General features: G+C 43.4%; 2 protein-coding genes across 2 annotated transcripts in view; one reads left to right on the forward strand and one right to left on the reverse strand.

Moving 5' to 3' along the window:
• pcca (propionyl-CoA carboxylase subunit alpha) overlaps positions 1 to 15,318 on the forward strand; it is a 29,136-nt gene extending 13,818 nt beyond the window's left edge. Inside the window, exons 11-13 of the mRNA XM_071533867.1 lie at positions 4,513 to 4,653; positions 13,321 to 13,398; positions 13,516 to 15,318. Coding sequence (XP_071389968.1) covers positions 4,513 to 4,653; positions 13,321 to 13,398; positions 13,516 to 13,584 — 288 coding nt within the window. The 3' untranslated portion in view covers positions 13,585 to 15,318. The remainder of the gene's footprint in view (positions 1 to 4,512; positions 4,654 to 13,320; positions 13,399 to 13,515) is intronic.
• Positions 15,319 to 31,203: 15,885 nt separating this feature from the next.
• Positions 31,204 to 58,579, reverse strand: LOC139656326 (E3 ubiquitin-protein ligase MARCHF4-like). The gene is made up of 5 exons (XM_071533869.1): positions 58,229 to 58,579; positions 37,288 to 37,443; positions 35,076 to 35,268; positions 33,240 to 33,331; positions 31,204 to 31,734 (listed from the first exon to the last, which is right to left on the reverse strand). The coding sequence occupies exons 1-5, from the start codon at positions 58,577 to 58,579 to the stop codon at positions 31,204 to 31,206; spliced, it is 1,323 nt and encodes a 440-aa protein (XP_071389970.1).
• Between the last annotated feature and the right edge of the window lie 7,190 nt (positions 58,580 to 65,769).

The following is a 65,769-nucleotide window of genomic DNA, read 5'->3' on the forward strand; positions in this document are numbered from 1 at the left end:
AGGGGGATACTATTGAATTAAAAGATACTACACTAATAAGGGCTGTTCTTTGACTTTATGAATAGAAAGTCTTTTCGCAGTCTCAGTGTGATGACAAATGTGACCTGCTCTGTCATTTCCAGTCACATTGACCCCTCAAACCATTTTGAGTTGAATACACTGTTGGAAAGAGAAGAATTTAAGCTTTCTGGTGATATCAAAATTATCTTTGTACTCCAAAGATTGAGTGAGATGCACCCCTTGATGTCTTGACTGTTTCCAAACTATGTTTTTGAGAAAAAGGGCCTCAAAGTTTAAAGTCAATTAATTAAGTGTTAAAAAGTAGTCTGATATTATATCAGTCCATTGCGCGATATTTAATAATATCATTTAAATTCAATCTCTCTCTCTCTCTCTCTCTCACTCACACACACACACACACACACACACACACCATAGTAAGGGGAGAGAGGGACGGGGAGAAGTGTTGCCAGGTTCGTAGCGACAAAACCCTCCCAGTGTCAATTAAACCCAACCCATAAACATTCAAATGATCAATGAAACTAGTCAAAAATAACAAACCAATAACAAAACTCCACAATACAACCCTGACAAACTTTATAAACAGCGTTTTAAGTCCTACAGTATTTAGAACATTTCCAAGTACATTGAAAACTGCAAACCTGGCAACATGAGGAATGCGAGCTTTGTTGACAAACTAACGTTAAGCTCGTAGTTCTGCTTGTCACCCTACCTTTACGAGCTTCAAAACTATATTTACCGGTTGAATTTCACAATATTTTTTACACAGACTGAAAGCCAAGGCTTTATTTTATTAAAATCTGTTGAAACCCCAAAACAGCCAAAAATAGATCTTTTCTCGTAAAATCACGTTTATCCACAAATGCGCCGTTGCGACTTCCGACTGAAAATGATAGAACGCGTCACAAATGACTGTGTCAGTGAAAATGAACACTGTGCCTTAATGACGGGGCAGTGATGAGCCTACTTATTTACACATTGACACTATCTGCAATTTACCCCCTGCAGTCCTCTCTAGCCTTGGCAGCAGTGTTACTTGTTGCTGTAATTATGTTTGTGTATTGCTCATATTTACTCATTATAATCGTTTGTTCTTCTTAAGAACACAAATGTTAGTAATTTCTTCATACATTCTTTCATACCCACTATCACTGTCTACTTAACGTGTTGAAATTGTCAACATAATCCCACAATTATTGATTGTCTATTGCTTTTTATTGTGCGCGATATCTCAGGAACGCCTGGAGGGAATTTCATTACATCTGGCACAAACGTCCACTCGGACTCGAGGATGAACTGATTAGAATTTGGTGGTCAAAGGTCAAAGGTCAAGGTCACTGTGACCTCACAAAAGACGCTTTTGGCCATAACTCAAGAATTCATACGCTAATTATGACAAAACAGCGAGGCGGTTATTTCTAGTTATATTCTAGATGTGTGCTTACATTCTATTTAATTTTCCATTGTTCGGTTTTGTGAAGCCAGCTGTCATAAAGATACGCTATGTTGACCTCGCTTCATGATACAGGCCCCTTGGTTTCTGTTGCCATGCTGATGGCAGGCTGACAACATGAATCCCGGTTTCTGTTGGGACTGGCGGTTGGTTAACAACGTGTCAGATGGAAACTTCCAGCAGGACAAAGATGGTTCAGGAGCATGACAGTAGCTCAAGTTCAGTCCTCTCAGCCCAGTAGAGACCTTTGGGGATGAGGCGGAGCAGGACGGGAAGATCTGCGGGAACCGAGTTGCGCTATCGAGTCAGTATGGACCAAGATGTCTGCAGCACCTTATTGAATCCAGGCCTTCAAGAATTCTGAATCCTTCAAGAACTCTTCTGCCAGCCACCAACTAACAGGAAGATTGCCAGTGGCACAGGAAGTCCCGCCACTGTCATTGTTTAAAGACCCCCTGCGGTTTTAGCGTCAAGCTAACATGAACCTAATGTCTTCCTGCTTTTGTGTTGGCTGTGAACCCCTGCGTGAGCATACAATGTCCCGATTGACAACCATGCAAGATGGATCCAGCTAAAGCAATGGCCTCACTTTGAATGTGTCGCGTTCTTAGCAATTTGGCGTGCTGAGAAGAACTCCTGGAGCGCTGACGTTCTCCGGGTTGTTCCAACATCCCTACCTTCCCGTCCTCTTCTGTAGTGCTATCCCTGATTTACTCTTCCTGACCGTGTCCTGTATTCCTGGGAACGTCCGGGGGAAAACTGCGGTAAAGCTGTGTGTGTTTCTACTGAATCTGCCTGTGGGGTGTTCCTGTCGGGGAGGGATTTAGACACGAGGCTAAAAGACGGTGCGGTGGAATCTTTGGGAGGGCTGCTCTTTCTGTTTGAGCAGCTTTGTGTTTTGCCCCAGAGATTGTTTTAAGGTAGAGAAGTAATATCTGTTTCAGCCAGAGGTGTTTGCAGAGTGAGGTCACTGATGTGCCATGGAGTGAGCTCAGGCCTTTAGTTTGCTCAAATGTTAATAGAAAAAATGTCAAACACGATTATCATACTCAATTTGGTAACACTTTACAATAAGGGTCACTAAGTTAAGGGTTAGTTAATGCTTAATAAGCATTAACTAACCCTTAATTAACAGTTAACTGATGTGTAATTTACTAATGGTGTTCATGTTAACTAAGGTATTAATTTATACATTATTTAATAGTTTATAAAGATGACTATTAAATAATGTATAAATGAATACCTTAGTTAACATGAACACCATTAGTAAATGATTACCTGACACATTAGTTAACTGTTGATTAAGGGTTAGTTCATGCTTATTAAGCATTATCTAACCCTTAACTTAGTGACCCTTATTGTAAAGTGTTACCCTCAATTTAAATTAAGTACCATAGACATGACTAGACTAGCTGTTCCTACTGGTCCTATAGAGGTCATAGATTACTTAATGACCCTTTAAATTTAAATAATTTCCTTGAAGTGAATGTAATATGGGCCAAGCCCCTCAGCTCGCTTGCTGGCCTTCTTGCTTGATGACACAATGATTTATGTCAGTGGTTCTCAACGTGGGGTCCGGGGACCATCAGGGGTCCTTGAGGGGGTTCCAGGGGGTCTCCAGCAAATTGAAGACTTGTTAAACTTCAGCATTATTTAATTTACAAGAAGTTAACACAATTATAGAATGTAGAAGAATGACTATTTTGATCCAAGTTTCACTGTTATCTCTCTACCTACAATACAGATAGTCATGGAATTCTGGACAAAATCATATCTAACAGTAAAAATATTCTCAGATTTGGGTTTGAGAGACAAAATCTCATCAAATGGGGGTCTGTGTCCCTAAAGAAACTAAATTAGGGGTCCTTGATATGAAAAAGGTTGAGAATCACTGATTTATGTGACATGAATTTTGCTGAAGAGACCAAACAAAAATATTGCCGAAATGCTGTCGAGTTGAAAATCACTAACTTAGACTTTCTCCTCCCTCGGTCCCTTCCACCCCTAGACAAGTTTGAATTCATAGTGGTGAGCTCCCTCTTTCTCCTCCTAAGAGGGCTGAGCAGTCTAATGAATCTCTAATCTGCTTAAAGAGGCTGTGACTTAACGAGGACGGATTCAGTTACTCAGAGCCAGGCCTGTTTTAATTAAGCCGCCAATTAAAAATGCCGGAGTGGACGAAGGCTTGGCTCGGGATGGAAAACAGGGCGGAGGATGGCGGTCTGCTGAGAAGGAGGAATAATAGGAGTGGAGGATGAGGAGCGGTCAGTGTTAACATGACTAGAACTTCAGTGATAACAAAAATGAATGCTGAAGGTTAGGGCTAGGCATCAGAGGCCCCATTCATAAGAGTTTGCCAAAAATATACTATAAATATTTCTGGAATGCAATGAGGTAGAGCTGCAATGATTAATCGATTAATCAATTAGTTGTCAACTATTAAATTAATCGCCAACTATTTTGATAATCGATGAATCGGTTTGAGTAATTTTTTAAGAAAAATAAGTCAAAATTCTCTGATTCCAGCTTCTTAAATGTGAATATTTCCTGGTTTCTTTCCTCCTCTATGACAGTAAACTGAATATCTTTGGGTTGTGGACAAAACAAGACATTTGAGGACGTCATCTTGGGCTTTGGGAAACACTGATCCACATTTTTCACCATTTTCTGACATTTTATAGACCAAACAACTAATCGATTAATCGAGAATATAATCGACAGATTAATCGACAATGAAAATAATCGTTAGTTGCAGCCCTACAATGAGGCACAATACACCTTATTATCATCATGATGTTTAGATAGCACATCCAACTCCTTTATAATCAAAGAGGCAAGGGAAATCCTGTTTTACACCATATGGGACCTTTAAATTTAGCTTCCTGAAACCTGCACATACCCTGGATTTTATTACTGGGGGAATTCTCAAAAAACAATACTCTATTTTAGCCTAAAGGTAAGGTGCATCCTTCTGTAGTACTGTGCTCCCGTGTTTCTAATATCTGTGTTGTGTTGTATGTGTGTGTGTGTGTATGTAGTTTAAGGTCCGTGTTCTGTCCAAGCTGGCTGCAGAGCTGAGCTCCCATATGCCAGAGAAGGTTCCAGAAGACACCAGCAGCATCCTGCGCTCGCCGATGCCCGGGGCGGTGGTGGCCGTGTCCGTCAAGCCCGGCGATACGGTAAAAAAAACAAAACATTGTTAACATTTTAAGACCTACAGTAATTCACATTTTACATTTTTCACATTTTCACATTTCACATTTTTTGTGTGTGTGTGTGTGTGGCGTCCGGGAGATTGGAGACTTGGGGAAATACAATAACACACAATAATTACCAGTGTATTTCCAAAAGCGGGGGTGTTCACAGCTTCAGATTTGATTATTTTGTAGTTGCCATGACTAAAAATCAATTATTCAGTTTTTGATGGCTTAGTATGCAGTTTATTGAAAGCCTTATTAGACATGAGCGTGCGCATTATCGTTCTTCAGGTTAAAAAAAAAAAAGGTTTGGTTTATAGTTTTCATCAGTTTAAGTGTGCAGTTGTCATATATGAGAATAGCTTTTATTTCTTTCTAACATCAGTTGGGTCCATCAGCTCTCAATAACGTCATCCAGTTTCTTACTATCAATAACAGTAGCCAGTGGTGGAAGAAGTACTCAGATCTTTTACTTCAGTAAAAGTAGAAATACCACAGTATAAAAATACTGTGGTAAAATACTAAAATGTGTAAATACTAAAAAATACTAAAATACTAAAAATGTTACAAGTAAAAGTCCTGCATTCAAAATGTTACTTAAGTAAAAGTACAAAAGTATTAGCATCAAAATGTACTTAAAGCAACAAAAGTAAAAGTACTCATTATGCAGAATGGCCCATTTCAGAATAATACAGTATATATTATATTATTGAATTATAATTATTGATGCATTAATGTGTAAGCATCACTTTAATGTTGCAGCTGGAAAAGGTGGCGCTGATTTCCACTACTTTATATACTGCTGGGTAGCTTACAGTAATCTATAATAATACATCACAATTTATTAGTTGATTATATTTTGTATTAATAATCTGAATGCAATGCCTCGGGAACTCATCCTCTGTTTTACCTGAAGTAAAACTTCACTAATGAATCTCTATCTATTGTACCTTATCAAAAGCCTGATTCAACTATATATAAATTCAACAAAATATCAGGCTAAATAAACTAAATCAGTGCAATCAGCTAAACTCAATTTATTATGGTAAGTGGGTGAGATCAGTTTGAAACTTGTAATTAAATTCAATCGAGCACAAGCTTTAAAAACATACATTTCATTAAATTGTTGGCGTGTTAATTTGTTTTCGCAAATTATGAAATTATATACGCAAAAAAATGAAAAAGATGGCACAAATGAACCAAAACAGGTGAAGGATATGTATCTTCATCACCATCTGTTGCCCTCGATATGGTAAATTGTAGCTTTGAAATTGATGTTTTCTTCTCCTGCAGCTGTTCCCAGGTTCTGTATCTTAATAGCACCGCTACAAGTTTTTGAACTTGACTGATAGTGGGATAATAACCAGCATATCCTGCACATAAATGTACTACATATTATAATTTAATGCACTCTACATGTGTGCTTTCTTCTGTAATGGAACCTCGATCAGTTCCCAAAGCAAAATCAATACATTCATGTTGACCGAACACACACACACACACACACACACAGCAGGGGTCTAAGATGAGTGTACAAATGTGTTTTTTTTTTTATCATAAATATTATATGTTGTGTATCGAGCCAGGCATCAGTTAATGCAACGTGTGTGTGTGTGTGTGTCGGTGTTAGATGATGATGTTGGATGTCAAACGATCCTGTACTGAGAAACAACCCTCCAGCATTATGGGGTGAACTACACTAGTGGTTCGCAACATGGGGTCCGGGGACCACCAGGGGTCCTCGAGGGGGTTCCAGGGGGTCCCCAGCAAATTGTCAATTGCTAAACTTCACCATTATTTCATTTACAAGAAGTTAACACAATTATAGAATGTAGAAGAATGACTATTTTGATCATAGTTTGACTGTTATCTCTCTACCTACAATACAGATAGTCGCCACCATTCTCCTCATCTTCATCATTCTTATCACTATTTCTAATATTCTAATATTTGCTTGCCCTTGGCTCTGAGCAACAGATTCAACAATTAAATATTTTTTATGTAACAAGAGGAGGGGTGCTTTCAAGTAAATTTCTTTTAAATCGATGAAAAATAAGCTGACATTACTTGCTTACCAAGGTTATTATCGTTAACGAAAACTAACGAAAACTAGGTGTGAAAAAACATTTTCGTTAACTGAAATAAAAATAAAAATGAGGCTTTACAAAAAACTAACTGAAACTGTATTGTGTGTTTACAAAACTAACTAAAATAAACTATAGAGAAAATGTCTTTAGTTTTCGTCTTTGTCAATTTATTTCATACATAAGCCTAGTATTTTGAATTTTTGAATCTCGCCCCTGACAAATACCCCATATTACAAAAAAATACTAAAACTAACACTGAAACTAATAAAAACTAAAACTAAGCAAAAAAATAAAAAGATTTCAAAAAATAAAAACGTTGGGGCTATGATATAGCCCTGGTTCTCTGAGGGAGAGAACGAGACATCACCACATATGGGATACGCCTTCCTGAGGCGCTTTGCCCCGAAGTCCTCTAAAACCACGCCAGAATGGCTGATTGAGCTGTCAATCATCCCTCGTCAACCGAGCATATATATATATGATGTGACAACGGAAATTACCTCATTTACCCTTAATTCGCGGTGGCCAGAACACACTGAGGCACCGGACAGGGCGAGGCCCTCTGTGGTGACATCTCGTTCTCTCCCTCAGAGAACCAGGGCTATATCATAGCCCCAACGTTCTCTTTCAGTCGAGACCTCGACGTCACCACATATGGGAACATATACCCCCCACGCTGAGCCCGTCCGCGTCCCTAACCACACAGAGGAGATAAAAACCACATCTCGTGGCCCATAACACTATGACTGATGATACTGATGCGCTGACCTAAATCATGGGGATCAATAAACTAAGGCAAGGATGGCCGTGGGGAAAATATGTATATATATAGTAGGCTATAAAAATAGGCTACATATATAACTTATGAAGGTGCTTGTGGGTTACAGGACGTCATTACTGACAACACACTATGCGCAACGCTCTGAGTGACATCCAGATTGTAGAAACGGGCAAAGGTATGAGGGGAAGCCCAGCTGGCTGCCGCACAAATATCCTCTATGGATAGCCCATTCAAAAGCGCCACCGAAGCTGCCATGCCACGTGTAGAGTGTCCGCGTAGCCCCTGTGGAAGCTCTTTCTGTGCCAAACTGTAGGCCATGGAAATAGTATCCACTATCCAATGCGCCAAGCGTTGTTTGGAGAGAGCGCGACCCTTAGTCTGAGCTCTAAAACATATGAATAACTGCTCAGAGCTCCGCCAGTCTTTCGTATGGTTCACGTAAATGCGCAAGGCTCTGACAGGACACAACCTATTCAAAACCTGCACATCCTCCGACGCAAACGGAGGGGGAGAAAAAGCAGCAAGCCTAATAATCCTCGTCCTGTAGTGAGAGGAAATATTTTTTGGCTGATATGCTGGATTGGGGCATAGTGTCACACTGCTATCCTCTTCTGCAAATTGCATACACACATTGTTAACAGACAGAGCCGCAAGGTCCCCCACGCGCTTCGCAGAGGTTATAGCCAAGAGAAACGCTGTCTTTAAGGAGACCAGTTTAATTGGCGCACTCTCCATGGGCTCAAACGGAGTCTGGCACAAGGCGTTTAGCACTATAGTTAAATCCCAATTTGGCATCAGTCGAGCGCAAGCCGGCCTCAACCTCCTCGCGCCTTTAAGGAACCGAGAAGCCAGTGGGTGATTACCCGGGGAGCCACCATCAATACCCATATGGCACGCCGAGATAGCCGCGAGATAAACCTTAAGGGTAGATGGCGAGAGACTCTTGTCAAACAGCTCCTGTAAAAACAGCAGGATATCAGCTATTGGGCAGCAGAAGGGGTTTTAACTCCACGCGCGGCGCACCATTGCTCAAAGATGCGCCATTTATAAGTGTAAAGTGCCCTCGTTGAGGGGGCTCTAGCACTTTGGATTGTGGAGATTACAGACGCGTGAATTCCCCGATCTGACAGTGCTCTCCACTCAGGGGCCAAACCCATAGTTTCCATCTCTGGGGATGTGGGTGCCAAATTATCCCTTTCGCTTGTGATAATAGGTCCCTGCATAATGGTATTTCCCACGGAGTGCCGACTACTAAAGCCATCAAGTCCGCGAACCATATCTGGCTGGGCCAGCGAGGAGCAACTAGCAATAGCGAGATTCCCTCCTCGCGCACCCTGTCCAATACTGCTGGAATCAGCGGGATTGGAGGGAATGCGTAAAGGCGCAAGCCTGGCCACTGGTGAGCGTGAGCGTCTACGCCTAGTGGAGGGTCGTCTCTCCGTAGCGAGTACCACAACGGGCATTGCGTCGCCTCTCGGCTTGCAAACAGGTCGGCGTCTGCCTCGCCAAATCGTTCCCAGATCTGAATCACTGTCTCCGGATGGAGCCTCCATTCCGTTGCGCGGGGCTTCCCTCTGGAGAGCAGATCTGCACCATGATTCTGACTCCCCGGCAAGTGACTCGCTCGGAGCGACAGCAGCCGGCTCTGAGACCATAACATCAAGCGGCGGGCCAGTTGGGACATCGGTCTCGAACGGAGGCCGCCTGCACGATTTATGTATGATACTGTGCTGACGTTGTCTGTTCTCACCAGAACGTGTGAGCCCCTGACATACGGCAGAAAATGTTTCAGAGCTAGGAATGGGGCTAAGAGCTCCAGTACATTTATGTGGAAGCGCGTCTGTGCACCCCTCCACAAACCGCTCGCCATCCTTCCCTCGTATACTGCACCCCAACCTCGTCTCGACGCGTCCATGGTAATCACCCGACGACAGAGAACTGGGCCTAATACCACGCCTACTGACAGTAGTGAGTGATTTCTCCACGGAGAAAGGGCTCGCCAACACTGTCTGTCTACTAACAGCCAGCGCGCTCTGTCTCGTTTGGGGTGCGCACCGTGCGTAAGGAACCATTCCTGTATGGGTCTCATATGCAATAGACCCAACGGAATCACAGCCACCGCTGCTGCCATGAGTCCTAGTAACCTCTGACACAGGGTGACCTGAACCCGTTTGCCCAGCCGAAACCTTGCCACGCATGCCTCAAGGGAAGATATCCTTGTTTCCGACAGCTTTACGCATATCAGTGTGGAGTCTAATTCCAGCCCCAGGAACAGAGTCTGTTGGCTTGGCCTCACGCAGCTCTTTTCCCAATTTATCATCAATCCGAGGGAGTTTAAGTGGGATATAGCTATCCTCGCATTCCTCTCTGCCTGTGTTTTCGACTCGGACGCAATTAGCCAATCGTCTAAATAGCAAAATAGACGAATCCCTCTCGGGCGCAGGGGGGCTACTGCCGCTTCCATGCACTTTGAAAAGGTCCTTGGGGCCAGACTCAGACCGAACGGCAGCGAGAGGTACTCGTATGCCTCGTCTTGAAATGCGAACCTCAGAAATTTTCTGTGGCGCACTGTAACCGGGACGTGAAAATATGCATCTTTCAGATCGATGGTAATAAACCAATCGTTCTGACGGATACCTCGAAAAAGCTGTTGATGTGTGAGCATGCGGAAGGGAAGCCTTTTTAAACTCTTGTTTAGCAGCCGTAGGTCCAGAATTGGTCTGAGACCCCCGTCCTTCTTTGGGATCAGAAAATACCGACTGTAAAAACCGTCGTTCGCTTCTGACGGAGGAACACGTCTTAAAGCCCCCTTTGCCAGGAGTGACAGAATTTCCTGTTTTAAGACATGAACCTGCCGGTCTTGTACCGTAGAGACCACTATGCCCATAAAAGGAGGGGGGCTGCGTGCGAATTGAAGAACATAGCCTTCCGACATAGTTTTTACCACCCAGGGACCTGCGCATGCGCGCCATGTCTCTAAGTGGTCCACTGGCTTCCCTACCGACACCACAGGGGGGCGCCCTAAGCTCATTATATTGTTTATGCATGTTGTCCCAGACTCTACTAGTCGTGTAGGGCTCATATCTTTCCTCTGTGTGCAAGAGCGAGACAGAGTGGGAGAATGAGACAGACTGGTTGTGTAAAACGGGAGAAACCTCACAGTTTTTGACTTTATTAAATGCTGTTGAGAAAGATGTGACATTTGTGTTTGTGGGACAACAGCAGGAACCACACTCCCTGTACTGGACATGGGAGTGATTTGGTGTACTAGTGGGGTGAGAGTAGGGGGGGCACTCACTGAGGTTAACATGGGAGTGGGGAGCCCTACGTGTGTAAGAGAGCGGGGGGAGACATGAGAAGTGGAGACCCGCGCCATCTTGGGCTGGGGGGCAAAACTGTTCACATGCTCTTCCATCAGAGTGTTCAGTGAGAGACACAACGGAACAGAGTCCTCTGGAAACGCCCTCTTCATAGCTATAATGGCATCAGGCCTGTCTCTCCTTTGTGGGCTGGTGCCCACGGCCCACTGCCCTCGGCCTGAATCGCTCTCTGGCCCAGCCTCTGCCCACCGCCGGCTGAGGTGCAGTCCTGGCAGGTGGGTGGTCAGTCCTCTCTGGTGCGCGTCTCCCTTAAGCTGAGAGAGAACGCTGGCGAGGGTGCTGATGCTTAGGCCGGGGTTGGTGCTGCTGCTGAGGCCCGTAGGAGTATGGAGGTGCGGGTTTCCTGTCATATCTCCGTCTGGGCATCATGTCTTTGAGAGCTGCCTCTGTATTCTTATCTGTTTCAAAGCGCTTGCGCATGTCATCAACAGCAGGCCCAAAGAGGCCTGAGGGGGACACAGGTGTGTTTAGTAGTGCTCTGTGTTCCTCAGCCTGTAGTTGAGCTAGATTCAGCCATAAATGTCTCTGGATGCAAACAGAAAAACCCATTGATCTGCCAACAGCCTGGGCGGCGCATCTGGATAGGGTCATGACAAAGTCAGTAGCTTTTCTGAGCTCAGTGACTGAATCCTGGGTGATTTTGGCATCCAGCTCCTTTAATAGGGAGGCCTGGTAGGCCTGTAGAAGGCCCAACATGTTCAGGGCAGCAGCAGCCTGGCCTAAACAGCTGTAGGTCTTCTCTGCCAGGGAAGAGGTGATCTTGCAGGGCTTAGTAGGGAGTTGGGGCTTGCCTCCGCGACGGGTGGATGTGGGGGAGAGATAAGATGCTACACTCTCCTCAACAGGGGGCATGCTGAGGTAGCCAACCTCTGCTGCCTTATCCACGCTGGTGTAGGGGAGGAACCCTTGCACAGGGGCTTCATAGCTTCATACGGGGCCTTCCATGCACACCCTACTTCATCAAAGACATCTGAGAAAAAGGGGAGTGGGCGTGACTGTGCCTTCTTCTCAGAGTCTGGGTAGAAGGCGTTCCCCAGGCGAGACCTTGCTGGAGGGGGGTGATCAGGCCAGGGCACCTCCAGCCTCTGTGCTGCCTTACCAACCAGCTCCTCCAGCTCCTTGGTGAGAGGAGCCACCCTAAATCTTTTATGGGGCTCAGCAGAGGGGAGCTCTCCCTCCTCTGCCTCTTCCTCTCCTGGGTCCTCCTCTTCTCCCTCATACTCTTCCGAAAACTCCACTTCCTCCTCACTGTTGTAAAAGGAAACCCCAGGCAGTGGGATTTCCTCGGCCTCCCTGCTTGCCGCCGCACCACAGAACTCAACAGGTGGGGGGGGAATGAAGCTGGGGCTGCTGTCTATGGAGGGTCAGACCATGATGGCCCATGTGTGGATCCGCCCTACTGGAGCCAGCCGCATCTCTCGATTGGGGCATGGTTTCCATGGGGGAATTGTGTTCAAAAAGGGCCGCTCTATATTTAAGGTCACTGGGAGCCATCTTAGAGCAAGCAGTGCATGATCCTGGCAGGCCTAGCGAGCTGTCTGCATGCTCGGGGCCTAGGCAGAACACACACAGGTCGTGCTCATCGGAGGAGGGAATGTAGCGGCCACATGGACACCGTCTCGAGGCCGCCATCTTGCACGAGGCGCGCTGCATAGCGTGACTTCGCCAGCAATCTCTAGAAGAAAGAACAAATTAGTATTGCGTTGCAATAAAATTGAAAAGAAGGTAACCGTAGTCACCAGGGAGTGTAAACTCCAACGGAATCGCACTGCGAAGGTACGGTAGGCTAAGTAGCCTAGCTAATAGAATTAGCCCGCTTACCTTCAGAGACTTAGCTGTGGCTAGCTAGCTTAGCGGGCTAGCCGCTAGCGCCCGCAATTCAGCCCAAAAAGCTCAACGACGCTCTGGCAGGGGCAGAATACCGGCTGCAGTGAGCTTATCAGTCGTGAACTAATGAGAGAAACACAGCCAAGTAGTGCAAAGAATAGCTAATAGATAGTCTTCGATAGAGGCTTCGAAGTCCACCGCGAAGGAAGGGTGAATGAGGTAATTTTCGCTGTCACATCATATATATATGCTCGGTTGACGAGGGATGATTGACAGCTCAATCAGCCATTCTGGCGTGGTTTTAGAGGACTTCGGAGCAAAGCGCCTCAGGAAGGCGTATCCCATATGTGGTGATGTCGAGGTCTCGACTGAAAGAGAACTAAACTAGCAAACCCGCTTTAAAAACTAATTAAAACTAAACTGAAATTGAAAAAAAAAAGTCAAAACGAAATAAAAACTAATGAAAAATGCAAAACTATAATAACCTTGCTGCTTACACACTCTGCTCTTGTGTATGTATGTGTGTGTGTGTGTGTGTGTGTGTGTGTGTGTGTGTGTGTGTGTGTGTGTCCAGGTCGCAGAGGGCCAGGAGATCTGTGTGATCGAAGCCATGAAGATGCAGAACAGCATGACCGCTGCCAAGACAGCCAAGGTAACAAATAGGCCTTTTATCCTGTATGTGTTAGGTGTTTTTTGCAAATAACACGAGCTGAAAAAAACTTCAATATTAATATCATATCATCCTTCAACCAATATTATCCTTCTCCAGGTGAAGAGCGTCCACTGCAAGCCGGGGGAGACGGTGGGAGAGGGAGACCTGTTGGTAGAGCTGGAATAAAACACCACCTTTTAAAACCACTTTGACCTCTGACATCACCACCTGCCAGGGGTCAGCCTCACCCCCCTCCCCCTCCCTCCCGTCCCGAGAGGGATTCCCACACCGACGGGACGGTGATAGACGTTTGTAGACGAGAAAGGCGCCGATCCTGCAGTTTCTCTCTTTTGGTTCCGGTGGTTTTAGTCCAGATTGTAAATGTAGCGTTTTTTTTTTTTTAGCTTCCACACCAATCGAAAAGAAATATGCTGCCGATGAATTATGCGAATAATTGGGTATGTGTGTGTCGGACTAATGCACTACTCTCTGCTCTGATCTACAAGTATATGGACGGACGAAGTGACACCTTTTACACTGCAATGAATGACAAGTTAGGCAAGGCATTTCATCTTGTATCCAGATTTCTCAAGCATATTCCAGGATGTTTTTTTGTTAAATTTTTCGCACTGTGCTGACAGATTTCACTTTTTTTATGTAACTTATTTCAAAACGTTCGCTAGGAGCAAGGGATATTGTATTAGAAGGCCTTGTTTCGTGATCTTTGTTTGAAAGAAATCTGAAATTTATTGAAATTAGAAAAATGATCTGCCAGTGCGGTGATACAATTTGGCTAAAAAAAACCCTGAAATATATTTGGTATGTCTACTCTGGATACAAGGTAAAAAATCCCCTTTTCCAACCCGGTCATGTTTTGCAGTGTCCCAGTCATTTCCCTGTCTGTCAGTACAGGCAAAAGTACAGAAAGCAGTACTTCAGCCTGGCTTGTTGATCGGTCCGATTTAGACTCCAAGCTGTGCCTTCTCCCCTGCTGTTAGTCTGGTGTTAGATACTGAATACCTGCTGGTAGAAATATACAGGGCTGACTCGCATTCACTTCATCAGGAAGTTGGTTTTCTTAAGAATTAGAAAACCGAAAAAAAAACGCTCCTCTTCTGTGTATATATTCCCACTATTCTCCCATTAAATCCCAGTATTCTCCCTTTAATTACTGTGTATTAATCTCAACTCTGATAGACTCGTACACGGTGTCGTTCTTCACATTTCAACCCAACTTAGGCAAGAACAGATTCCGAGTCAGTTTCCGATATTTGAACTTTTTGATTTAGCTCAGTCTCCACAGCAGCACCCCCCCCCCCATAGTGACTTTAAGCGAAGATGTCTCGTCCTTTTCTCCACATTTGAAACTCCTTCATGGTACCGGGTCGGATACTTGAACGCGACTGACTTCCACGCGGCTCCCGTGAAACCCCCTAGTCCGCCTTTCTGCGTATCGCGTGGTTCCCGGGCCTTACTTTTCCGCTTTGTGTTAGTGATACACCACATGCTAGATGAAGACGAATCAAGCGCTCCTTTTCTCTTTTCCGCGTATTCCCGATGGAACCGCTGTGTTCGCCACGTCAGAAAACCCGCAGATCGGAGAACGAAGACGCTATCAAGCTGGAAGGTCTACCGACGGACAGGATGCGGTGCTGATGTGGATTTCTCTCTCGCTCAGACCGAACTCACCTCTGCTCCCCCAAAACACCATCCGTTCACACTGTGAGCAACCGGGTCGATGTGTCACTCTGTTTTGACTGACTGTGGGCGGGGCCAGAGGCAGGTTTTTAACAGGCAAATCCTATTTTTTTTGCTGCTTTTGTATTGACTTTTATACTGTTGCATTGTTTTGACGAGTTAAAGGAATAGTTCACCCCAAAAATGAAAATTCTGTCATCTACTCACCCTCATGCCACATGAAACACAGGTGAAATGTGTTAGTCCATATAACACACAGGGAGGCTGCCAGCACAACTTGGTAGCAGCCTTCTCCAAAACAACTGAAGTCAATGGGGACCTGTTCTTTAGAGTTCCAAAACAAAAACAGCCAAACAATCACACTGTGAATAGAAAGACCTATACACCATTATTTGTTGCAAATCAATCAGCTGTAGTTAAGATTTGCACTAAATGATGGTGTAAATATACTGTAGGTCTTTTTGGAACTCTGAAGAACTGGTCCCCACTGACTTCAGTTGTTTAGGAGAAGGCTGCTATGGAGTTGTGCTGCAGCCTCCCTGTGTGTTATATGGACAAACTTCACCTGTGTTTCAACTGGCGTGAGGGGGAGGAGATGATGACAGAATTTTCATTTTTGGGTGAACTATTCCTTTAATATAGCTAGTTTAGGTATTGGGTAGCATCAATCAAAAAGAAGCAGAAATGAGTCAATAAAATGACTCCAGAGATTATCATGGAACCCAGAGATGCAGCCGTTCTCCAAGCATCGTTTTCGAGATGTTTAGTCCTGTTTTTCACATAAAAGTTGCGGAGAACTGGGAAGCTTTGAACGGCTGGAATCAACTTCTTGCCCATTCTCGCTGATTTCCTATCCGTTATTTTGTTCATGACACTAAATCACATCGGTAGGAAAGCAAGGAACTGCAGAAATCTGAGGAAATGATATAGGAAATGAATGGACTCCCAGGGACTTGTGGGTCGTTTTGCTCACAGTGTGAATGCGGGGTCACAGACACAGACACAGACACTGTCAGTGTTTTTGTTTTCTGATGTTATGGCGGCAAGCTGCTTCAACGCCTGATGCCTCACAGTGGCTCCTGGCCTGAGTATTGTAATAAATAAATTGTAAGAATAGATAGTAAAGAATATTTGTACCTTGTAGCAGAACCCATCACCATCCATCTGCCACTGTGGTTCTACTGTATAGATATATGGGTTTGACGGATATGGGTTTTTGAAGATATTTTTTTGGATTAAAGCTCTCCACAGCCGAAAAAAATTCCACGTTGTTGGTATCATTATCATTGATAATTCATGTTTGTGCGTGCTTGTGTTCGATCAAAATGTCACATTAGAATCAGTTCAGGTTAAGGTCTTACACTAGACGTCCATGTAGTGTTGAGCCATTCGTGATACATAATACTTAGCATTTTAAAGCGGAGCCCACTTTGACCTGGTTTGCTATGGCGGAATCACAGTTTGCTTGGTAACACTCCACACTGGTCCACCTGTTTTCAAAGCATTCAGTCTGATCACCTCCTCAATTAAAGAGGAACTAAACCCCAAACCCAAATCTGTGGTGAAGCCTGACATCTAATGGTGAAAAGTAGGATACTGAACTGGCCTTCTGCTATTGGCTGGTCTTTGTACCAGGTTATGTCACCACGTGTTGCACTCTATGGAAGGTGACATCACCTGGCACAATGACCAGCCAATAGCAGAAGGCCAGTTCAGTACCCTACTTTTCACCATTAGATGTCAGGCTTCACCACAGATTTGGGTTTGGGGTTTAGTTACTCTTTAAAGTCCCCATGAGAACTTCCATTACCTTTACTCCCTGGAAAACAGAGTATCTTTCATGGTGACCTCATGCTGCACCAGTAGACGTCAATAAAAATTCCAACCAATAAAACCACCACCGATTTTTTTTTTCAAAAAAGCAGTAAAAACAAATCTGTTTTTGCCAGGCTGGATTAAAGCTGCACTAGGAAATTTTGGCACATTGGCGGCCCCAACTGGCACAGACCGGTATTTCATTTTGAGAAATCCTGTAACACAATGTCAGCAAATGAAACGTCTTCTTTATGATTCCGCACTTCATGTTTCCCACCAGTGACCATACAGGCACCACAGTTTAATTTGGACAAATGTGGGTGAATACAATATTTCAGTTGCAGCTGGATTTTTACATAAAAAGAACTTGCAGGGCTAGTGCAGCTTAAATTTTTTGGGCACACTGCATCTATATCAGTGGCTGACCTCTGACCTTTATGGCAGAGGGTGAATCGGCACTGATTGGAATGATGGTGTGACTTTGTATTGCAGCCGAGAGAGAAGAGAAGTGAAACTCCAGATAGAACTGTATAAATAGCCACAGCACTCTAGTCCCTTTATGGCAATATCAATCTTTATATCAATCTGACCTGTTTCACCTTCTGATGATGGTGGTGAGAAAAGGTGTTGGTCGGGGAATCTAAATTAAAAAACTATATATTTAAGGTTGTACATTTCCAAAATGTGGATGTAACCTACAGACAAGTACAAGAAGAGCTGACCTTACATGCACAGTAGTCAGTATTGGGATTCTGTTGACTCTTCATGGAATATGGATTTCACATGAAAAGATATAATGAGGCAAAAATACTGTTTCTTTTTTTCATCATTGGATCTTATTGTTTCAATAGCAAACAACAGCAAATGAGACCCAATTTAGTTCAGTCCATGACTATAAATGTGGAAAAAGGCTGTTGCACAACAAAGACACTTCTAAATCCACAATGTTTTTCCATTCGTTTCTGGAGAATTATTTTGAATAAAATGAGATTATATTGGTTTTGTTGATGTTTTTTGTCACTTAGAACAGCAATAAAGCAATGACGTCATTGAAATTGATCATTTGAAGTGGATCTTGCCCTTCAGTGTGGATATCAACAGTTTTTACCTCTATACTGTGTACATCAGTGGTTCTCACTGTGGGGTCCGGGGACCACCAGGGGTCTTTGAGGGGATTTGAGGGGGCCCCCAGCAAATACATTTTTAAACTTCAGCATTATTTCATTTACAAGAAGTTAACACAATTAGAGAATGTAGAAGAATGACTATTTTGATCATAGTTTCACTGTTATCTCTCTACCTAGAATACAGACAGTCATGGAATTCTGAACAAAATCATATCTAACAATAAACATATTCCCAGATTTGGGTCCGAGAGAAAAAATCTCATCAATCCATTTCCCTAATGTGTACTCAACTAGGGGTCCTTGATATGACAAAGGTTGAGAATCACTAGTGTACATTACCTCTACCAACAGCAGTACTCATCTGGGATCAGCCAGTCACTGGCCATGTAAACATCACTCACATCAAGTAAAATGTGATGCATTCCATCCATGCTAATCTCAAACCTCCGTTCTGCAACAGCCAGAAATATAATGGCTGACCCCATAAGGGTTGGGAATAGTTGTAACACTGTTGAAAAAAGTGTTACTGTGACTCATTTATTAAACAGTTATGTGATGGAACGCCACATTTCAAGTCAATTAAGTTTTAATTGATGTATATTTAAGTTTAACTGAGATTTCAGTTATTTTTCTTAAAAAGTCAACCCATATATGCATGTGCAGTTAAGAGATGTGAAAATGGTTCACTTCAAAAGGATCAGTGTAGTCAAAGATGCACACACACACTCACAGTGACTGACAGTCATGTTGTTCTTTAATGTCATACATTCTTCATTAGAGCTGTTCTAATGCAAACTGCATGATGTGGGCTCAATTTTTGCTTCTTTACTGTTGTTCAATCAGGAGAGACTAGGTAGAATGTTCAATGAATATTTTTATTGAATAAAACAATTAGAGTTTGGCGTAGGCTCCATGATGACACGCCTCCCATGATGAAGTTAGGAGGGCGTCGGGAATGCGATAGAATTAGGATTCCCCCCCGGGGAATCCCTCTGGAGCCATGACGTTGGTGGTGGCAGGGGAGGAGGAGGGGCGAAACAGCTGGAATGATATTGAAAGCGAGGGAATGCGTTGTATAACGGTGATTGGATAGGGAGAAGTTTGAATGAAACTAGGGGGAGAGAGGGGCGGAGATAAGTAGTCTTCCTGATTGAAATTACGTAATACTTCACTTCAATCAGGAGAGACTAGGTAGAATGTTCGATGAATATTTTTATTGAATAAAACAATTAGAGTTTGGCATAGGCTCCATGATGACACGCCTCCCATGATGAAGTTAGGAGGGCGTCGGGAATGCGATAGAATTAGGATTCCCCCCAAAATGAATTGAAGTTAGATTAAGATGACATGGCTAATACATAAAATGGGACCATGGAGCTCGCCAATTAGACTACATGCCAGTAGGGGAGTCGGATGCTATGAGAGGTTAAGATGAAGTGGAAGCTATAATATCAGAGAGGCTGAGAAGAAAGATGAATTGCGGCAGGTAGGATACAGGTGACATAGCCTAGATTGGAGGAGCTGGGAGATGAAGGCCAGCTTAAAGAAAAACGAGGGGCTGGCAGATGAAGGCCAGTGTAGGAACGGGTGCTGGTAGGCTAGATAAAGGTTGGTGTAGAAAACGGGGTGCTGGAAGATGAAGGCCGCTTAGTAAACGGAGTGCTGGGGGCCAGAGTAGAAACAGGGTGCTGGGAGATGAAGGCCAGTTTAGTAAACGGGGTGCTGGTAGATGAAGGCCAGCTTTTAGAAACACAGGGTGCTGGTAGATGAAGGCCAGCTTTTAGAAACACAGGGTGCTGGTAGATGAAGGCCAGCTTGATAGGAAGAGTTTAGCTCCGGTTTAGGGTGAAGAGAAATAGGATTGAAATTGAGAGTGAACCCGGTTTGAGATAAAACCACCACCAACGATATGCATGAATCACTTACCAATTTACGGATGGAGAGATCTTTGGGCTGATAATATAGCAGCTTGGTCAGGTCGGATGTATGCAGAATATGCGGACGATGACCAGTGTTCCAATTGTTGAAGGGAGGCAGAGGAGACCCCTTGCATGGCAGCTGTGGTAGCAGCACCGATTCTAAACGAATGGCTTGAATAATTCTCTGAGGAAAGATTGCATTTTTGGAGAATCAGTTTGAAATGGTGAATAAACCAAGATCTAGTCATATGATGCTGGGATGAAATCAGGAACAGAGGTGAGGAAGGAATAGAATGAGGTCTGGCATTCAAATACTGGAGCATAGACGTATACGGGCAAAAATGTGATTGGATGCGAGCAATGATTACAATGCAAGCACCGCCGGCTTTGGAGTGTTTGAGGGAGAGACTATAGAATTCGGGATGAAATATTAAATCAGAGAATGAGACGTCACTAGAGGGGTCAAATACAGAAAGAGACGTGAATTCACTGACTCTGAGGAACCCGTAAAAGGCTAACAGGAATACGCATTCGAGTAGAGTGTCTATGTAGGGAGAAAACACACCATTCCTAAGGGAAGATATCATCTGGTGAAGAATGGAAAGCGTAATAGGACGCCTAGAATCGGGAATGGAAGGAGACACTTTAGAAATACCTTTAAGCAATAATTTTATTGCCGGGTTGGAGAACAAACTAGGGAAGGCAAGATCATTACATCTAGCATAGAATTGAATGCCCGCCACCAGGCTGCGGATGTATGGAGGTTGTAGGTGGCGGACATCCATGCAGTAGGTGATGAAGGCACAGACGGTGGCGATTAGAATAGGGTGCAGAGGCAGACTAACAGTGAGGCAGAACGAGGCAAACATTCTCCAAGCCGCATCGTAGGATTTCAGCGTGGACGCTGCTAATCCTTTCCTCATATAGTGCTGAGCCGAACTGAGGAGATGAGCCAGAAGGGGATTTTGAGTTAGGAAAGGGTCAGAGAGGTAAACGGAGGGATTGCCACTGGAGATGGGTCGGCTTCGGGGCAGAGACTCTGGAAAGCCTGGAAATTGAAACGAGACAGGTGATCAGCAATGACATTGAGATGCCCGGGGATGTGTTGGCTCTGATGATGAAGTTGTGGGTTACAGAAAGCCAGGTCAGGCGCCGAACGAAAGGCATGATGGCGGGGGATGACGAACGGCCTTTATTGATGATGCCGACTACTGCTGCGTTATCACAATTTACTGCTATGCGTTTCTGAGCCCAGAAATGGCCCCAGATGTGACAAGCTGCGACTATGAGATAAATCTCAAACAGAGCGGATGATTTGTCGAGACCGGAAAACTGATGAGGCCATTTCCCTGCGAACCAATGGCCTTGATAGAACCCCCCAAAACCTACGGATGGGGCGGCATCCATAAAAAATGTAAGGGCGTCGGATGAGAAAACGATCTCGTCATAGAAGAACGAGATGCCATTCCAGTTGTCTAACAGGAGAGACCAGAAGCGTAAATCAGACCGGCACCCGTCGTTGAAAGAGACTGGGTCATGGAGACTGATGCTGCCAGATCCAGGAGTCTGGAGATGAAGGAACGCCCTTGGGGAATAATGCGCATCGCGAAGTTTATGTGGCCGAGTAACGACAGGAGATCTTGTTTGCTTATTTGGCTGGCTGACAGGAAAGACTGTGCGATTGCGTGGATGCGGGACAGTTTCTCGATGGGGAGAGAGGCTTTCATCTGGACACTATCTAAAGTGATGCCTAAAAACTCGAGAGAGGTGGAAGGGCCGGTGGTTTTTTCCTCCGACAGAGGAATGCCGAGACGATGGAACGTTTCTTTAAGCTTGTTTAACGAAAAGCCGGAGGAGTCAGGCTGAGGATCTATTACCAGGAAATCGTCGAGCAGGTGGAGTACGGATGGTAGTCTGACGTTATTTAACAAAATCCAACAGAGCGCTTCTGACAGAAAATTGAAAATGCACGGGCTACTCCTGCAACTGAAAGTGAGCCTGACAGCGAAATAGAATTTAGACTCCCATTTAACGCCGAACAGAGGCCACTGAGAGGGGTGAATGGGAACGACTTTGAAAGCATCGGAGATGTCGGCTTTGGAAAGCCATGCGCTCTGACCCGCTAACTCGATCAAGCAGATTGCATTGTCGACTGATGCGTAGTGCAGAGAAAAAGGTTTGGGGGGGATTAGACTATTGATGCTTGGTATTGGGCCATGATGGGGAGATGACAGATCGAAAATCAGGCGTTTCTTGCCTGAATATTGCGAGTAGCTACGCCTATTGGGCTTGTGTGAAAGACGGGAAAGGGAGGAGAATCGAAGGGGCCGATTAGGTATCCTTTATTAATCTCTTTATCTAGCAGCTGAGCAACTGACTCGGGCTCTCTCAGGGCAGACAGGAGATTTTTAGAGACGTGAGAGACTGAGGGGGGAGAAATGACTCCCACCCTGAACCCCTGCGAGAGACCGGTGATTAGATGGTCCACGAACACGTGGTCTGGGTGGCAGGACAGTTCTGAGGCGAGAGCTGGGACGTCGACTGGGGTAGAAGGATGGATCTTCAGAATTTCTTTGAACCAGCCTGGCCCTCCTTTTTGGAAAACTGCCTTGGAGGGCGGATCCGATGGGGGCACACTGAGCGGGGGTGCGCTTCCCTGCAAGCGCTACAGATGTGAAGAAAAATGCAGTTGGGGTAAGAGCATACTCCTTTGTTGAAATTATTGCAGATTGCCATGCTGTTGTGGGAATGCACCTGACGTCCGTGGCGATCGGTCTGACCGAAGAGGGGAGGGGGAGTTTGAAGGAGGGAGGTGGGGCTGGACTGGAATAGGACCTTTGGGCACAGCGGAGCTGAATGCCCCGCATCACCGCATGAAAAGCAGGTCAGCGCTTGGTGGCCGCCTACTAGCATGACTAGCAGCTCGGTGTCTAACACGGACCAGTTTAGGCGGATGTTGGACTGGGAGATGTACAGGGCTGCCTTGCTGGATAAAGCTTTATGATATTGATAGAATATGTTCTTCCCGTACTTCAGGTTAAGATCCCCGATGAGCGCCAGATAGCCATCCAATTCTAAGCGGCGATCAGGATATACGGAGCAGATGACGTCCCGGTAAATCCCGAAAGCCACTAGAAACTCCCCTATTGACAAGTCTCTGGACAAACGGGGATCAGCAGATTTTAACACGACGGATATGTCCTGGCCGCCTGTGATCTTGTTGCTGCATTCGGGGGATGGCAGGATGATGCTGACTAAGTTGATATCCCTACCTGCAAAATGTGGGATCTTAGCCTGGGTGAGATATTAGCAGATAAAGGAATGTAAGGCCTACCGAGCGCTGGAGTGGGAACAGCCGAGGCCAGGGTACTCTGGGGGGCAGGCTGCATTGCTAGAGCTGGGGGTGCGGCTTTCTGCGTTTTGCTGGAGCCCGGCCTGGGGAAGACTTTCGGCTCCTTTTCCGGCCTCGGGGGGCCGGATTGAACTCCGCTGAATGGGGAGCCTCGGTCGCTGGTGCGGAGCTGCCGTCCCGGGTCATATTGGCTAGATCCTGCAGTTGAGAGACCCGGAGCCCCGGTAATGGAGAAATCCCTCTCTCTGCGAGCTGAGCGAGGATTTGGGACCCGTCAGACTGGAACCCGGAGGGAATGCGATCGGCGATGCGGGCGCTTTTACGACGGATGGAGGAGCTGATAGAGGCTGATTCTGCTGCAGCCTCCTGCGGATTTGATCCCTGAAATAGGAGCTCGTCCTCGGAATCAGACATGGCGAGCCCACTATTGAAAGGAGAGATTGAAGAAAAGCGAAACGGCTGGAATGACAGCGACTGAAAGACAGCATGCACATTCGTGAGTAGCGTAATGACATAGTAAATGACGTGTATATACTCTCGACGACTCAGATGATTGGTTCTGCGAGAAAGAGAGGGAAAGAGATGGTTTGCATGGATTGGATATTGAAAGCGAGGGAATGCGGTGATTGGATAGGGAGAAGTTTGAATGAAACTAGGGGGAGAGAGGGGCGGAGATAAGTTGTCTTCCTGATTGAAATTACGTAATACTTCACTTGTTACAACTTACCCCAGCTAGTGTTACAACTCACCCCGGTATTGGGGTAGGTTGTAACAATGGCACTCCTTGTATTTGACATCAATTCATGTCAAGTCTGTGATATTATAATATAGGTTAAAGTGATTGCTATTTGTAGCAGACAAATGTGGGCACTTTGTGTCAAAACCAAAACACTCAGTTATAGGGACTGAGACAAAATGTGTTACAATCATTCCCGGTCTCCCCTACTATAGTGCAGTTTCAACTCTGAGTATTTAGATCTGTATAGTATTTTTCAGACCACACTTGCTCTGGTAGAACATTAGCATGCATCATAGCAAACTAAATCCTGGACATACAGAGGGAGAACTGCAACCAGTCTTCTCAATTCACAGACATAACATGGAGCTGATTTGGCAGAAGTCTGCATTTTCTTTTGAGAAATTGACGTAATTCCTCACGGGCAATGCTGGCCAAAGCTATAGGGTTAGGGTATTCTAGAACAATAAGGGTGCATAGGGTTAGGGTTCACTTCAAGCATGTTTGGAGTGGTTTATTTGAACTCTGGAGCCAGGTGAGAACAATTTGAACTCAGGTGGCACCACATAACCGCACTGAGACGCCTGAAAATGCAGGTCTCATTATCAATATGCAGAGGTGTGACCAAGAGTCCCAAGTCAGTCTCAAGTCTTGAGGCACAAGTCTCAAGTCAAGTCTCAAGTCTAAATGTAGAACAGCAAGTCAAGTCAGAACAAATCAAGAGTCCAGTATCAATTTAATATCTTAAAGAAAACTAAATATCTAGGACTTTTCAATGCAATGTGATTGTAATAGGATAAAAACTTGGTAAGAGCATCATGAGTTTGATTTCTATAATCAGTTTTAACTTCAAGATCTCAAGATTTATTCTTCAGATCTCAAGATTTATTCTTCAGATCTCAAGTCAAGACTTTAGAAACCTTTTCAAGTCATCAAAGTACAAGTCAAAGTCAAGTCCCAAGTCACCAGAACCCAAGTCAAGTCTCAAGTCTTCTCTTCATGCATCAAGTCTCAAGCAATTAAAACTGTGACTCGAGTCTGAATCGAGTCCAAGTCATGTGACTCGAGTCCGTCAATATGCGTTCTTGTATCCTCCATGATGCTCTTTCTGTAATAACTAACTGACAAAGCACGATTCCAAAAGAAAAGAACGACAGAACGGAGGACGTATAGAAAACCCGGAAGTTTCCTTGCCAACCTCAAAATATGGACGATGCATCGATGGTGATCTGACTGACGAGAACAAATTGAAAGCCCCAAGATTCATTGCGACAACGGCGAGCAGCGATGTGTCTACAGTATAGAGCCGGTTAACAGGTGGGGAAATTAACAGCTGTGTGTCTTAATTAATCGGCACGTGACATGAAGCTATCAGTCCATCTCAAACTGTAAGGAAGCTTCTCTGTGCTCTGTACTTTCATGAGAAGATCGTTCTCCACAAGGACAAAAGTATCGACTTGGCGTTCATGGATTTGATAATCAGCCCGGGTCTCAGTCCTCTTCCAAGAGAACTGCGCCAAGGTTTGTTAAGAGTGAGAACATAATCTGCACCAGGTTATTAATATGCACCAGATATGAATCCCCTCTGTTCTGATTGGCCACAGTGCCGGCAGAACAGGCAGCTACAGGTAGGGAAAACTCTCCGGTAATAAACAATGACAACCGCTTTGAAAAAAGCACTTTGTTAGTCTATTATTTCTTACAAAAATGATAATGAGCAAACCTTTGTGACGCCACAAAGTTACGGAAGTCCAAACGGCTCATTTAGAGGCTCGCTTTTCTAATATGGATTGTGTGGATTTAGTTTTGATACTTTCACCATGTTTAGATAGACCATCCAACTCCTTTATCATCACAGAGGCAAGGGGAATCCCATTGTCCACAATATGGGACCTTTAAATGGCCATATTCATAAAAAAGTTATTTAGATAAAAAATTTTAATTATGCTTTTCTCTATGATTTTGGGAGATATGATTACTTGATACATACAATTTCAAGATATCAGTGTTTTTAAAAAATGTCCTCCCTTCATGTGCTATTATCTTTTGTGGCCAGCATTTGTTAGTCAACACCGTCAAATGTAGGTTTTTGTTAATTTTCAAAAAAATATGTTACTCTTTGTTCAATTAATGCTGTTGATCTGTGAAAGCATCAACTCATGTACATCTAAGGATGCCTTCTTTGCCTAAGAACATTGTTTCATATTCTTAATATTGAAAACAAACATAGAAAATAGGAAATTGGAAAACATAGGAAATTGGAAACTTTTTACATATCACAGTAAAAGAACACCTTTATCAAATACTTGAGGACTTTAAACCTTTGTAGGACTGAAGATATTAAAATATGCTTTTTATTGTGTCTGATGGAGTTGACACAAATCATGTTATGAAGTAAAAAATGTTTATTTTTAGAAAACAAATTATAATAAAAAACCTGTTCCTTTATATGGTCGCATAGCTGAGACCTTTGTCTACAAACAGATGCTTTTCAAATTCATGTAGTATATTACATAAAAAATGAAAATCTAAAACATGTTTTGTCCCTAATCTGAAGAATCAGTGAGCTGCAGGAAATTACCCCAAAACCCAAGGGTTTATGGGTAGAAGGAAACGGATGTGGACATGCGATAGCCAGCAGTTCCTCATGCTTGGAAAGCCTAGCAGAACAAAATGAAGTCTGGACTGGATGCTCATATGCAGCTATTTCTTCATGTGTTCTTAACTGAACAACATAACAATGCTGATGGCCATCTCTATCTGGGAATATATAAGTTTAACATTAATTGTGAGACCTTTCTATGCATGAGGCTCCATGAAGCTCAAGGTTTGTTTCACCTACCAAGCTCAACCAAAACCTTTCAGTACTTCTTTTGATTGTATGTGAACATTTTGACCAAGGCGTCTCTCGATTCCCATACACACACACCACAAGACAACAACCTGATGAAAATTCATTCTTTTATGTAACAATGTTGTTTTGCAATTTACACATCTTTACAAATGTAAATAAAATACGTCCCCGGGTTTCAGTCTCTTCATTCGTTGGATTCCCACAGGTCGGGTTTGGAGGAACGTCTTCTCACCGGTCAGTTTCTGTCTGTCTGACCAGGAATGGGCTCAGAAACAGGAGTGACATCCCTGCTGTCTATCTGCCTGTCTGCCTTTCAGTCTATCTGCTTGTACAGCCTGTCTCTCTTTCTGTATTTTTCCATGTCTGCCGCTTTTACAACCTTCACATCCCTCTATCTGTCAGTTTGTCGTTCTTGATCGTTGGCGGGAAAGCACCAATTATTGTCTGATGAATAAAACATGTGGACTGTTACCGTCAAGAGCTTCACATCCAACTCTGGCGGCTCTATTAGCTCCAGACAGACAGACAGACAGACAGACAGAGAGGCAGGAAGACCAATGGCGAGCTAAACAGAGAGTTAGGCGGGCAGGAACAGTTATCCGCTTTAATATAAACCCCTAACCAGCAGGGATGAAGGTTTACCATGCAGCCAGTGTCTTCACACCGGGAATTCCCATAGGAATGTCCATACAGCACTGGGTGATGTAAGATGCGTGACAGCACCTCATTTATGGCAATAAAAGAAGATAAAACATTAGTAATAAACAGTAATAAACCTTAGTACAAGGGAAACCAACTAAGCGTTTGATAGACCTCTGAAAGGCACATCGCCCTTGGAAATGTTATTTTACTAGAATAACATTCAAATTTTGTTTGATTCTTTATATGTTCAGCAGTGAGTTAAAAGTTGTTTTTTTTAAAAAGTGTGTGTGCTTGGCTTGGTTTGTGCTTTCCATTCTGCATAATAAGGAGCAGGCGTTGTTTCGTAGAGATACAGTGATGAAACACAGAGCAGGACAGAAAAAAAAATAATAATAAAGGATTGAGTAAGCATGCCGCTAAAATGCTTAACATTTTGATCCCAAAGAGTGTTTGTCAGGCTCTTTCTGTGGACCCTACCGCCTATTTATAATTTAATAGGAGTCTAATAGGAGATGTGATGTTAAGGGACACCAGACAAGTGCGAAATCAAAGGCTCCCTCCATGTCACCACATTCAGATTTCAAAGCTCCACTGAAACCAGTTTTTGGTAGATTGTCCTGTTGGTCAACTTCCCTGATAAGCGATGAGAACATAGACAACACATAGCTATGGCATACACTATGTTGAGTGATAGCAGGCCACTGGCATTATCTCAAAAGTCAAGTGAGAAAATTACCTAGCGTAGTGGCTCTAAAGCTAAATGGTGAGTAGCCTAATCTTAAATGATATGCAACCAAGTGTTTTGTGTAGAAGATTGGCAAAATTTATTGGAAACAAAATAAATAAATATCACTCAACACAGTGCATGCTAAAGTGTTAGGTGTTAGCATGGAGCCTACTATCACTCGACATAGTGTATGCTAAAGTGTTAGCATGGAACCTACTATCACTCAACATAGTGTATGCTAAAATGTTAGCATGGGGCCTACTATCACTCAACATAGTTTATGCTAAAGTGTTAGCATGGAGCCTACTATCACTCAACATAGTGTATAGTGTTAGCATGGATCTTTTTTTTTTACTTCAATTTAAAGTTAATATTCTCCTTTATGTGCGGAATGAATTTCATGACCCCGAGGTCCTGAAAAGCTTGAGAGTTACGAGGTTTACATCTGACAGCAGCAACATCCAGCAGTGCAGAAGCTGTAGCTGGAAACAGAGTCATTCCTATGTTCCCAGGGTCCTATGTTCCCCAGATTTATATGGCACATAATGGGAACATGACAAAGGGTCCTATGTTCCCAGGGTCCTATGCTCCCCAGTTCTACATATGTGTTCTCCCAGGGTCCTATGTTCCCAAGGTCCTATGTTACCAGGGTCCTATGTTCCCCAGCTCTACATAGCACATAATGGGAACCTGAAAAAGATGTTGCCCAAACCAAATCATCAAATCATCAAAAAACATTGCTGTATCTTTGAAAATTGATGATTACATTTTCCATCCTTAATTAAGATTAGAGAATTAATGTAATGTCTCCAATCAAGCTAAAGTTTGATGATTCATCTGCTTTGTAAACCTTTGTAATTTGGCCACAAAGTAGCCTAACAACCCAATAGTGTCCAGTGCTTCCTGATAGATGTTGCCAGTAGTTAGTACTGCCCAGCACTGAAATCAATGTGTTTGCTTAACAGCAAAATTTAATTCTCGGAAATAAAAACGTAATTTTCCGTATAGTCTGGGTAAATTCCACATGTCTCAGTGTCACAGCCTTTTTAAGATGCAAAGTTTTGGATACATCTGACATTTAGACAAATTTCTGCAGGTTTTACGATGAAGTAGAAACATCACTGTAAGCATATAAATACACATGGTACACCCAGGTACTTGCAGGGTAAAGCTAACTGGCCAGTATTACTACCAAACCCTCAATCTGTTGGCAGTAAAGACAGCCAAATATGTCAGAGTCGACATAGTGAAGACAAAATACCAAAGCTGCTTTCTGCATTGTTTATCTCTCTGATATCAGTTCCCAAAGCTTCCCAAAGTTTTAATATGCTTTTTAAAAAAATATTTTATATCATGAAACTGTTACACTTGTCTGGTTTGACATTGAACCTGCAGGTCATGTAAACCTAAAGGTTTGGACATGAATCAAACGCTTGCTGGGTTTGGTTTAAAAGTGGCTATCTCAGTAAATTCTGTTGAAGTTGGTGGCACCTAAAAGCGTGTAAATAGAATAAATAGCGGTAAGCCGTGGTCCGACAGACATATTTTCATCACTGCAGTGTCAGCCGGGTTGCTGCTTCACTTCACAGGGTGGCTTCAATTCACTGTGAGGACGATGCTTTGAGTCAACCAATGGGAACACTCTGAATTTATGAAGGCTCCACTTTGGCGTTTTGAGAGCCAATTTATGAAAAACACCCCAAATCAGTCCCAGGCCCAGTGTGAAAAGGAATATACTTGTGCTATCTGTGGTGGGAAACATACAGTACAACCCCAGTACTGTCTGGCTGTGAAGGTTTTCTTCTCCTCCCCCTGCTCTGCCCTTCCTATATCTCTCCATCACACCGTAGCAGCTGGTCATGTAAACCTAAAGGGTAGCAGCTGCTAATGTAATAGCTAATGTGAGAACTTGTCAAAATGCAGTAAAATGCCCCTTTAAGTGGTTGAAAATGTAATAAAACCTGTTAATGTAATAAATGAATGGGTAACACTTTACAATAAGGGTACACTAAGTTAAGTGTTAATTAATGCTTAATAAGTGTTAGTTAATGCTTAATAAGCATTAATTAACCCTTAATTAACAGTTAACTAATGTGTAATTTACTAATGGTGTTCTTGTTAACTACGGTATTAATTTATACATTATTTAATAGTTTATAGAGATGACTATTAATGTATAAATTAATACCTTAGTTAACATGAACACCATTAGTAAATGATTACAACACATTAGTTAACTGTTCATTAAGGGTTAGTTAATGCTTATTAAGCATTAACTAACCCTTAATTAATGTACCCTTATTGCAAAGTGTTACCAATGAATGCATATTGTGAAAACATCATACTGTTACATTACATTATCATAAGGGTGTAACCTATTTTCAATTGATGAATGTAATAACTCATACCCATAAGAAGTACATTCCTAATTAGCCATTCTTATTATTGCATCATCACTTAAAAAATATGTTGCACCCCTTTTGACATCATAATGGTTGGTTAATGTAAACATGTTTACATTAACAGGTTTTATTTTCAGCCCATTTAGAGGGCCGTTTTTATTACATACTGATGTTATTATATTATCCATCAGTTATTACATTATGAGTTGCTACAGTCCCTGCCACACACACCCCCCCCTCCCTCCATACATTCCTTATTCCATTCCTCTTGTTATCTAAATCAATGCGGAGTGATGAATGTACAGTTTGTACATTTCCTTGTATAAACCCTGATCCAAAGCGAGTACAAATCTTTTATTCCTTCGCTGGCGGTCATGGCAACATAGGAAACATGAACAGCCCCCCCCCCCCCCACCACCCCCACCCCCACCCCCTCCCACACCGTCACCATTGTCTCTCTGCGCTGAGTCACATGGTGCTTTACCCCCTCCATGTCCACCTTCTCTCCCCTCTCTCCCCTCTCCTCCCCAGCCTCAGACCGTAGTGACTCTCATCACCAGCTCTCGGTGGCTGTCTCGGGGCCGCGGCGGGGCGGGGGCGGAGGCGGAGGCGGGGGCGGGGGCGGGGGCGGGGCCCAGTCCCTGCTCCTCCGGATTCTGCTGCTCCATGAAGGGCCGACGGTGGCCCAGCAAGTGGAGCAGGCTGTACGTCCAGCGGTAGCTACGGTTCTGCTCCGTCACCGGCGACAACGAGTTCCCGGTGTTGTTGCTGGGCTCCGACTCCGACGTCGTGGTCATGGTGGTGGGGGACGTCCCGGAGTCCTCCTCGTCCTCGTGACGCCGCGCGGTCCCGTGGCCGGCGGCGGCGGCGGCGACCCTCGGCGACGAGGTGGCGGCGGCTTCCGCGGCGGCCACGGCCGCTAGCAGCGAGGATGTGGAGGGGGAGGGGCGCTCGGTGCCCAGTTGGCCCCCAGACGGAAGCCTGATCCTGGGGTCGGCTTCGGTCAGGGATGGATGTCCCCTGGGAGTGGAGCCGGGCTTCTGCTGCTCCTCCAGGTCGCGAGCCTGATCAGAACAGAACCACAATCAAGTTGAAGCACAAATGAACACTGATATAGTCCAGGCATCTTTAAAAAAGGATTATTGTGGGCGTCCTGGTGGCTCAGTTGGCTAAGGCCCATACCATGCACCCACAACATTGTGGGTTTAAATTTGGCCTGGGACCTTTGTCGCATGTCATCCCCCTCTCCTTCCCATCTTTCCTGTCTCTCTCTACTGTAGATTATCCAACAACAAAAATGAAACTACAAAATGTGCTTAGTAGAGCACAGACCTCCATGTCTGACAACACCATGCAAGGAAGTTATGCACCTTTTGGTGATATGCCACGGCCAACACCACACCCCCTTTTGGCCAATCAACATGAAAAGTAAATCAGTTCTTCCTTGGCCCATAACTAACCTTCATACCAGGTTTTGGGTAATCCGTACCCAACTTTTTGAGATATCCTGCTAACAGACAGACGGACGGACAGACAAACACAGGTGAAAACATTAGCTCCTTGGCGGAGGGAATAAAAATAAGCTTAACAATGATTGTTATGGTGTTTCTGCTTTCCTGGCTACCTTAACAAATACATGTTTTGTGCCTTCATAGCCAGCTGAGCCACACTGCTCCATGCTGTGGTAATTCAAAGTGCATTCAGGAAAAAGGAAACCCCTGACAGAAGGTTCAGTGTTGTAATGGGTTCCCTAATCCGGTGATTCTCAACTTTTTTCGTATCAAGGACCCTAATTTAGTCCACATTAGGGCCACGGACCCCCATTTGATGAGACTTTTCTTTTCTCTCTGACTCAAATCTGAGAATATTTTTATTGTTAGATATGATTTTGTCCAGAATTCCATGACTATCTGTATTGTAGGTAGAGAGGTAACAGTGAAAATATGATCAAAACAGTCATTCCTCATGTAAATGAAATAATGCTGAAGTTTAACAATTAATTTGCTGGGGACCCCCTGGAACCCCTTCAAGGACCACTGGTGGTCCCCGGACCCCATGTTGAGAAACACTGCCCTAATCAATTCTGCACAGCTATACATATATTATTTTTATATTCATATACAGTGTAATACAGTATATGACATACAGTTGCTCTGTCTCAAACTCAAAGACGCTTCCAATTTAGGTAGGAAGTAGAATGTTTGAAGTTGTAGTACTGTCTCATTCGGATAGGACAGATAGGAAGCATCCTTTTAAGATACCTTGTTTTGGCTGATTTTGAAGGAAGCATACAGTGGTTTCTAAGGCGGAGTAGGAAATCCCACAATACCTTGCAACATCAGCAAAGAAGAAGAAAAAGAAGAACGAAACGTCCCCAACATCTGCTAAAATTAATGGCTGATGGAAGGCCCTGCTTCGACAAAAAGTTTTCCAAAATTAACATATGACCGTAAAAAATAACACTGGCCTGCATCCAACACAAAATCCAAGCTTCTTTTAGGGTTAGCAGCTAAATGCAGAGTGAGGTCAAAGCCACACACTGTGTTCTGGTGTGTTAGATTCAGAATACCTTATCGTAGTTGAGGACCTTCCATCTCTGGTTGACCGCCTGCCACCGGTGGAAGATACGGAACACTGACGGACCCTCATGGACGATCAGGACTGGAATACACACACACACACACACACACACACACACACACATCAGTACATGATACAAACTCAGTGTCTCTCTTTCTCTCTCTTTCTTTCTCTCTCTTCATGCCTGTTGCCCTCTTCTCTCTGTTCATCCTTTTGCTCGGCAACCTGCCACTAGTGATGAGACAGTGTGTGTGCGTGTGTGTGTCAGACGCAGGTAAAACACCTGCCAAATACTGAAAACGTGAAGAACCAGCAATTATATGAATCTCATCTCAAAGTGAGGTGTCCACTTTTGAGTCTGCTTTAACGTCTGACATGAAAAACCGAGCACCATTCAGTAGTACATAAATAATTATATAATTAAATGCTTAAATACATGAATAAATATATAATTCTATAATAAATAAGTGAATAAATAAATAATTATATAATTTAATGCTTAATAAATATATAATTCTATAATAAAATGCTTAAATAAATGAATAAATAAATAATTATGTGATTTTATGCTTAATTGTCACCATAAATAAGTAAATCACAAATTAAATGAGACATTAAATATATAAATGTTAAATTTATTTGTGTATTTATTTATTTATTCATTTATATATATATTTGTATATTTACACATTTGTATATTTATTTATTCATTCGTATATTAATTTATTTATTTACGTATTCATTTATTCAAATTTCATTTATTTATTTATATATACTTTCATTTATCCATAGTGTAACTTGCTGCAGCGTAATAAATAAATCTGTCAACTTCATCCATCAAAAGTCAGGGGGAATGAACAGTATTACAGACCCAGCAGGCTCAACCAGTCGATCCAGCTCTCTTTGATCAAGCTATGAGTTTGCACTGTGAAGCTATTACAATCCAGCAGATGGCGGTAATGCAACACTTATGGATGCCAACTGCCATAAAACTCAACAGAAGAAGAAGATCGAGCTGTGAACTGCCGCGACGATTGACTGTGGTTTTCAATCGCTCAACGTTTCTACGTTTCTATGTGAATGAGGCCTTACACAGATCACCAGAATGTCGACCTCTATGAGTCGAAAAAAACAAAATTTGATTTGTTTTACCAAACCTCACGAGATGGAGGTCGCACACTGTCGCACACACAATGTGGTAATGTGGAAGTAAATGTAATGGCAATCGACTCGGATTTTCATGAAATTACGTTTTTTTTTACTCATAGAGCGATCGTCAGGCATCAGAAGACTTTGATTATACTACACGAGCTTTATGGAGTAATTTTATGGGCATTTATTGCCCTTTTTGAAGCAGAACGTCCGGCTCCCCATTCACTTCCCATTCACTGGAAGAAGCTCCTCCAGCAGCGAGCCTGGAGAACTCCAGGTTGTATGAAGTTGTATGAAGAAAAAACACTCACCCGAGTTTGTACTGGCATGGGAATGATAATGACCGAATTTAAATTTTTGGGTGAACTATTCCTTTAACTATCCAACATGCACTTTAGACATTTCAAAGTTAACCTATGCTTCAAATATTGTAGTCTATCAGCTCTTTGGCAAAGGAGTAGGTAGACTGAGTGATAATCTAATAATAGGAATATGTGAATAATCAACTCAGCTAATATAATGACTTATGCGTTATCGAAATGATGGTAGTAGGTGCGATAACTTAATTTAACATTATCCTTTGAAATAAGGGACACACACACATCCCATCTCCATGCATATAGCCCCTCTCTCTCTCTCTCTCTCTCTCTCTCTCTCTCTCTCTCTCTCTCACCTATGCAGACCACGTCCATGAAGCCATACATGGCGTAGCAGATCTGGAAGAGCAGGTCCTGGCGTTGCCAGCGGGCATGGGGGCTGAGCGATGACCAGACCAGCCAGGAGATGCTGGCCACCAGGAAGAGGCTGCCGAGCACCGCTGCCGCAATCTGCACCTTCTCTATCACTGTCAGGGAGATGGACTGCCACTGGACACACACAGAGACAAGTGACAATAATGCATGCATGCTGATTATCAAAAAAGTGAGCCATTGTATTTTTATTTATTTATTTATTTTTTATTATTATTATTTTAAAATCTCCAATCCAGGTACCCCCACTGACTCTGTATCAGCTGGTTCGGAAGCTCTACCAGTCCATCTACCAGTTGGTTCTGAAGCTCTACCAGTAACTCTACCAGCTGGTTCTGAAGCTCTATCAGTCCCCCAACAGCTGGCTCTGACGCTCTATCAGTCTCTCTACCAGCTGGTTCTGAAGCTCTGCCAGTCCCACTACCAGCTGGTTCTGAAGCTCTACCAGTCCCTCTACCAGCTGGCTCTGAAGCTCTACCAGTAACTCTACCAGCTGGCTCTGAAGCTCTACAAGTCCCTCTACCAGCTGGCTCTGAAGCTCTACCAGTCCCTTTACCAGTTGGTTCTGAAGCTCTACCAGTAACTCTACCAGCTGGCTCTGAAGCTCTACCAGTCCCTGTACCAGCTGGTTCTGAAGCTCTACCAGTAACTCTACCAGCTGGCTCTGAAGCTCTACCAGCTGGCTCTGAAGCTCTACCAGTAACTCTACCAGCTGGCTCTGAAGCTCTACCAGTAACTCTACCAGCTGGTTCTGAAGCTCTACCAGTCCCTCTACCACCTGGTTCTGAAGCTCTACCCATCCCACTACCAGCTGGTTCTGAAGCTCTACCAGTCCCACTACCAACTGGTTCTGAAGCTCTACCAGTCTCTCTACAAGCTTGTTCTGAAGCTCTAGCTGTCACTCTACCAGCTGGTTCTGAAGCTCTACCAGTAACTCTACCAGCTGGCTCTGAAGCTCTACCAGTCTCTCTACCAGCTGGTTCTGAAGCTCTACCAGTAACTCTACCAGCTGGCTCTGAAGCTCTACCAGTAACTCTACCAGCTGGTTCTGAAGCTCTACCCATCCCACTACCAGCTGGTTCTGAAGCTCTACCAGTCCCTCTACCAGCTGGTTCTGAAGCTCTACCCATCCCACTACCAGCTGGTTCTGAAGCTCTACCAGTCCCTCTACCAGCTGGTTCTGAAGCTCTACCAGTCTCTCTACCAGCTTGTTCTGAAGCTCTAGCTGTCACTCTACCAGCTGGTTCTGAAGCTCTACCCGTCCCACTACCAGCTTTTTCTGAAGCTCTACCAGTCCCTCTACCAGCCATTCCACCTTCTGTTTCCCTCTACCTAAAGTGATCTCAAAACAAAAAGGAAATTCCATTCCAACCACACCTCAAAGCAAACTAGACTTCTATTTGAGTCCAGACAGACCTAACTCTGGCAGAACTGACAGAAAACTGACAGTATACAGACTCAGTGACACAAGCTGGACACAGGTTAAAATGTTACTGCCAAATTGTGTTGTCATCACACATGAAGGGAAATGGACAGAAAAATATCGTTAAAGGTAGACAAGCAGGTAAATTTGACTGTTATTGTTCTTACCACTGAATTGAATTGATACGGTTACAGGTGTGTGTGTGTGTGTGTGTGTGTGTGTGTGTGTGTGTGTGTTAGAGAAATTTTACATCATGCTTAAAAATCCACAGAGCAAAGAAGAAACATCCTCAATTCACAATAAATAAAAGATAGTTAACACATCAAATACATCCTGCAGACTTAAACCACACATGTATACAACCTGTAAAATTCTATATTAACAGTTACACCAGCTGGACGGAAGCTCTAGCTTGCTAGGCTAGTGAGAGAGAGAAGGTCAAGGGAAAAAAAAATCAGAAACAAAGGTAAGAAAGAAAGACAGAAAAACAAACAAAAAACAGTACAAAGACAGAAAGGAAGAACAGGAAGAGAGAAAAAGAGAGGAGACACCAGTCGAGGTGAAAACAAAGGTATAACATCACACACACACTCTCTCACACTGTCTCTCATTCTCTCTCTCATACCTGCAGTGGGATTTTGGTGCACACACACACACACACACACACTCACACACACACTCAAAGCCAGCCAGCCATCCAGAGAGTGTGTTACCTGCAGTGGGTTCTTGGTGCTGATGCTGATAACATGGTATTTGTAGTAGCAGAGTTCGCAGCTCCAGGCTCCTCTTTCGCTGATCCATTTGATGAGGCAGGGCTCGTGGCTGCAGCGCACTGAGCCACTGCAGCGGCACGGGCTCAACAGCTCCCCCTGCAGGACAACACACAGCATTACAACACACTTAAGCCAGACGACGATATACCTCAATCAATATACCTCACAGTCTGATAAAATGCTGAGAAATGATTGTGAATGTGACCCTAGCCCCTCAGGCTGGCACTGTCCCTGCAAACGTCCATTGGTTTCCCACTCTCCACACAGCGTATCATGTATTACTAAACATCGCACAAAAAGTTCGGAACTTTGTGTTTGGTAGATTATTTCTCTGTTGTAACAATGCTTCTTGGCAATACATTTTATACCGTTGGAAAGCCTGTTTATTTCCCTTTTAAATGGTGCCTCATTTGTAAGGAACATGCATTTGTGGGATGAGCAGCACAGCTGAGTATGTGGGTTGCGCTCATGTAAAATTTGCCAAATCTTCTCTGCCAATGCCAAACAGCTTATTCTGCTGTTGCTATTGACTCTTGTTTGGTGTTGTTTGGTGGATTGGATGATTGAAGTCTATCAGTAACAAGGAAGAAACAAGACATATTGGCAATTTTACAATTTATTCATTTAACAAACAGTCAGGAGCCTCAGTAGCGTGTGGAAGAACCATACACAGCCACAACAGCCTGGCACCTCCTCCTCATGCTGGTCACCAGCCTGGTCACACACTGCTGTGGGATGGCATTCCACTCCTCAACCAGGATTTGTCGCAAGTCAGCCAACGTGGTTGTGTTGCACTCTAGCACGAACAGCACGCCCAAGCTGATCCCATAAGTGTTCAGTTGGGTTGAGGTCAGGACTGTTGGCAGGCCATTCCATTCTCTCTACTCCCAAATTCTGGAGGTAGTCTCTGATAAACCCCGCTCTGTGGGGGCGAGCGTTGTCATCTTGGAGGATGGAGTTCGGTCCCAGACTGTGGAGATATGGGATCGCCACCGGTTGCAGAATCTCATCTCGATATCTCTCTGCATTGAGATTGCCTCCGATGATGACGAGCCTCGTTTTTCCAGTGATGGAGATGCCGCCCCACACCATCACACCGCCTCCACCAAAAGGTGTTACTCTATCGGTGCAGCGATCAGCATAGCGTTCTCCCGCTCAGGTACCTGATTGTCAGCACCTGGGGGTACCGGAAGCTCAAAACAAGAGTCAATAGCAACAGCAGAATAAGCTGTTTGGCATTGGCAGAGAAGATTTGGCAAATTTTTCATGAGCGCAACCCACATACTCAGCTGTGCTGCTCATCCCACAAATGCATGTTCCTTACAAATGAGGCACCATTTAAAAGGGAAATAAACAGGCTTTCCAACGGTATAAAATGTATTGCCAAGAAGCATTGTTACAACAGAGAAATAATCTACCAAACACAAAGTTCCGAACTTTTTGTTCGATGTTTATATGACTCACAAAAGTTACTGAGGGGACCTAGCATTCCCGTCAGAATGCGTCTATCGCACAAAGTATTGTAGGTCATTTGAAATGTATAAATTAGAGCTCATTCATGCTTCTATCTCCTCTTGTTTAGATGACTGCAACTCCCCATGTTGCTGCCTCAGTCAAAAGTCTCATGGTTCAGAATGCAGCAGCTCCTCTCTAGAATTGTAACTGGTGCCAAAGAGACCACATAGCCCTGTTTTTAGCATCGTTCCACTAGTTATCAGTTAAATATATAATTGATTTATAGATCTTATTGACTATGTTTAAAGCTCAGCTAGCTATAGTTCCCTAGGAGCCACATCCCTTCTGACTGTCCTCGGTCTAGACCCAAGACTAAAGGTGATTGATGCTCACTGTCCCTCAGTCTAGACTCAAGACTAAAGGTGATTGATGCTGACTCTCCCTCAGTCTAGACTCAAGACTAAAGGTGATTGATGCTGACTGTCCCTCAGAGACTAGTTATAAGTTAGATATAGAATTGATTTATAGATCTTATTGACTATGTTTAAAGCTCAGCTAGCTATAGCTAGATTACAAACCTCTTAGTTCCCTAGGAGCCGCAACCATTATGACTGTCCTCAGTCTAGACTCAAGACTGAAGGTAATTGATGCTGACTGTCCCTCAGTTTAGACTCAAGACTAAAGGTGATTGATCCTGACTGTCCCTCAGTTTAGACTCAAGACTAAAGGTGATTGATGCTGACTGTCCCTGAGTCTAGACTCAAGACTAAAGGTGATTGATACTGACTGTCCCTTAGAGACTAGTTATCAGTTAGATATAGAATTGATTTCTAGATCTTATTAACTATGTTTAAAGCTCATCTAGCTAGATTACAAACCTCTTAGTTCCCTAGGAGCCACAGCCCTTATGACTGTCCTCAGTCTAGACTCAAGACTAAAGGTGATTGATGCTGACTGTCCCTCAGTCTAGACTCAAAACTAAAGGTGATTGATGCTGACTGTCCTCAGTCTAGACTCAAGACTTAAGGTGATTGATGCTGACTGTCCCTCAGTCTATTCTCAAGACTAAAAGTGATTGATGCTGACTGTCCCTCAGTCAAGACTCAAGACTAAAGTTGATTGATGCTGACTGTCTCTCAGTCAAGACTCAAGACTAAAGTTGATTGATGCTGACTGTCCGTCTAGACTCAAGACTAAAGTTGATTGATGCTGACTGTCCCTGTCTAGACTCAAGACTTAAAGTGACTGATGTTGACTGTCCCTCTGTCTAGACTCAAGACTAAAGGTGACTCAAGACTACAGACCATAGACCTCTTTTCATGTAATGTTTTTTCTTTTGACTTTTTAATCATGTCGTTCCCTATATTTTAGTTTAATTTATTTCATTATATTATTCACTTTTTATTATTATTCATCATTGCATATTATTTATTATTTTTATGCACTTCTTCTGAATGTATTGTTATCTCTTTTTTCTATATTTTGCTATTCTCGTTTGTTCTTTGTAAAGTCAGCATTTAATTCCTGAAGAGCCAACATAGCTATCATCATGACAGATTAACAAAATAGAAACAAGACGTCACATTCAAATAAAGTGATCATTAATCTGTGTACATTTATGTGCATGCATGTATTATGTATGTGTGTGTGTGTGTGTGTGTGTGTGTGTATGTATGTGTGTATGTCTCACCTCCCAGAGCTCATGCAATCTGTGTGAAAAGAAACCCCCTCTCTGATTAATCCTTCTGCAAATTCTGTTACATGTGGAGTAGAAGAGGTGTGTGTGTGTGTGTGTGTGTGTGTGTGTGTGTGTGCGTGTGCGCGTGTGTCAGAGTGAGATTTGCGTTTCAGGGCATTCTAGCGTGAACCTGTCAGTTATAATCCTCTAAAAGGGAGAGGAAGGAAGAGAGATTGAAAGAAAGACTTGAGGGAAAGAGAGAGAGATAGTCAGCGAACATACCACACACACACATATACATCCACACACCACAGTAAAAACTGCCCTCACTGCTAGAAAAATGTAAAGACTGAACATTTCTCATCTATTTCTCATCATCTTTACTTCCTGGAACTACATTTTGTTGTTAGGCAACATTAGCTAAATACTGTCTCTATTTGTATTTTTCCTTTCAGAAAGATGCAGTAGATACAGTGTTTTTTTTATTTTATTTATTTATTTTTTATTTATTTATTTATTTGTGACTCAAGACCATGATCACATGGTATGGAGCACAAACAGAACATACAATAATAACAAAACAATAGCACATGGCATGGCTAAAATACAACAAATGTTACTTAAACAAAGGAAGGACATTCTTCAAAAAGACACCTAATTTACAAATAAATTTTGGCTTATCTGATTGTAATAACAAAATTAATTTAAACATAGATGGGCGGTTTAAATAATACCTTGGCAAATACCTTTCTCTATAATTCATTATGCTTATATTCTTACATTCAAACAGAATATGATACTCGTCTCCCAAGCGGTTGTCATTACAAAGGTTGCAGATCCTCTGATTTGAGGATGAGGATGAGGTTGAAGATGTGTGAACTAGTAATGTGTTTATCATTTCTGTGTTGATTTCTAGACAAATGGCTCTGGCGTTTGCCTCATTATCCGCAATATGGCCTTTATTCAAGGAGAGGAACTGAGTTATTTTTATCCAACTGTTGAACTAGACTGAATAGGATTTTAACTGACAGGAATAAAAGGGAAAGCTTCTTAAAGCGCCCTCTCATTGTACTGCTGCTGACTGGTGGAGTAGCACCCTGGGCAGAATTTATAATGTAGTTATATTATTATTACACACACCTGTTATTACACGGCTTTGTTGAATACTTGATTCTGATTGGTCGATTACGGCATTCTACGGTCTGTTATTTCTGAATAGCAGACCGCTGCTATGATCATAGCAGTTCTGATCATAGACTCTGGAGGATCACGTCCAATCATATCAATCCGCAGAAAGAAGTCCGGTAAATTTGGACACCTCTTGAACAGAAAAATTTTGCCAGAACAACAGGAAGTGACACAGTTCACTCCTGTATGGGTATGTCCCACTTCCCCCTTTCCTTCACTCCCTCCTCCTTTCATTTGTGGCGGTCTACTGCATGGTAAAAGCTTTATGTAATGCAAGCTATACGCCTATTTTCAGGAGGTTTGTTCAGTCTACTTACCATCCTCATGCTCAGCATGTCTCATGGATCTCAGCATTTCAGATACTCAATCTGAATACCAGCCCGAGGCAGAAGGGGCTGATGACAGTTCTACGACCAGCAATATCCGCCGTAGCTCTCGCCAGGCAAGTAAAAACCTTCCGTCCATTGCGAACTGGCCTGTGGTTAAGATTCTGGAAGCCCTCTATGCTAGCAATATTAGCCACGAAGAGCTCTTTCAGATTTTCATTCAAAACATCCCGGATCATGTTGCTGCAAATCCTCCCGTCATTCCCTCGTCTGGCCCTCGCAAATGTACATCTAAGAGGAAGAATTGCCCTGCTGCCGGTGCCTGCGTCCCCGCCTCTTCGGCCATCACCTCAGCCACTGCTACCACCGCCTCCGCCTCCCTGACCGCTGCCTCCGACCCTGCTGGCGAGAATCCAGCCTGAATCCTGCCAGTCAAAACCTGGTCACGGTTGACCCAGTGCAGTCCTCCCTCAGCCAGATGGACACCCGCATTCATCTCCTATCCTGCAGCTTGTCCAGCAGGTCCAGCATGGACTATGGAGTATAATTCAGCCCATATTACTTTACTGCTCCCCCTGTTTCTTCACCATGTTAACAGTCACTAGTAGGAACCGGCTCACCCGCATCTCACACAACGCATCCAAGATCATGGCCTTCCCACCCCCAATCTCTCAGACCTCATAACAAAGCCATAGTACACAGAGCACTAACCATAACTCAGGACCCCACTCACCCCTTAGTCCTTTCTTCACATTGATTCCTGGTCACAGGTACAGGTCCCTCACCTGGAGATGGGCCTGTTTTAAAAAGAGCTTTGTCCCCTCTGCCATTGAAGCTCTGAATTCAGTGCATTGAATGTCTTGTGTCAAAGTACTGTATTTTTGTCTTCCTGTTTTGTATAATATTGTGTGGTGGGTATGTGTGTATATGTATGTGAGGCCTTGTATAAAGGGTGGAATCAAATTTCCTCTTGTACGACAATAAAGTCCAATAAAGTAACTCTATCTATCTTCTTCCATGACCGTGACTGCACCTCCAATCTCCAGGGGTGCAATTCATTTCTCAGGCTGCGGCAATATCTCCTCATTTAAGGAATCAAATCCTTGAAGGTAACAATATTAACTTGGTAAATATATTGCTGTGCTCTGCAGAAACAAGCGATAGATGCCTGGTAGACTGTGGGGAAGTTTCAGTTGTCCTCAAAGAAAGTGACCCGAATCTGACCATGGCCGAGTTTCATGTTGCCTTTGGTTCTAGTGTAGAACCAAAGGCACTGCATAGGATCGAATTGGATACTTATTTAGCTATCATATCCGATCTGGCCATGCCCTACGGGGGCACACTCTTCTATGAACATCACAAATAATTTTCAGCAAAAGCAGCAATGTATATCCAGAGATCCAACCAGAGGCTGGATTGGTCCATCCTCGACCTGGCCCTCATAAGCAGACATTTCACAGTCCTACGTTGTGTGCGGATCCTTCTCTCAGGCCACGGCCACACTGATCCGTTGTGTCTGTCCGTCTCCGTTCATTTCAATTCACTGTTTTGTCAATTATTTGCTAACTGGTCTGGTTCAAGGGTTTTTAGCTGGCTTGTGTTTTCTCCCAAAGGTTTCTCACGTCTGCCATAATCTCCAATCTGCAAATTGGAGATTAAAAGAACCTGATGTAGTTGATAAGTTGCTGGCCAAAGAGGTTGAGAAAGGTTATATGATTGGCCCTTTCAATAGTCCCCCCTTTTCCAAGTTTCGCATCAAGGTACCCTTTCGCGTCTGTATAGGACGCACCTTTTAACTCAGGCTCTTCTTGTGCCACCAGTTGAGGTCTGCAACAACATTGATCTTTCTATTTTTGATCAGCTGGTACCTTTTTAAGAGTCGGCTGCACCAGTTATGTTTGGCTTATGGATCTGTGGTTTGGGGGATTTGCACGGCGCGTCGGCCGGAGAGTCATAACCGCCAAACATAACTGTATTACCATTTGTTACGATAAATGATTTTATCTTGTGACTATAGTGTTCCTGACTGAAATGAAGCATCATGTTAGTTCAGGCAGGACACAGATGTCACGCATAGCCCGTCATCTACCAGCTGATCGCTACTCTCACCAATCACAATCCATTCTCATAACAAGACGGTCTATTTAAATGACTTCCTCCTACACACTGATTCTTACTACACCAACTGCTGCACCTAAGCTGCATGGTAAAAGCTTTACCTCCACCTCCCCAGCCTCCACCTGTTGTCTATGTTGTTGAGCTATGTCGGCTCTAAAGTGTTATCACGGCTCAATGTTGCTGCTCTGGCTCTGCTCTGTGTTCTCCCATGGGGGATTTGCATGGCGCCCCTGCTATACCTTCAGCATGCTTGCTGGGTAAGCAGGGAGCAGAGTCATAACCGCCAAAGATAACTGTATTCCCATTAGTTGCAATAAATGGTTTTATACCATGGTCTGGGTGAATACTCGATTCTGATTGGCTGCAGGGTGTCCATTAATTCCTGATAATGGACACCTACTATAAGTAGTTCCAGTGAAACTGTCTGTTCACCGTTCTAAATGAATGCGCTGGCTACGTAGCATCAGCCTGTGTCTAAAATGAGTAACCATAGCAACAGGGACACAGTCAAAGCCTCCGTTTACTCCATTCATTTGTTCGTGAAAATCTTGATATTGATTTAGGGATAATGACATGGCTGGATAGCTAGCTAGTCTTGTTGTTAAACATACTGTCAAATTATATTTACTGTACGCAATGTTATTGACTTTGAATGTTAGCTTTCTGGCTCATAGCTGAGCCAAAAGGTTCTATGAGCTGAGCGGACTAGAAATATCTCCCGTTGCCAAGTCGTATTTACTGGAGTAGTGAACAACGTTTCCATTGCATAAGACCTGGGATGGTAATGATTGTTCCAGGTATTAGTCAAACCCTCAGGTGTTACCAGGGAAACTGAGTTATGGCTTGTGAAAAACTTTAGATTTTGATTACAAAACGCATGAAAATATGAATTAATGGTCCTCATTTTTTTTCTTTGGCAAGTGACCATGGTACAAGCGGGATAATGCCCGACGAGGTGTCCATAATCAGGAATTAATGGACTCCACGGAGGCAACCGAGGTTCTGGTCTCCCCGTCATCCATTAATTCTTGATAATGGACAACACGTCAGGCATTATCCCTTACTTATCTTGTGACTATAGTGTTCCTGACTGAACTGCCGTTGCCAGAAACTCTGAAAGCTTTAGCTCTATTTGCTCTGGAAGAACTGTGCCCTCTTTCTGTTTTGTGCCATAAAGCAAGCAGATTTCCCTCCAAATCTGACCAGGTACAGAAACAATGTAAAATACAGTGTCTGTCTATCCATGTTCCGTATTGATTTGCATTCTGAATTTGAGTTCCCTCAAAAATGATACATGCATTAGGCCCCGTGTCCACCAAAGACCTGTGAAAAAGCGCTGGCACTGTTCTGTCATTGAAACAATTTCAACTTTTCTGAAGCGCACCGCTCGTCAATGTCACTTCAGAGTTCTACCAACCAATGAGGATGAAGCAGGGGCGGGACCAAGAGCTGGCATCCTGCAGTTTTATTGTTATAATATTAGCTAGGCTATCGTTTAGCATAGCAACAACACCAGGAGACATGTTCTCAGCGCCCCTCGCTCCAGTGCTCACCTGATGCAGCCAAAGAGCTCAGCACCAGTTCTTCAAGTCGGTTGGTGGACACGGCCCCTTACTCCACTGGTGTCTCCATTTTAAGCCAATAGCTGGCATTTGATTCTGAACTGCTGACTACTAGTCTTACCTCAGTCAACCGTCATCACACACACACACACACCTAATCTTGCTTACACACATTAGCACAACAAGCTAGGTATGGGAGACTGTATGTGGCGTGTGTGTGTGTGTGTGTGTCTGACTTTCTACTTCACCTTTTACTAAAGCAATTAATCTCTCAGCAAGACAATGTGGTCAGACTGCATAGAGCTCTTCAGAATGATCTCTCTCTCTCTCACACAAACACAGTTGAATGATTTCTTCTCTCTCTTTCTTTCATACATACACGCACGCACACGCACATGCACACACACACACACACACACACAGCCTGGGGTTCAGTGAGTTGCTAAGGTAGGAGACTAGTGGCTGTGAGAGAGGCATGCAAGAGAGAGAGTAACTAGGGGGGCTTTGCACACTCGACTGGAGTGCGCCACTGTGTGTGTGTGTGTGTGTGTGTGTGTCTATGTATGTGTGTGTGTGAGAAAGAGAGACAGAGAGAGGGAGAGAGAGAGAGAGAGAGAGAGAGACGGAGAGCGAAAGAGAGAGAATGTGGAAGTCATTCAACTGGGGCCAATCCGCTCTCCTACTGTTAGCCAGCAGCCAGTTTGTACAGCTCCACTCTTAAGTCCAGCATATATATACACACACACACACACACACGCACAGAACACACACTATCTTTGTTGCGAGCACGTAAAACCCTAGAACACACACACACACACACACACACACACACACGCACACACACACACAGTTAACTGTTAGAGTTGTTAGAGATTTCCTAGGGGTTGAGGATGGCTTTTCAAACAGAGTTATAAAGAGAGACAGTTGAGTTGTCAGACAACTGTTCCCCAAGTAGAGCAACAATGGAACCCATGACAGTGAAGGAGAAGGGCTGAGTGGAAGACAGCCAAAAAAGAGTTAAAGTGATAATCTGTCAGTTTCTAATGTTTTGTTAGTCTCCATCTTTGGTACTAAGTGCTCATTGCGGTGGTGTTTCTGCGGGAGCGTATCTATGTTCCCAGGGTCCTATGTTCCCCAGTTCAATATTCTGTTAACACACATTAACCCTCCTATTGTGTTCGGGTCAAATTTGACCCATTTCAAGGTAAAATATTTCATAAATATGATCCACTTTTTTTAATTGGAACAAGGCTTCAAAACAGCTATATAAACACAACAAAACCAATGGTTATGATTTTATTTGATTTTGAAGGTCTCTAAAAAAAATTGTTACATCTGTGGTGTTCCGAGTCAAATCTGACCCGGCAGAGAATATTAAAGAGTCTGGGTGGTTCTGTGCATAAAATTTTACTCAAACTCTTGTTTGGGTTGGGTCTGATCCACAAAATTACCCAGAATGTTTTATTGCTGCGTGCCATACTATTAAAAACCAATGTTGGGTCAGATTTTACCCTATTTTTGATGATTTGATGATTTGGTTTGGGGAACATCTTTTTCAGGTTCCCATTATTTGCTATATAGAGCTGGGGAACATAGGACCCTGGGAACATAGGACCCTGGGAGAGCATGTAGAACTGGGGAACATAGGACCGTGGGAGAACACATATGTAGAACTGGGGAACATAGGACCCTGGGAACATAGGAATGACTCTGTTTCGGGAACAGAAATAGAATGGATACAACAGTCATTCTGTTGTTTGCCATGGTAATTTGGTTTGTACAGCATAAACTGATGATGGAAGTTAATTGCTATAGTGACAACACATAGTCTGGGCAGTAATAACTGTGCAGATTTTTTGTGCTGTAGAATTGTGAATATTTGAATCTGTGAGCCAGGGTCTGAGGTCAGTGTAACATTATCAAAGATTGTGCTTCTCTCGCAAGCTCCTCTAGTCAACATCTGCACATTAGCAAACCTAACTGGTAAGCATAATCAAAAACTGAGCAGGATTTTCCCCCTTGAAATAGCATTAACTATTATCCTACTCAATCATGACTTAAGCCCATTGTCTGTGTGACAGTGTGTGTGTTTGCAGAGACCCCATGCCTTCTGTCTGGATTTTCTAATTTCTGAATGTTCGGGACGTTTCTGGGCGTCAGCATTTTGGCAGCAGGTGTGTCCGGCTGCAACCAAAACCACTGCTGAATCATTTTATATCTAAAAGCCACGCTGGCTATGGTAGCGGTCCTGAACTCTAAAATAGAGCAACTGGTCAGAGCTAGCGTGTATCGTGAGCTGGCAGCTAGCTACTGTTAGCGTAGCTTCGTTGTAGAAGAAAAGCTGATAAGCTAACCGGCTACTACCTGTCCAACAGAAAACCGGCCAACTCTGCGTCGCTCTTCATCCCCATCCTCTCCTTCAATACTCTCCAACGGATGAAAGCCAACAGATTCACTCTCGTTTTGGAAGAGCCTTGTCTGCTTGCCGTTTCCCTCGCTGTACTTTTTTAGAGGTTTTTACCATTCTGGCAACCACAGGGAGGAGGGGTCAACTTTGAAAGTTGTGTTTACAAGCCACAAGCAGCAAAATCCTACTCAGTGTGCCTTTAACATAATATAACCCCTTCAATGTTATAAACGAAAGTAGCGCAGCCTACCTTTAGTGGAAAAGTTAGCATACGCTAACTAAAAAGCTAAAAAGCATCGGCTGAGACTGAGATTAACTCAACTCTAACTACTTCTACTAACTGTGCACAGATGTCAAAACTTTTGACCTACTTAAAAAGACAGCAGCAACTGGTACAACTGGTAAAAGACCTAGTGGTGGCACGAATGACAACTTCATTCAGCTGCAATACTTGAAATGTTCCCCACTAAACAGAAATGTTAAAAAGAAGTTAGTATAAAAAAAAATACCACTGCTTATAACCATGTTTTCATGTTATTACAATTGGAAGTAGAAAAGGTGAATACAATGCACAAACATCGATACTTTTTGTAGGTGTTGTAGGTCCAGACGACATTTCGGCTAATCTCTATAAACAGATATCTGCATATGAGACGTCGTCTCTCAACTCCAACTCCATTCTCGCGTCTCAAGTTGCTAATCGGACTGTAAACAATGACCGGCGCATGGAAGAGGAAGTCTTGGCCCGGATGTCCGCTGGCTACACCGGAAACCTCGAAATATTGTTGCAGCCAGAGTCTAATCGTCGTCAGACTGATAGACGATGGGTTCCGAGATTGCTTGAGTGCTGGCTGAGTGGCTGTAATAAGATGGGCATAGTCTGAGCCATTGAGGACAAGAGGATGATGATCAACTGGCTGTAGAGGAATGTCTCTCAGGTAGGGATAGCGCTCTTTTGGCTTCTTTCATGGGTAAGTATGCTCTGACAGACCAAGGTTTTCTGCTGTAAAGGTCCCAGAGATAGTGTCTCATCTGGTTGACTGATGGGTGATACAGATGATACAGATTCAGATGTCCTGTCTCATTGTGCGTAACACAATGGTCTCTGGCCTTGTTTTCAAATCTAAGGACTGGACAGCTTGGGGAAGAACAATAGATCTGTCTGATACATCATCAAGAATTGCAAGTGATGAGGGTTTTCTCAGCATTGTAAAGACAGACGTTCAGCCTGACCTTGTAGGACCTGTTTGGTTTGTCCGTATAAATGAGCTCTGAGGGAGAGGAGGCAAGCATAACTGTTGTTGGCTTGTGTCCAACAGCATCATGGAGAATGTGAACCTCTTTGCAAGTGTTACATCGTACGCACATCTGACTCCCACATTTCCAGCATCTTCTTTTTCCTATTAACAGTCAATGACATCCTTTGTACTGTTGGAATACTTGGGCAAGGTGTCAGACAGAGACTTAAGCAAAACAGCAAACTGAAAAGTAGGCTGACAGCGCACTAACTCAACACATCATCCATGTGAGATTGAGACTTAAGTTCCATGTACTACTATCCCTAGCAACACAAAATTAATACAACTAATAATTAATAATCAATTGTCACCACCATTTTTTTTAACAAATGCAACACCACCATACTGAAGAACAGTGTTACCATTATCATTAGCATCATACATAAGGTACCCTTTCTCTCAGTTCCTTTCAATAACTGTTAACTCGCATGTGAGCATGTAAGTAAAGAGGTCTTTACTTATGTACTGCTGTCAAATATGGTGTAATGACACATTCTAATGCTATCGAATAAAAACCAACCACGCAAACATCAATGTTACAAAACAGGAACCCCAATATTCTTCTTTCGTGCCCTTGTTTAACTCAGTTTAGGAATTCTGCCACTTTGTTCCCTAAAAGTTGCTTAAAGTAGAGGTTGAATGGGAAGTAGTGAAATGTGCTGATAGAATTCAACTCAGGAAATATAGTGTGTGTATGTGGTTCTCAAGTGGCCAAAACCACGGGTGAATTTTGAAGCCAATAAGGAAGTGCTGCAGTTCCTATAATAGTCCAGTAATAATGTAACTTGACCTCCCACAAATTGCAACAAAAACAAACTCAGTGGATTTTGTGTCCTCAATATGTTCTGAATGAGAGAAAAAAAGTCCTAAGGAATTGTATGAAGGGAAAGTTTTGAAAATCACCTAAATATGATCCTACCAAAAACGCCTTTTTAGCCTTTTTTTTTTACAATGTAAGTCTATGGGAGGACTGTTCAAACCATGCCCACTTTGAACTCTAACTACACTTTCATACTTTAAGCTAGAAACTCCATTCAAACTTTAAACGGGTCACCACTTTTAGTACTTTATTACTCTTATTCAGCTTTTTGATACCTATGTACTTTTTGGGAAATCGCAGTTTAAGTTTTATACTTTTTTCAAACTTTATAATGGGATCCTATGGAGCCAGCCTACAGTGCGTGACGTCACAGTTCACTCTAGCAGACTGTACAAGCTGTACTTTTTACTAAATTCACACATTTTAAAACTGTGATAGTTCACACAACTTTAACACTACATACACATATTACACATCAAACCCTTCTACAATCATATATAATTCCACATTTCAGGGGTTTGTGGGGATGAGAAATCCAATATTGAGTTTATTTTGCAATTAACCTTAATCCTACCGACTGGGGTACCCGCATACTTTTTGTCATATCTCACAGGTGTTTTTATTCTATCATTCCAATTTTTCATGCCTTTGTCAATCAATTTGTTCCTAATGACTTCATATCATTGTTTTCTGTTTCTGTTTTAATTAGTGCTTTTTAAAAATACCAGTCAAAAGCACCCAATTCCACCTATGCAGTTTTAATAGCCCTAACCCGAACCCTCGACTGACATAGTAAATGAGCAGCACAAGTACATCTGTATCATCGCTTTTCACGATGATGTTTTGATATCTGTCAGAGAGGTGAATTACACGCAGCACCATTCTGGTGTCAGCTTCCTCTTATGTGCTGTACAACTCAGGCAAGCAGTGGACACCTGTGTGGTCAACCGTCCAGTAAAAGTAGGGTTTTGCTTGGTGTCAAACGGGCGTAAGTGCAGTTACGTCCTTTTGACACCTAGCAAAACCACTTTTGACACTGAACAAGCATTGTGGGTAGAGGATTCTAACAGCACTTAGGTCAGCTCAAAATGCATGCTGACAGTAAGTAATGCTAGCATGGCAGCATGATCACATAATTTTTAGTATCCTATTCATATCCTAATTAATATTCTAGGTCAATATTAGATGAATGTAAATATGTCAATATTCCCATTAAAAACTTAGGCCTATAGATTCAAAATGTTATTTTATAATGTTAGGAGTGTGAACTGGTCAAGATGAGCTCTGATAGTAAGACTGCTGGTAGCTGAAGTTCTCCCTCAGTGTTATGAAGAGTTTTACAGGTCTTTGAATGTGTCCCAGGACACATCAATAAGTGATGTGTCCTGGGACACATACAAAAATGTATTATACTAGCAAAAGAAAAAAAAAGTAGTAGTTTAGAATCAAAAGTAGTTTCTTATGTGTATAGAGGTTTATTAAAAAGGTTTATTAAAAGTTTTTAACAGAAAAAATGTATCGATCAATTTGATGTTACATGTAGTATTATTAGATTAGGATTAGGATTAGAAGTGAGTATTTCTCAGAAAAATTAACTGTTTGATATTTCCGCCTATAATAAGGCCTTATATAAAAGGCTACTGATTCACAATAGAACCATATTTTGACATTCTGGTTGCTTTGGAGTGTAGGGACACTACCTGTAGACCATCAGTGCAAATATGATGTAAATACAACCAGTAGGTAGAAAATTACATGGGATTAATTTGTACTCCCTCTTTCAGGGCAGGCGTTTTTTTGCACTTTTTTTGCCTATGTGGTGAATCACTTCATTGATGAATTTAATTACTTTTGCAGTAAAAAGAAAAATTATGACCATCCATTTCATGAAGGGGACATGTCAAAGTTATGAAAAAACAAGGTCATGTTTTGTTCTACCCCGGGTAGGGGTAGAACAAAAACTAAGGCCCTTTTTGAGGGTTTGTTCCTGCACTATATGTAGTGTTAAAGTTGTGTGAACTGTCACAGTTTTAAAATGTGTGAATCTAGTAAAAAGTACAGCCTGTACAGTCTGCTAGAGTGAGTTATGACACCACACACTGTAGGCTGGCTCCATAGGATCCCATTATAAAGGTTGTAAAAAGTATAAAACTTAAACTGCGATTTCTCAAAAAGTACAAAAGGTATCAAAAAGCTGAATAACAGTAATAAAGTACTAAAAGTGGTGACCCGTTTAAAGTTTGAATGGAGTTTCTAGCTTAAAGTATGAAAGTGTAGTTAGAGTTCAAAGTGGGCATGGATTGAACAGTCCTCCCATAGACTTACATTGTAAAAAAAAAGGCTAAAAAGGTGTTTTTGTAGCGTCATATTTAGGTGATTTTCAAAACTTTCCCTTCATACAATTCCTTAGGACTTTTTTTCTCTCATTCAGAACATATTGAGTACACAAAATCCATTGAGTTTGTTTTTGTTGTGAGAGGTTGACCCACATTTTTGGCTAAAATGCCTGGAGTATAATGTCTGCTAGGGTCGGCTCCAAAAAGACTCTAAATTCCGCCCAAGTCCATGCAAGTCAATGGGACCACAGCCCAACTTCTCACTCAAAATATAAAGTCAATACATTTTTTCGACAACAGATTATGGTCTCAGTAGCTAATTTTACTTGTTCTATGTGTCCGTGTAGCGATTTTCAAAATAATTGCGTCATTAACGGGATGTAACGGTTATAAAACGGGGTAGTTTTCTGAGTGATTGACAGGTCGCCTGTCCAGTGATCGCGCAGGTCGCCGATCAAGGCTCATTTGCCGTGGTATTTTTAGGAAAGACCTACCAGATACCAGATGTTTAGAACTACAAATGTAAAAGCTTTCATTAACTGGCTATAGGTTGAATCACTGTTGTGATATATCAATCAGTGACAGAGACAAGCAAAACTGACATTTATACATATCAAAATGTTGCTGTTTTTTCTTTAAATTTGCCCTCCATACAGATTGAGAACCAGTGTTGTAATTATCCTCTGTTTACCCATGTTTGGCACAGTTATGGTCTGATTTCGACAGCTCAAACAGCCTACAGGTTGGACAGACTGGGTGATGCAATTGAGTCAATTAATGTTTTGGCACAACCAATTGTCCATTTGGGACAAATTAAGTTGAACTTTGAACCTCTTCCTCCTTCAACCCTCTCTTGCTCAGAATTTACATAAGAGTGAAAAAACTGACTGTAAGAGTTCAGTCTATCAGTGTAGTATTAGCCTGGATGCTACAAGGGCCAAACAGGGCTCGCAAGGACTTAGGCTCCAAATCAAACTTGCCACATGAAGTCATGCACCTCCGTCCTTCAGCCAAGACAAAAACCAAATGAGACATGATTCACATTTCTTATCAGTTGGGCAACAGTTTGAAATAAACACAGCTTTCATTGTTGTAATTACAATCTCATCCATCCTCCCAGGTCTCCTTGCACTTGGAACTGTCCATCAGCAGTCCAGATAGCTGAATTCACACCTCCTACACCTCCTTTCTGCATCTGCACTTCCTGCTCCATGGAACACTCTGCTGACTACTCTGCTGCTTACAACTTCAGCCACTCTTCTAAGCTTTCAACCACTTTCCTAGACCTTCAGCCACTCTTCTAGGCCTCCAACCACTCTCCCAGATGTTCAGGCACTCTCCTAGAACTTCAGCCACTCTCCCAGACCTTCAGGCACTCTCCTAGTCCTTCAGCCACTCTCCCAGACCTTCAGCCACTCTTCTAAGCTTTCAACCACTTTCCTAGACCTTGGCCACTGTTCTAGGCCTCCAACCACTCTCCCAGACCATCAGCCACTCTCCGACACCTTCAGCCACTCTTCTAAGCTTTCAACCACTTTCCTAGACCTTCAGCCACTCTTCTAGGCCTCCAACCACTCTCCCAGATGTTCAGGCACTCTCCTAGAACTTCATCCACCCTCCCAGACCTCCAGGCACTCTCCTAGACCTTCAGCCACTCTCCCAGACCTTCAGCCACTCTTCTAAGCTTCCAACCACTTTCCTAGACCTTGGCCACTGTTCTAGGCCTCCAACCTCTCTCCCAGACCACCAGCCACTCTCCTACACCTTCAGCCACTCTTCTAAGTTTCAACCACTTTCCTAGACCTTCAGCCATGCCCGTAGACCTTCAGGCACTCTCCTAGACCTTCAGTCACTCTTCTAAGCTTTCAACCACTTTCCTAGACCTTCATCCATGCTTGTAGACTTTCAATCACTCTCCTAGACCTTCAACCACTCACCTAGACCTTCAGCCACTCTTCCAGACCTCCAGCCACTCTCCTAAGCTTTCAGCCACTTTCCTAGACCTTCAGCCACTGTCCTCCTGGGTTTCCTCCGGGTGCCCCAGTTTCCTCCCACAGTCCAAAGACATGCAGGTCAGGTGACTCTAAATTGCCCATAGGCGTGAATGTAAGCGCTTGATGTAGTATGGTATATGATGTAGCACAGTCATCCTCAAAGTCCGGACTCCGGTCCGGATCCGGACCGAACCACAACTGTCTCCGGACTCTGAGCAAATTATACTTTTCATATGTATTATTTGTATTATCTGCGAGACTTCAAACGTCAAACGTCAAAATTATCCGCTTTCTCCACTGCAAGCAGCGCTCTGACTGTCCGACTGCTCCACTGTCTGTGTGAGGACGTCTACTCTGCTTTGGTTTGGTCCAATCACATTCAGCGTCCCGTCATCTCCATGACAGCGGTGAGTCGCGGACGCGACGTCATACTGTAGAGCCGCACTTTTTTTTTCAAACTTTATTTTTACAAGAGAAGAGAACAAAGACCGGTGTAATCAAGTTGACAGCGCAGCTCGTTTCGTCAGCTGTTAGCTACTAGCCTAGATTTGGAACGTGAATCAATCTAAAATGGCGTGTTCAAAGGTGGTCAGCCTGCAGTGAGTCTGCATTCTCAACAATGAACATGGTGAAGAACGAGTACCGCAGCCGACTCACCCATGAACACTTGCATCAGTGTCTCTGCCTGGTCATCACACCTTTTGTGCCAAAGTTCAAAGTCTTGGCAGCAGACCAAAGGTGCCACTTCTCTCATTAAGCAACAGTGTTTGACACAATGTACAATAGTTCTGGACTTATTTGGACTTTGATTCTTAGGATGGTTTGATTCACCTTTGGTGGCTGGGTGTGTGAACCAGTTTTGGGGGATGGGGATAATGGGGAAATGGTGATTTGTAGCTTTAATTTAATTTAATTTTACATGTAATTTTATCTTTTATTTAATTTTATTTTATATATTTTATATAATTACATTTTATATTATATATATTTTATATTTAATTTTATATTATTAATTTAATAATTTAATTATAATTCGTTAAAAGCTTGACTGACCTTAATAAACGGACCTTTGTCTAATTGAAAATTTTCTTTGTGGACCTTTAAGATTTGTATTTGAGTACCCCTGATGTAGCATATGTAGTATGTATATTGTTATGATGTAGTATGTAGTATGGTATGTAAAGCTCTTGGGATAAAGGGCTATAATTTAGATACCTTAAAGCACTCTCCTGAACTTTCAGCGACACTCCTAGGCCTTCAGGTCGTGGCATACATATTTGCTCATCTCAAATGGGAATTTGGTTTGCTTCCTATCTATCAGACTGCACTTATCAGGTATTGTGGAGAGGATCTCTGTCTTTACTGTCTTCACTGTGGTCCCCCAGGGCTCAGACTTGGGTCCCCTCCTCATCTCTCTCTATAATAGATCGCTTGGCTCTGTGATCAAATCCCACTGCTATGCCAACGGCACTCAACACTACTTTTCTTTTCCATCCTGTGACACTCAGGTTGAGTCACACTCTCGCTGACACCCACCGCCTCAAACTCAATCAACAAGCTGCTCTTTTTCCCTGGAAACTGCCTGCTACAAGATCTCTCTATCACTATTGACTAGACCATAGTGACAACACTACAAAAAATCTTTGTGTGACTTTTTGTGATACAAGGCCTGCATTGCAGCCACATCCCAATCCTGTAGGTTTCGACTTTAGAAAATCTGTCGAATCAGACCTTTCCTCACCATGGACTTTCTTCGTTCAAGCTTTATCATCTCCTGTCTGGACTACTACAACTCCCTCCTAGCTGTTCTCCTACAATGCTCTCTTCAGCCCCTACAACTCTTCCACAACACTGCAATTCTGCCATGACACACTCCTGCTACACTCCCTCTGTTGGGTGCCTATTGTTGCTTGTATCAAATTCAAACCCTGGCATACAAGGTTGCAAAAGGATTTGCACTCCATACCTCCAGAACATGGTCCAATCCCACACACCCCTACCTTCAGGCCATGGTCCAGGCCTTGGGCCTCATTAATAAAACTGTGCAAAGATTCCACACTAAAAGGTTAAGTATGTACAAAAGAGGAAAAAACTATGATTTATAAAACCATGTGTGCACTTTCTGTCATCCAAGTTTCCTTTTATAAATCCCAATCAACATGAGCCTCAACAACGAGCCTCACATCCAACTCAGTCAATTCCCACAATTAGTCATAAATGAATGAAATGCCCTTTATGAATAGTGATATGCATGTAAATGTGCTTGTCAGTTTGTTCTCTTTCAATGACAAACTGACAAAGTCGGAGGGTCTAGACTAAAAAGAAATTTCAGAGTATGAAATTGAAATGCTTGTTGGGAGGTCGAGGCAGGACGAGAGCTAGTCTATTATTTGGTAGCCTCAGTTTGGGTATCATCAACCAAAAAAATGTATTTGATTGGCAACATGTCACTGTAGCTCCCATACAAAGGTTGATGCCAAGAAGCGCAGAGCTCTCCCCCCTTGACTGAAGTCTCGCCTTGATAATGGGAAGCCCTATTTAGTGCATTGTGCCAGAAAAAGAAGGTGACACCAACATGCTATTAGAGGAAGATGAGACTGCTGCGGGTGACCAGGTATTATAAATGTGCCTTTTGGTTTTGGAAAGAGTGAACCTAACTACGCATTCAACATTTCACACTCATTTGGTTTGCCTAAAAACACGTAACATACCCAAGAAAAGACTTGACAAGTGTTTTATTCTCATTTGTGCGCCTGGCACCAGCAGGAAAGAAGCCATAACACATCATTATGAACCATCACTGCAGTCAGTCCAATTGCCTAACACCTTGAATTTGTAGCAATGAATTGGGACATGGGACATGCAGCTTATGAGCCCATAATGAAAGTTCATCACAATAGGGAGATGCTTTTTGGGTAAACTAGATGGCGTTTAGACTAAAGTAACAAATAAATGATTATGGCCTCAATATTCCTCTGGGATATGATTATCAGAAATCTGTGTAACTTGATATGGAGCATAAAGAATTGATTGAAAGTGTCAATAGAACATTTTACTTTATTCCACTGCTTTGCCACACCAGTCACCATTTCTCAGTATATCCAAAATGTGTGTACCCAACATTTCTAAATGAGGCCCTTGGTCATCTCTCCACCTGGTCTCCACTCTTTTCCCTTTTCTTTTTGGTGGAATGACCTATTAACCCTCCTAGTCCAGTCAGAACAGCAGTTCCTCCACATCCTTGGCCATAGACTGAAAACTCATCTCTTCAAGAATAACCTCTGGTCACTCTCTCCCTACCGAATGACTGAAGAGCTGCCCCGTGGTCCACCAATCTTACACATGATGGTTCTATGGTCACAGGAATATTGTAAGGGCTCATAACTATACGTTTTTATTTTTTATTTTGGTGGCCTAGGAATTGAAGCTTAAATGCCTATGCCTAAAATGTAAACGTGAAAAAATAATCCATGGCCCTAGAAAGACACACTTAGACCTGATCTTCAGAAGTCACTAACGAAAGACCCGATCAGTGTTTATTTTTCACTTGGTTGAATCCAGCTGCAGATAGAGGAGTTAGAGTACCTTATTTTAATTTGAATGAGACCAACGGTGTTGCCCCCAGCCCCGCTCCCGTCGTCACTCTCTCTCTCTCTCTCTCTCTCTCTCTCGCTCTCTCTCTCTCTCACACTCTCTCACCTGCTCGGGTCCCTGGAAACAGATGCGGCACAGGGGTGTGCGGAAGCCGCTGTCGCTGCAGCTGTTGAGGGACATCCTCTCGTCCAGCTTCTCCTTAGAGCAGTCCTCCGAGGAGCTGTAGTCCAGGGAGCCGGCCTGTCCTCCGCCAGCAGCCGGCCAGTCCTCCACTGCTTTCGGCTGCGGAGACCCCTCTGACCCGCGGGCTTGGAGTTGGCGGAGGGTCTCTTGGGCCGGTGGTGGTGGTGGTGGTGGTGGTGGTGGTTGTTGAAATGCCGCCGGGTTGATTGTGTGGAAGTCTTGGGTAGCAGCACTGCCACTAATCGCATGGCTGTCTGAGTGTAGTCCGCTCATGGGGCTGGCGCGGAGCAGTGGCCTGAGTGCTGAGAAAACCTTCAGGTCGCCGCTGGACACAAAACAGCAGCAATATAAGCGGCAGCAGCGGCCTTCGGGCTTCCCCCAGCCGCCTACCAGCATCGGCGGGCGGCCCAACAATCCCATAAAGCACCGTAACGTTAGAGCCAGTACGACAACCAACAACATGTGGCGGTTGGTTCAGATATGGTTAACGGATAGGTTTCAAATCTGTAGCCTAAAACACATAGGCCCCAAACGATATGTATGTATTAAAAAAAAAAGAAGAGATCTTACTGTTATTTGGACAGCATGAACCCTCTTCCGTGGACAGGGAGCAGAATCACATTCTGTTGTTTATTTCCAAACTGTTTATTTACCGAATCCCCCTGCATTCTGTCTGGTACCTGTCAATCAACTAATTACACTGACTAACTAATAAACACCAACGAATAAGACGAGCGGGTTCTCACAGACTACATCATCGTGGCTTAAATGAAATGTTCGGGGAGAAAGCGCTTTCCCTCTTTTTAAAATCTTTACATCCACAACGCCCCTATGTAGCATCCGTGCAGTCTTTTCCATTGTTTACTGCGGCTCATTGTAGTAGCTCTGACCCATTCATATCCACCATCCACATACTCCCATAGGTGCAGTCATTGGTGCCATATCCATGATTGTCGTGGGGTTAATATGGCCAAAACCAGTCGACGGTGAAGAAAAAAAAAAAAAAATCCCCCCCCTTTATGTCCACGACAAACCCTCTTCCTACTGTATTCCGGTAAGCCATCCACTCTCCCAAAGCTTATGATAATGTCATCCCGTTGTCCGTTGATAAATCAGTCCCTATGGTTCCCCGGTTTCATCCCTCGACTGTTGGCCCAGATAACCCGCTAACGGAGCCGCGTCCGCGGCGAGGAGCGTACCGGCGGCTCTCTCACCGAGCCCCGCATCCCTTCTGTCTCTGGCCAGTAGCCTTTCAGCCAAAGCCCCATCTTCTAATGGCAGAACCCCCCCCACACCTCAGATCCACATCAAAACTCACTCTTCGCCCCTTATTATTAATATTATTAATAATATTATTATCAGCCTATTATTAAGAGGAGAGATCTCACAGCCCGGGTGGGTTTCAGCACTATTATTCCCGGACAGCTCCCAGGCTCCCAGTGCGCGATCACGGCTCCTAACAGCCGGGGGCGCGCAGAAGAGAACTCACCTCGGCGCAGACAACCCCACAGCCAGCCAATCAGGATGCAGGAGAGAGAGTTTCGGTTTCTTTTTCCACAATTAATGACTGATTATTCTAGCAGCGGTCGGATGGGAAGTAGGCTGGCTGACATATTTCGGCTGTGTGTGTCTGTCTGTCTGGACACAGCGGGCCGGCTCACCGACACAGGCGGCAGCGCTTCAGTCTGATAAACTATTCATGTCTTCCTATGTATATTTCGGTATTCCGTGAAGCCGTGAACCCGCTGAACCTCCCCAGCTTAGACAGCACAGCCAGGACTCTGTGGCCAGCTGGTTATAAATAGAGTCTCTGCTCCTTTTCTCTCCTCCTCTCTTCTCCTCCCCTCTCCTCTCCCTCTCTCTCCTCTCTTCTCCTCCTCGCCACTCCTCTCATTTCTCCTCCTCCTCTCTTCTTCTCCCCTCTCCTCCCTTCTGATTTTCTCCTCTTTTCCTTTTCTCTCCTCTCTTCTCCTCCCCTCCTCTCCCATCTCCCCTCCTCTCTTTTTTCGTTTCTCTCCTCTCCTCTCTTCTCGTTTTCTCCTCCTCTGTTCTCCTCCCCTCTCCCTTTCTCTCCTCTCTTCTCCTCCCCTCCTCTCCCATCTCCCCTCCTCTCTTTTTTGTTTCTCTCCTCCCTTCCCTCCTCTCCTCTCATTTCTCCTTCTCTCCTCTCTTCTCATTTCCTCCTCCTCCTCTCTTCTCCCCCCCTCTCCTCTCCCTTTCTCTCCCCTCTTCTCCTCCTCTCCTCTGTTTTTTGTTTCTCTCCTCTCTTCTCTTGTCTCCTCTCATTTCTCCTCTTCTCCTCTCTTCTCATTTTCCCCTCCTCCTCTCTTCTCCCCTCCCCTCTCCCTTTCACTCCTCTCTTCTCCTCCCCCCTCTCCCATCTCCTCTCCTCTCTTTTTTCGTTTCTCTCCTCTCTTGTCTCCTCTCCTCTCATTTCTCCTCTCCTGTCTTCTCATTTTCTCCTCCTCCCCTCTCCTCTCCCTTTCTCTCCTCTCTTCTCCTCCCCTCCCCTCCCATCTCCCCTTCTCTCTTTTTTCGTTTCTCTCCTCTCCTCTCATTTCTCCTCCTCTCTTCTCATTTTCTCCTCCTCCTCTCTTCTCCTCCCCTCTCCCCTCCTCTTTTGTCTCCTCTCTTCTCCTCCTCTCCTCTCCCGTCTCCTCGCCTCTCTTTTTTGTTTCTCTCCTCTTTTGTCTTCTCTCCTCTCCTCTCATTTCTCCTCCTCTCCTCTCTTCTCATTTTCTCCTCCTCCTCTCTTCTCCTCCCCTCTCCTCTCCCTTTCTCTCCTCCTCTCTCCTCCCCTCCTCTCCCATCTCCTCTCCTCTCTTTTTTTTGTCTCTCTCCTCTCTTGTCTCCTCTCCTCTCATTTCTCCTCCTCTCCTCTCTTCTCATTTTCTCCTCCTCTCTTCTCCTCCCCTCTCCCCTCCCTTTCTCTCCTACCTTCTCCTCCTCTCCTCTCCTCTCTTTTTTGTTTCTCTCCTCTCTTCTCTTCTCTCCTCTCCTCTCGTTTCTCCTCCTCTCATCTCTTCTCATTTTCTCCTCCTCCTCTCTTCTCCTCCCCTCTCTTTTTCTTTTCTCTCCTCTTCTCCACTCCTCTCTTCTAATTTTCTCCTCTTTTCCTTTTATCTCCTCTCTTCTCCTCTCATTTCTCCTCCTCCTCTCTTCTCATTTTCTCCTCATCTCTTCTGCTCCCCCCTCTTTTCTCTTTCTCTCCTCTGGCCTCCCCTCTTCTCCTCCCCCTCTCATTTTCTTTCCTCTCCTCTCTCCTCCTCTCTTCTCATTTTCTCCTCCTCTCCTCCTCTCTTCTCCTCCCCTCTCATTTCCTTCTCTCTCCTTTCTTATCATTTCTCCTCTCTTCTCCTCCCCTCTTTTCATTATCTCGCCTCTCTTCTCCTCTCATTTCTCCTTCTTTCCTCCCTTCTCATTTTCTCCTCCTGTCTTCTCCTCCCCTGTCTTTTTCTTTTCTCTCTTCTCTCATTTTCTCCTCCTCTCTTCTCATCCCCTCTTTTCATTATCTCTCCTCTCTTCTCCGCTCATTTCTCCTCCTCTCTTCTCATTTTCTCCTCCTCTGTTCCCCTCCCCTTTCTTTTCATTTTCTCTCCTCTCTTCTCTCATTTTCTCCTCCTCTCTTCTCCCCATTTTCCGTTTCTCTGCTCTCTCCTCCCCTCTCTTTTCCTTTTCTCTCCTCTCATCTACTCGTATTTTCTCCCCCTCTCTTCCTTTTCTCTCCTCTTTTCTCTCATTTTCTCCTCCTCTCCTCTCCTCATTTTCTCCTCTCCTACCCTCTCTTTTCCTTTACTCTCCCCTCTTCTCATTTCTCCTCCTCTCCTCGTTTCCTCCTCTCTCCTCCTCTCCTCTCATTTCTCCTCTCATTTTCTCATCCTCTCCTATCATTTTTTCTCTCTCCTCCTCTCCTCTCATTTTTCGTCTCTCCTCTCATTTACTTGCCTCTCCTCTCATTTTCTCCTCTCTTCTCCTTTTCTCTCCTCTCTTCTCTCATTTCTCCTCTCCTCATTTTCTCCTCCTCTCCTCTACTCCTCTCCTCTCATTTTCTCCTCCTCTTCTCCTCCCCTCTCTTTTCCCTTTCTCTCCTCCTCTCTTCTCCCCCCCTCTTCCTTTTCTCTCCTCTTCTCCTGCGATCACTTTTCCGTTTATCTCCTCTCTTCTCTCATTTCTCCTCCTCTCTTCTCATTTTCTCCTCCTCTCTTCTCCTCTCCTCTCTTTTCATTTTCTCTCGTCTCTTCTCTCATTTTCTCCTCCTCTTTTTTCCCCTATTTTCCCTTTCTCTGCTCTCTCCTCCTGCTCTCTCTTTTCCTTTTCTCTCCTCTCATCTACTCTTATTTCTCCTCTCCTCTTTGCATTTTCTCCTCCTCTCCTACCCTTTTCTCTCCTCTCCTCTTCTCATTTCTCCCCCTCTACTCTCCTCATTTTCTCCTCTCTTTTCCTTTTCACTCCTCTCTTCTCCTCTCATTTCTCCTCCTCTCCTCATTTTCTCCTCCTCTCCTCTCCTCTCCTCTCTCCTCTACTCCTCTTCTCTCATTTTCTCCTCTCCTCTCCTTTTCTCTCCTCTCTTCTCACATTCCTCCTCCTCTCCTCATTTTCTCCTCCTCTCCTCTCTCTCCTCTCTCCTCTACTCCTCTCCTCTCATTTTCTCCGCTCCTCTCCTCTTTCCTCTCCTCTATCCAAGTGAAATGTACATCTGTGTTGTCTATCCAGTCAGTCATCAGTCAGTCAGTCAGTCAGTCAATCAGTCAGTCAGTGAGTCAGTAAATCAGCCAGTCTGCATTCCTTGGACCAGTCAGTCAGTCAGTCAGTCAGTCAGTAAATCAGACAGTCTGCATTCCTTGGACCAGTCAGTCAGTCAGTCAGTCATCAGTCAGTCAGTCAGTCATCAGTCAGTTAGTCATCAGTCAGTCAGTGAGTCATCAGTCAGTCAGTCATCAGTCAGTCAGTCAGTCAGTCAGTCATCAGTCAGTCAGTCAGTCAGTCAGTCAGTCAGTCATCAGTCAGTCAGTCAGTCAGTCATCAGTCAGTCATCAGTCAGTCAGTCATCAGTCAGTCAGTCAGTCATCAGTCAGTCATCAGTCAGTCGTCAGTCAGTCAGTCATCAGTCAGTCATCAGTCAGTCAGTCATCAGTCAGTCAGTCAGTCAGTCAGACATGTCAGTCAGTCATCAGTCAGTCAGTCACTCATCAGTCAGTCAGTCAGTCATCAGTCAGTCAGTCAGTCAGTAAATCAGACAGTCTGCATTCCTTGGACCAGTCATCAGTCAGTCATCCTCTCCTTCCGTCTCTGCTGTGTGCTCCCTCCTCCTCTCCTCTTGTCTCATCTTTTCTTGTCTTCTTTCCTCCTCCTGCATCTCCCGTTCGGTTCTATCCTCTCCTCATCCCTTCCACTGCCTATGTGCATGTGTTGCTTTCATTTTCTCTCCTCTCTTCTCTCATTTTCTCCTCCTCTGTTTCCCCCTATTTTCCCTTTCTCGGCTCTCTCCTCCTGCTCTCTCTTTTCCTTTTCTCTCCTCTCATACTCTTATTTATCCTCGCCTCTTTGCATTTTCTTCTCCTCTCCTCTCCTCTCATTTTCTCCTCTCCTACCCTCTTTTCCTTTTCTCTCCTCTCTTCTCATTGCTTCTCCTCTCCTCTCCTCATTTTTTCCTCTCTCCTCCTCTCCTCTCATTTCTCATCTCTCCTCTCATTTTCTTGTCTTCTTTCATCCTCCTGCATCTCCCGCTCGGTTCTATCCTCTCCTCATCCCTTCCACTGCCCATGTGCATGTGTTGCTCTCCTCAGTTAGTTTACAGACTGTTCTGCCATACAGTTTGGCAGTCAAAATCATTTTTAATCTTTTTGTATCTTTTTGTAAGTGTTTTTTTTTTTTGCTGATCACATGTTTTCTGTCAGCACTGCTTTACATTCATTCTGCTTTGTCTGATATTTTGTAATCGGTAACACTTTACAATAAGGGTCACTAAGTTAAGGGTTAGTTAATGCTTAATAAGCATTAATTAACCCTTAATTAACAGTTGACTAATGTGTCTGGTAATTATTTACTAATGGTGTTCATGTTAACTAAGGTATTAATTTATACATTATTTAATAGTCATCTTTATAAACTATTAAATAATGTATAAATTAATACCTTAGTTAACATGAACACCATTAGTAAATTACACATTAGTTAACTGTTAATTAAGGGTTAGTTAATGCTTATTAAGCATTAACTTTAATGCTTATTGAGCATTAACTAACCCTTAACTTAGTGACCCTTATTGTAAAGTGTTACCTTGGAATCTAAGATAATACTAAGGTTATGGTTAATTAGGGTTTGGGTTAATAATTACTATTGAAATTGAAATATTAATAGTTAATCTTAATTAAACTACAGCATTATACCTTAAATTAACACTAAATTAATTATATTGATCATTTAACTAAGGGTTGAAGGATAAGGTGAGGTCTTAACAGCAGAAGTTCATGCGTTATCTAATACAGACACAAGACCCTTTTAGAATCAGCACACAATTTATTGAATAAGAGTATTAAAATGTAACACAAATGATGTACAGGCGTGTGTGTATGTATGAACATGGATGAGAGAGTGTGTGTGTGTGTGTGTGTCTATAGTCTATATGTGTGAGTGTGATGGGTGCATAGCTGGGTAGGTGTGTGTTGGTAAGAGAGAGAAGAGCAAAGGCTCATAAAGGAGGGAGGCTTGTTTAGGCTTAGTGGTCTGATCTACGTATATACTCTTTGATATTATGAGATCATGAAGTCAGATCACATCAGTGGATGTAAAATACATACATACATCTAGCATGAGAGATTATGTGGTGTTAACAGATTAACAGTATCTAAAGGCAATGCATTTACAAACATCGGTAAAGCTTTATTTTCCGGGTCCGCAATTTCCTAATAATTTCCTAGAAAGGAACTGTTAATTTCTTAGGAAGTTTCCTGGAAAGAACCATGAAATGATGTTCTAATTATAGGGAAAATAGAGAAAGAGTTCAATGGTAGCTGGTAAATTCCTCCAATTTCTTCTGTTGTTTCCAAGACAGAACCGTGAAATGATGTAGTAGTTATATAGAAATTAGAAATTAACTACAATTAATTAAGAATTCAACAAATAACTATATTATATAATTATATGAATAATGACTTCTGATAACCTCTGCCTATTATTTTTCCAATAGTTTATATGGTAACACTTTACAATAAGGGTCACTAAGTTAAGGGTTAGTTAATGCTTAATAAGCATTAACTAACCCTTAATTAACAGTTGACTAATGTGTAATTTATTAATGGTGTTCATGTTAACTAAGGTATTAATTTATACATTATTTAATAGTTTATAAAGATGACTATTAAATAATGTATAAATTAATACCTTAGTTAACATGAACACCATTAGTAAATGATTACCAGACACATTAATTAACTGTTAATTAAGGGTTAGTTAATGCTTAT

Source organism: Centroberyx affinis, unplaced genomic scaffold (genome assembly GCF_046629955.1).
Source record: "Centroberyx affinis isolate AG114_WGS23_722 - 3 ecotype Tasmania unplaced genomic scaffold, CSIRO-AGI_Caff_v1 ptg002445l_1, whole genome shotgun sequence".
In the NCBI taxonomy this organism is placed as follows: domain Eukaryota; kingdom Metazoa; phylum Chordata; class Actinopteri; order Beryciformes; family Berycidae; genus Centroberyx; species Centroberyx affinis.

What these genes read in the sequence shown, in the direction of transcription:
- LOC139656326 (XM_071533869.1), bottom strand. Translation starts at nt 58,579, where the DNA reads ATGAGCGGACTACACTCAGACAGCCATGCGATTAGTGGCAGTGCTGCT. An exon ending in GTTTCCAGGGACCCGAGCAG is followed by an intron (nt 37,444 to 58,228) that starts GTGAGAGAGTGT and finishes GTTGTCCTGCAG; the next exon opens with GGGGAGCTGTTGAGCCCGTG. An exon ending in CATGGACGTGGTCTGCATAG is followed by an intron (nt 33,332 to 35,075) that starts GTGAGAGAGAGA and finishes TGTGTATTCCAG; the next exon opens with TCCTGATCGTCCATGAGGGT.